Genomic DNA, 72,089 nt, shown 5'->3' on the forward strand with positions numbered 1-72,089 from the left:
TGATAAAACTAGCAACTTTGAGTTGATCAAAAGTTATCATATAATTTCTAAGCATGTAAGAGATTATTTAATAAATTATAGCCACGATTATAGCACATCTACAAATACTAATAAAGTACAACTGTCGAAAAGAACACTTCTCCAAAGCTTGAATGGGACGGGGGATGTATAAATGTCCTGGAAAAGTCCTGGAAAATGATTTCAATAAAAGAGTGGGAACCCTGATAAATGTGGAAACTAAATGATATGAAACATTGCCTCATCAACCACCGACCCCCCTGCAACACCTCCGCGGACCCCCTGTTGAAGACCTCTGCCTTAATGCACACAAATAAGTAGTAATTTATTGTTGCCACTGAATCAAATCAAACCTCTGATCAACCTTTTTATCAAAGAATGAAAAAATAACAAATAATTATTTACAACATTTTACTAAAGAAATCATGACTGTCATCAACACAGCTAGTGTGTTAAAAAACACAGTATTTTATCAAAACATCAAACCTCTGATCAAGGAGTGAAAAATAATTATTTACAATATTTTACAAAAGAAATCATGAATGTCATCATCCAGCTAGTGTGTTCCACCAAGGGTGATGTTCTCTTCCACACAGTGGGCGAGACAATGAGGAGCACTCCTCTTCCTTCCAGTCTTATTATACGGGTGCTCCCTCGCTGAGGCCTTTGTGGGCCGCCCTGATATTAAGGCCCTTCTCCCACCCAGCCTCGCCTTTCTGCGGGCTACAGCTGTGGGCTGGACCCCAATTTGGGTTGTTGTCTGAAAGTGTCCCTTTGGTCTTTGATACTGGCTCGTCTTGATGACTGGGCCCTTAGCAAAAGTTGAAAGAGCCGACTGCAGGGAACTGTCAGTTTTTAATTTATTGAAGCTGGAGATGAAGGATGTAATGGGTGCTGAAAAGCTGGGGTCATCTCTCAGCTTCTTTTTCAGGCAATCCAAAAAAACCTGCATCAGCTCCTCCTCCAGTCCAGATGTTCCTTGAGGTAGCATGAAAAAACATTGCATCTGAGGAAAGACTTCCCATTACAAGGTGTGTACAGTACAAGGTGTTTATAGTATTACTAAAAATTCATGGTTATAGCCTACTTTTAATGTAGTCTGAAAAAGTACTATTGAATTTAACGGACAGTTTATGTAGGCTACCTTGTATCCTGACATGTTTTGATAGCCTCTTCCTGCTATCTTCTTTAGAAATGTCATGTGATTCATCAGTGGATTTTATTAAGACAACTAAGCTTCAATATATAACCTGACAATAAATCACCTTACGGATCACATCGTATCAACAGCATTGTCTGTTATAAGAATGTTTTAATAGTACTTTTAATGTACTCTGGAAGTGCAACCATGCTTGATTGTCTTTACCTGAGTCAGTCTCAACAGGAGCCAGTCCACAATCCAGTGGTTCTTCAGTGTCAGTGCTGACTACAGATGGTTAGACAGAGACAGACAGATAACTGTAAACAAAGGAAAACTCATTCCCATGTAACACCATGTATGATACTGTAGTGGCAAATGAGAAACTGGGTCATGATCATGCATGTGATTAGATTTTGGAATATCCCTCGCAGTCCCAACTGTGCTCTAATTGAGCTTGGGGCTGATAAAAGACCAATGTTTGATGCACCATTTAAATGAGACACAGGTGCTGCCACAGTTCACCCAAGGCCACAGAAGGGGCCTGAGTAAGACATTTGTAGGTTCTTTAGAGCACATCCAAGAATGAGAATAATAAGTGACAAACCCAGGATGATCATAAAGGTAAAAGGATGGTCCATAGCGGCGTGGGGACCCTGGACCACGGGTATAAAATGGGGAGAATCGGCGAGAGATCTCAGTTGCCCCGGGGTAGCTCACGGATGTATATTTGCTGTTTTTGGAAATAAACACCTTTTGGACTGAGGACCTGCTGCTTTGCCTTTGATTTTTTGGACTTCAACCTTGAGCGGATTTTCAGAGTCAGATAGTGCATTAATTGGAAAGATAAGAAAAGTAGTCTCCCACTACAATACAAGCCTGTGTACAGACCTGAGTTGGTCTCATTTGGAGGAAACTCCATGGGATTTGCATCGCTGCCACCTTCTAAAGGATAGTTCATTCTAGTTAAGTTAATATGAACAATCAATTAATGCTGATTACATGATCAAAACATTTCAGTCAGATAAGTCTAGATTGAGTTCAATATATTTTTTTTGGCACAAACATTTTGCATAACTGAAGCAGAGCATAAATAATTTTAGCATGACTGAAGCAAGCTTTGCATCAGGCTCTATCTCATTGTATTCATTTTCTGCTTGACAGACATTGCAGGGAATGAATAGCAGACCCTCCCCACAGAGGATCGTAGAAACAGAGCCCACAGGTGGATGTGACGAGCAGTGACAAGCAGAAGCGGTGGCAGCAACAGCCAATATCAGCAGCAGGGCAGCAGCAGAGTGGCAGAGACAGCAGCAGAGTAACCAGGAATGATCAGGTAAGCAAGGGGTTTAAATATCCCACTCTAATCAGATGGGGAGAGCATGTGACTGTCATGTAAAAAAAAAAAAAAAACAAGAAAAAAACTGTTTAAACTGAGTTTAAAAATGTATTTGTGTGTTTTTTACTGACTTTCATGTATATGTTTGAAGCTGCATTATTTGATACAGAATGACTGTTTAAAAACTTTGATTTCAAGCTCAATATGACATTATATACAGCGCTCTATTAGAGGTTGTCTTTATGTTAAAATGTTTTTTTTAAAAGTGATTTTTCTGTTATTAAAACATTGATTGTAGCAGTTCAAAATTATTTCACCTGGGAAAATCTTGTAAGGCTACTATGTATATATGATAAGTTTATTATTATAAAGGGAAGATTTTTTGTTATTTTTTTTTATATATTTCTGTCCCCTCTTACAGTGTGTTCCAGAGTGTGGGGATGCTACAAAACGTACCTGAACAATCGCCTCACAGTCAACATCGCCATGGTGGATGTTTTTCAACTGCTTCCCTCTGTTGTTGGCGACATCGGTGAGGCAGCAATGTAGTACTCTTCCATGCGCGTGGTAACAAAGCTAACCAGCTGTGTGACATTGTATGCCTTCAGTCTGTAGAGGACCTTCTCTTTCAGAATGCGCATTGCACTCTCCACGTAGTTATTTGTGTGGTTTCCTCTTGTTGGCAGTTCAGACTGGAGGCAGATGGCCCACTCTTCTCTCCTTCTGAAGACCTCAGCAAGGTGTCGGAGGAACTTTGGGTACTTCTGCGCTGTTGGCTCTTGAGTCAGCACCCTGTAGCTGTCTTCCAGGGATGATGGGGTGCCGGCATACATGATGTGCCTGAACAAGCTCATCATGTGAGAACGATGGTCTTTGGCGACCCCATTGTGGGAGTTCCACAGCCATCTCCACATGGCCTGAAGCAAATGGAACACGCACAGGATGAGGGTGGTGCCTGGATAGCCTCCAGCCTCCGCTGGCAGGATGCTGTTGAGGAGCAGCAGGGCAGCTGTGATGGTGGCCTGGTTCTCAGAGGTGGTGATGAGAATACCTAATGGCAACCCACCTGCAGTAGAGTGGGTCATGAGGAGGAAAATTCGGTGGTATTGCCGATCACAGTTGACCAAAGACCATCTCTCCACTTTGCCGGATGTGCTTGTGGAGACAAAATCAATGACAAAATCAAAATTTCAAAGTGTGCATTTGGGAATTGATTTACATAAAACAAGAATTTTGACACCAAACCACACTCTGTATCTGAAAAATCACCCCTACTTGGTGCAAAAAACTACATCGATAAAATACATTGACATCTGCAGGGCTTTATAATGTGGATACTTCTGCTTCCTTTCACCCAGCCCAGGAACCACTAACCATCTTTATGTCTCTGTCTCAGGGGGATGATGCATACAAGACCATTCCTGTGGTAGTATGTGGATCTGGGGCTGAGTCATAGGAGGCAGAATTCTAAATGGGAGTTTTGAATGGAGCTCCATACATCTCATTGTACTTAAATGTAAGTCACATTCCTTATATTTTTTTAATGCCTATTATGCCCACCTTACCCACCTGTAGCAGAACTGGAGATCGGGGAAGACAGCGATCTGCAGCAGCAAAAATGTAGTTCTCCCCCTCTTGCTCCTGCAGGTCAAATTTCAGCATGTCAAGGGCCGATGAGGGAGAGTGCCCACTCTGGAACAGGGCCTGTAATTTGTTGCAGGTGTCCTGGCAAACATCCCTGTTTTTAAATGCTTCAGCACATGAGAGCCGATGGTTGTGCTCATTCTGGAGGCTTATTTTGAAAAAAAATCCCTCCAGGATATGTGGATCTTCTGACCTGACATAAAATGGATATGTGAAAGGTATATAATTAATCCACACACACCAGATTCAGCAAAAACAGTCCAACTATCATTGGAGTAAAAAAAAAAGTACTAACCTTGACTTTCTCCCTTTACTGAAGCACTGCCTTTTCAGGACTTGGTACATGGTGGCAGGACAGGAGGTGTTTTTTGTCACCTTGCCAGCACTTCCCCGGGTGTTATGCTAACACCTTAAGTCCACCTACAGATGATGTAGAAAAGAAGAAAAATCTGGTAAGTGGTGTACACACAACGTTAAGGAGATGTGGGGGGTGGACTGTTTAGTACTAACCCTATACTTATTTGAGCCTTGCCCTGCATCAGGGTAGGTTTTGGACTTTTTCCAGGTGAAGACTGAGGATTTCTGAAAGTCCTCGATCCACCTCTGAACCTCATCCTCCCTAGCAAGCCAAACTCGAAGATTTGCCCTGAAATTTGTCCCTCCTAGAGACTGATAGGAGCACACATGATGGTGGTAGTCCTCTGGTAATAAGTTCTGTCAAAATAGGGCCCATTGACTTCAGTTGGTTAGTGAGGATTTATTGGCAGATCTGGCAGTAGAAGATGGCCGGGGCAATAGGCTTTATGCACAGCTCCACTACTTCCTGAACTTAAACCAGCTCTTTTATTTCCTGTTTTACATTATTAGACAAACTGATTAATCCAGGTGTGTCTGACCATTCTTGTGACTACTGATGTCAGAGTCAGACACACCTGGATTAATCAGTTTGTCCAATAATGTAAGACAGGAAATAAAGGAGCTGGTTTAAGTTCAGAAAGTAGTTGAGCTGTGCATAAAGCCTATACCTCAATTTAACAACCATTAGCCATAACCTTAATCCTAACATCAACTCTACCCCTGCATCAGTATGTACAATGTGTTGTTTATAGTTCATGTTTGTTCTGTTCACTGCTTATCAATAAAATTGATTTTTAAATGAATCTGACCTTTAACAGAGGATATTCTTTCACGTTCCCCTGGACATTATTACACATACTGCTGCTCTCACTGAAATGTAAAATAATACTATTATTACACTAATACATGTACAAACTCCTATGTACAAATAAAAACGTGATACAATGATTTTCAAAGCTCATTAACCCATATTTTATTCATAATAGAACAGGGAAAACATATGAAATAACACAGAAAATTTGGCTAACACCAATGGTGCTAGCTGTCCGTCACGAATTCGCAGTTAGTGGCGATAATTAAGATTATTTCAGATGTTTTCAGCAGGGTTAGGGTTAGGGTTAGCCTAGTAGTTTTGATGAATAACTCATATCAGTGGGAGTGATGAGCCATAATCTTACCGTATGCTGCACTCTGCATCAATGAACGTTTAGCCGCACGTAGCTGCATCAACCAATCACAATTGTCCAACACCGCGTCCGAAAAATACACAGCACACATCAGAAATATACATTAGAAATTCACAGTAGAAATACACAACATGCAGTAGAAATACACAGTTGAAATGAACAGTAGAAACGCACAGCACACAGTCAAAATACACAGAAATACAAAGCACACAGTAGAAATACACATTAGAAATAAACCCATGGATTAAAGTTCTCCGTCGCTACGACGGATTTCCGTCATTCAAACTTAACAGAGGCGACGTGTGAGATCAATGTAGATCGGAGAACTGTTGGCTGATTTTTATTGAGAGATTGTCACACTCTACAGCCAATGGTATCGTTAACAGCGTGTGCGCGCCTGACCAATGACAGTGTAGTGACCCACACAGGGCGGGATCTCAACATGGAGCGGCGCTAAAGTTTAGCTGCTCAGCTAGCAAAGACTCGTTGCGCTGCTACGTTATCAATTGAGTTTAGTCAGCATGTGAGAACTCGTCTGACACGGAGAGTCTCCTGTTGTGTGCTACATGTGTGAAATAACATCTATAGTCTGGTCTTTGTCTGCAGTGTATCTGTGTAAACGGCTTCATTCAGCGTCTCTCCCTCCCCTCTGGCACCGTGAGTTACCATGGTTACAGGAACGCCCTGAAACTTTATAATGATGATCAATAATAATATATATATATATATATATATATATATATATATATATATATATATATATATATATATATATATATATATAAGTTTTTTGGTTAGTTTGACTGTACAGAATCATGAATGTTGCCTGATTGTAGCTCAATGCTGAAATCTTGTATTATAACATATAGAACAAAGCCTCAGAGCTTCTTTGATTATTAACAGTATGTTAGTGATGACAGAAAGGTGATAACTCGCCATCAGACTGACAAGGCTGCAAAAGTTGCTGTTTGTATGATGTATTTTTCTGTTAAACGATAAGAGGCTCACTTTAAACAATATTAATAATAATAATAATAATTAATGATAATGATGATGAGAAGAAGAAGTAGAAAAATAGCGTACTGAAAAGTTCTGTAGATGGTTGATTATTTGAAAGAGTAAAACTTGAGAGAAGCTTGACAAAAAAAAGGCACAGATTGATTTCATAGATTGAAAATTACATTGAAAAGACAAAAAACATTTTAAGTGTGAATAGAACAGCTGTTCAGATCATCCTCCTGTAAAACACTGTTGGTCAAATATTTAAACTTGATGTCTGCATTAGAGAACATGGTGTGGGGTGAGGCTGTAAATCTTATTTTATTTTTTTAGCACGTGTCAAGTAAAATGCCCTGTAACATGTTTCACAAATTACAAATTGGGAATATGACTTGGCTACAGCTCGAAATCCATGTAAACAGCACACAGTGGAAACACACAGTAGAAATACACAGTAGAAATACACAGCACACAGTAGAAATACACAGTAGAAATAAACAACACAGAGTAGAAATACACAGTAGAAACACACAGCACACCGTAGAATTACACAGTAGAAACACACAACACATAGTAGAAATACACAGTAGAAATACACAGCAAACAGTCGAAATACACGGTAGAAACACCCAACACACAGTACAAATACACAGTAGAAATACACAGCACACTGCAGGAATACACATCAGAAATACACATTAGAAATAAACAGTAGAAATACACAACACAGTAGAAATACACAATTGAAATGAACAGTAGAAACGCACAGCACACAGTCAAAATATACAGTGGAAATACTAAGCACACAGTAGAAATAAACAGCACACAATTGAAATACACAGTAGAAACACACAACACACCGTAGAAATACACAGTAGAAACACACAACACACAGTCGAAATACACAGTAGAAATACACAGCAAACAGTCGAAATACACAGTAGAAACACACAACACACAGTAGAAATACACAACACATTAGAAATACACAATTGAAATGAATAGTAGAAACACACAGCACACAGTAAAACTACACAGCAGAAATACACAGTAGAATTACACAGTAGAAAGACACATTAGAAATACACAGCACACAGTAGAAATACACATCACACGGTAGAAATACACTGTAGAAATACACATCACACAGTAGAAATACACTGTAGAAATACAGAGCACACAGTAGAAATACAAATCACAGTAGAAATACACAATAGAAATACACAGTACATAGAAGAAATACACTGTAAAAATATGCATCACACAGTAGAAATATACTGTAGAAATACAGAGCACACAGTTGAAATACACATCACACAGTAGAAGAACACAGCACACAGTAGAAAAACACAGTAGAAACACAAAGTAAAAATCACACAGTAGAAACAAAGTAAAACTCACACAGTAGAAATACACAGCACATAATAGAAATACACAGTAGAAGAACACAGCACACAGTAGAAATACACAAGAGAAATACACATCACAAAGTAGAAATACACTAGAAATACACAGTACATAGTAGAAATACACTGTAGAAATACACAGCACAGAGTAGAAATACACATTACACATTAGAAATACACAGTAGAAATACACAGAAGTACACAACACACAGTAGAAAAACACAGTAGAAATAAACATGACAGTCGAAATACACAGTACATAGTAGAAATACAGAGTAGAAACACACAACACAAAGTAGAAATACACAGTAGAAACACACAGCACATAATAGAAATACACAGTAGACGAACACAGCACACAGTAGAAATACACAAGAGAAATACACATCACAAAGTAGAAAACACTAGAAATACACAGTACATAGTAGAAATACACTGTAGAAATACACAGCACAGAGTAGAAATACACATTACACATTAGAAGTACAAAGCACACAGTAGAAATACACAGTAGAAATGAACAGCACACAGCAGAAATACAAAGCAGAAATAAATCATCAGAAATACACAGCAGAAATACACAGAAGAAAAACACAGTAGAAATAAACAGAAAACAATAGAAATACAAAGCACACAGTAGAAATACATAGCAAACAGTCGCAATACACAATAGAAAAACACAGCACACAGTAGAAATACACAGCAGAAACACACAGTAGAAATACACATCAGAAATACACAGTAGAAATACACAGGAAACAGTAGAAATACACAGTAGAAATACAAAGCATACAATCGAAATACACAGTGGAAATATAAAGCACACAGTAGAAATACACAGCAAAAAGTAGAAATACACAGTACAATGTAGAAATACACAGTAGAAATACAGAACACACAGTAGAAATACATAGGAGAAATACAGAACATACAGTAGAAAGAGACTACAAATACACAGCACACAGTAGAAATACACATCACACAGTACAAAGGCACAGCACACACTAGAAATAAACATCACACAGTAGAAATACACAGTACATAGTAGAAATACACAGTAGAAATATACATCACACAGTAGAAATACACAGTAGAAATACATAGCACACAGTAGGAATACACAGTAGAAATACACATTACAGTAGAAAAACTATAAAGACAGAGCACAAAGTAGAAATACACAATAGAAATACACATCACAAAGTAGAAATACACTAGAAATACACAGTACATAGTAGAAATACACTGTAGAAATACACAGCACAGAGTAGAAATACACATTACACATTAGAAATACACAGTACATAGTAGAAATACACAGTAGAAATATACATCACACAGTAGAAATACACAGTAGAAATACATAGCACACAGTAGGAATACACAGTAGAAATACACATTACAGTAGAAAGACACTATAAAGACAGAGCACAAAGTAGAAATACACAATAGAAATACACATCACAAAGTAGAAATACACTAGAAATACACAGTACATAGTAGAAATACACTGTAGAAATACACAGCACAGAGTAGAAATACACATTACACATTAGAAATACACAGTAGAAATACACAGAAGTACACAACCTACAGTAGAAAAACACAGTAGAAATAAACATGACAGTCGAAATACACAGTACATAGAAATACAGAGTAGAAACACACAACACAAAGTAGAAATACGCAGTAGAAACACACAGCACATAATAGAAATACACAGTAGACGAACACAGCACACAGTAGAAATACACAAGAGAAATACACATCACAAAGTAGAAAACACTAGAAATACACAGTACATAGTAGAAATACACTGTAGAAATACACAGCACAGAGTAGAAATACACATTACACATTAGAAGTACAAAGCACACAGTAGAAATGAACAGCACACAGCAGAAATACAAAGCAGAAATAAATAATCAGAAATACACAGCAGAAACACACAGTAGAAATAAACAGAAAACAATAGAAATACAAAGCACACAGTAGAAATACATAGCAAACAGTCGCAATACACAATAGAAAAACACAGCACACAGTAGAAATACACAGCACATAGTAGAAACACACAGTAGAAATACACAGCACACAGTAGAAATACACATCAGAAATACACAGTAGAAATACACAGGAAACAGTAGAAATACACAGTAGAAATACAAAGCATACAATCGAAATACACAGTGGAAATAAAAAGCACACAGTAGAAATACACAGCAAAAAGTAGAAATACACATCACACAGTAGAAATACACAGTAGAAATACACATCACAGTAGAAATACACAGAAGAAATACACAGCACACAGTAGAATTATCCAGTAGTAATACACATCACACAGTGAAAATAACAAGTACACAGTAGAAATACCCAGCCAGGGCCGGCCCTGGGCATAGGCAGTATAGGCGAATGCTAAGGGCGCCGTCATCCACGGGTGGCGCCGCAAACGGGGGGAGAAAAAAAATAAAAATAATATTTTTAATAATATATTTTTTACCAGTGCTATTACTTATATTATTTCGAAATATTATATAAGCCCACAGCAACATAACTTCATAGCAAAGCCTATTAAATAATGGAGAGGCCTTTCTTCTGGGTTCCTGGCTCGTTGCACTGTACCTGCCCTCTGTGAGGGAGGGGGCGGGGTCGAGAGGCGAGCTGCCTGAATCCGACCGGACCGTGACCCAAGAGCGACGTTTATTGATACTGTAGCAGAACAACAATGTCCAAAAGACTGAAACCATCCGGCGCCCAGGGAAGGAAAAGAAGGAGAGAAGAGGAGAAACACGTGAAAAAGAAAGAGGTAGGCCTACAGTAACGTCAATGTGATGAAGTGAATGAAACTAATATGCATCGTAGTTACCGTTGTTGGAGCAGAGTGTTAGCTTGCTAGCTTACTTCGGACGATAGTAGCATTGTTTAATAATCAGTAAATAGCTGAGTCGACGTTAGTTCATGTTACTCCACCTTAAATTCATCAGGGACATTTGGAAAGTTGACGTCAGGCCTGTTCAGGTGCTATTACAACCTGTTGGCTGTGTTTTCCTGCTTGTATGTCAGTTAAAATGCTATTAGTTTTCCATCCCCTTTATAAGTAATAGGGCAGTTGTAAGCTTTTGGTTTATTGTGTATTGTGTTTATGTTTGTTAAAGTTTACATCAGTGTTAAAGTGTATTACTGTTAATACTCCATACCTTAGCTTTCCCATATCATTCATAGGCTACATATATATATATAGCTATATATAAGTTTCACTGCACTTTACTTTAGTCTATATTAGTCTTATGTATAGCACACACCAAGCATCTGTTTTTTATTAAAATGTAACATCCAGTGGTCACATATACTTCTCTTCTCTCTTCAGATGCACTTCTAAAATATTTCACCACCACCGCCAGTGACACAGCATCAGGTGCTCCTGTCCTCTACCTCAGCACAGAGAGTGACTAAGCATCAGGACTAAAGGCTGCACCAATAGACCCTGTTGACTGGCCTTCTCTTCTAACTGACAAAGTAAGAAAGGAGTTAGTTCACAGAGGACCATTTCAAATAAAAAACAGTTACACATTTCCCAAAAACAAAGATGGGAGAAAGTGTCCACATGACTTTTTTTTACCAGAGTCTCAGTCAGTGGGGAAGAAATCAAAAGAAGCTGGCTGATGTACTCAAAAACGAATGATAGCTTGCACTGCTTCTGCTGCAAAAGGTTTCCTCCCAAAGAATACAGACTGTTTTTATTTTGTATGTAAATAGAATATTCTTTAATATGTTTGTGCAATACCTTATTTATTGTATTTTTAATTTATCACTTGATTCTTTCTTCAGTTTTTATTTTATTTTTTTTACTGAAAAGAAATAAAATCTTGAATACATACATGTAGTTTCTGTGTGAGTGTATGAAAATTGATTGTGAAATTGACTGCGATGCAAGGGGGCGCCAGCCAAAATCTTGCCTAGGGCACCAAATTGGTCAGGGCCGGCACTGAATGTGATGAAGTGAATGAAACTAATATGCATCGTAGTTACCGTTGTTGGAGCAGAGTGTTAGCTTGCTAGCTTACTTCGGACGATAGTAGCATTGTTTAATAATCAGTAAATAGCTGAGTCGACGTTAGTTCATGTTACTCCACCTTAAATTCATCAGGGACATTTGGAAAGTTGACGTCAGGCCTGTTCAGGTGCTATTACAACCTGTTGGCTGTGTTTTCCTGCTTGTATGTCAGTTAAAATGCTATTAGTTTTCTATCCCCTTTATAAGTAATAGGGCAGTTGTAAGCTTTTGGTTTATTGTGTATTGTGTTTATGTTTGTTAAAGTTTACATCAGTGTTAAAGTGTATTACTGTTAATACTCCATACCTTAGCTTTCCCATATCATTCATAGGCTACATATATATATATAGCTATATATAAGTTTCACTGCACTTTACTTTAGTCTATATTAGTCTTATGTATAGCACACACCAAGCATCTGTTTTTTATTAAAATGTAACATCCAGTGGTCACATATACTTCTGTTCTCTCTTCAGATGCACTTCTAAAATATTTCACCACCACCGCCAGTGACACAGCATCAGGTGCTCCTGTCCTCTACCTCAGCACAGAGAGTGACTAAGCATCAGGACTAAAGGCTGCACCAATAGACCCTGTTGACTGGCCTTCTCTTCTAACTGACAAAGTAAGAAAGGAGTTAGTTCACAGAGGACCATTTCAAATAAAAAACAGTTACACATTTCCCAAAAACAAAGATGGGAGAAAGTGTCCACATGACTTTTTTTTACCAGAGTCTCAGTCAGTGGGGAAGAAATCAAAAGAAGCTGGCTGATGTACTCAAAAACGAATGATAGCTTGCACTGCTTCTGCTGCAAAAGGTTTCCTCCCAAAGAATACAGACTGTTTTTATTTTGTATGTAAATAGAATATTCTTTAATATGTTTGTGCAATACCTTATTTATTGTATTTTTAATTTATCACTTGATTCTTTCTTCAGTTTTTATTTTATTTTTTTTACTGAAAAGAAATAAAATCTTGAATACATACATGTAGTTTCTGTGTGAGTGTATGAAAATTGATTGTGAAATTGACTGCGATGCAAGGGGGCGCCAGCCAAAATCTTGCCTAGGGCACCAAATTGGTCAGGGCCGGCACTGATACCTGGCAACAATGTCTGGCTACCTTGGGATGGGGGAAAATCCTAAAACATACAGAATGAAGTGCCTCTTGTGCCTGCCAAAGTGCCATGAGATAAAGGCGTTTAAGAACTCTCCGTCCAACCTTAAGAAACACATTGAGGTAAATGAATTAAGTAACGTTAATCGCTGCCAATGTCATCTCATGTGCCAGGAGTATAAATATGCAATTTCCTGATAAAACATAGTTTTAGCCAACATTTTAGCCTACATATTTCGTAAGCCAACATTACGTGCAAGCTAACGTTGCTAGTAACTTTAGTATCACACGTGGTGGCGTGGACAAGTATGGATAAACCTACGCGACACACACACCCACAGTATTTTACACTTTATTCTAGAAAATATCTTGCGCAAATTGTTCTGCAGGAGTGTCGATAAAACAGGGTTAGCATCTTAACCTATTCGAAGGAGGCAGCTTTCCTTCCGCATGATAAATTTTCAATATCAAGCGCTTCACTTTTTTTATTGATTATTATCAGATCGCACAAGATCTGTAACTTGAAGTTAAGCAATATTGAAAATCTGCATTTTTGTTCATAGGAGCTGTAGTGAAATAGCACGCTGTTTAATAAAATAGCTTTGTTTTTGTTTTTTAGTGTATTTGTTGTAATGCACAGCTATTGCCAGTCTGGGTCTAGAGCAGATATGAAAAAAGTGCATGTATGTGCATATAATAACTACCAGATACAGAGCACATCTGCAAAAGTTGGAACCAAAACTGCATTTATGTTAACCACAAAGAAAAAAGGGGGGAAAGCAGATGTCCAAGCTCAATGTGCTGCATGATGTTTTAGCTTGTACATCTGCTATTTTTTAAACAATTTGGCATTTTTGAAAGATAAAATATAGTTGACAGTTGACCAACATTTTTATCAATTGGACATGCCCACAATTGGGACACCAGGGTGAAAGTGGTTAGAACAATCCAGACCTGTCATTGTGGTAACTGTTGAGTAATGTCTTGAGTATCATTTAAACTAATAATATTATTTATTTTATTCATGTATTTTTCATCTAGAGAGCACATCCACAAATGAAAATGAAGCCTTCAGAGAGCTTCTCGCAGATCTCCTTCCTACTGTCAAAGTCATCACACGGGTCACCCTGCGATCAAGGATTGAAGATTTAGCAAAGACTATGAAAAGCGTGGTAACTGAGGAGATGAGTAAAGTGGACCACATCGCCACCACTACAGACTGCTGGTCAGTTAGGAGAAGGAGCTTCCTTGGTGTGACTGCCCACTGGGTCAACCCGGGTCATAATGACCACTAAAAAAGCAGAGCTCCACTAAAGAGCCTGCAATCGTTGCGGAAGGTTATCTGATGTTTTCGAAGAATTTTGGACGTGTGGGGCGAACTATTTCTTTCTTAGCTGAAGCCGACAACGGGACAAAATAAATGTAAAGACAGACATAGTGGAGTTCCTATTTTCGTTTTGACAGGTATAATAAATTCTGTAGTCTACCCCTTACATGACCTGGAAAGTGACATTATTCTAAAACGCATAAGAATAACTCCCCCGACATGGTTAGAAAATACTGCCTCTAGGCCTGTCACAATTATTACATAATCGCCCTGTCCTGATCATTTTGCATAATCGTCAGATTCCACGATCAAGGGAATTCTACTCCAATGTTAGAAATGCCGCATAAACATGCTTGGATGGAAACATGGTGTTTTAAGAGCAGCGTGGCTCCTTTTTAAGAGCGTAGCGAGTGGTGAAGCCGGAGACAGAGAGATGGTGGCTGAGCTCAGAGCTGACAGGTGTGGGTGATGGAGGAGAGAAGAAATTAACAGTAAAGTTGTCTAGTAGTAGTAAATGTACAGTTTAGGTTTCTGTTTGTCTCTGAGTAAATGCTGCAGCTCCTCAGGACCCAGGAAAGTTCCCGTGTCTTGCTTCCCAGCTGCTGGGTAAAGTGAGGGAGGAGCTAGGCTAGGTTACGGAAGTTAGCATCAACTTCGACCCTGGAGGCAAACCAAAGTCTCTGCTGAAGCAGGAACGGTTAACTACGGAAATGAGGAGAACATTACTCGCCCTGCCTCATCGGCATGCAAAAAGTAATCAGGAGTAAATGCTAAACGTCAGTATATTTTCCTGCTTTTTTGTCCTTTGCCAATCACACCTATGAAAAAACTGCAACATTCAGCAAGTGTCATGGGCTGTGGAATAAGTGTGGAAGATCCTGCCAAGCAGCTGAAGCTGTGGAAGATGCCTGCTCCCTCCAGCTGCTACGACCAAATGCCACCAGGTGGAACTCGCTGTTTATGGCTGTGGAAAGGCTACTCAAGAATCTGAGAGAGAAGGGAGAGCCAGCTTTAAGAGAGATCTGTGCAGAATTGAAGGTTCCAATGTAAGTTGGAATTATGTATTTTTTATTTATTTATTTATTTATTTTTTGCCTGTCATGGCTTCTGTGAATGTCCCTGACTTGTATCATATTTAAATGAGACTCGTTTAAAAACCACTTGACCCCTTTAGAAATGATCCCTGAGGTGAAAGTGCTATGCTCCATTAAAGTCCTCATTTCATACTATGTTCGCCTTCCTAGTGGTTTAGTTTACCGGAGCTATTAAATATTTTTACCACCACTAGAATGCAGTAATATGTTGAACATACACTATCTAGCTTTCACCAACCTACCTACTACTGCACTCTAGTGGTTATAAAAATATTCAATCTCTCAAGTAAACTAAACCATTATAAGGAGCTGTAGACAACCTCGGAACTGGTTCATACACAATGTACTGTAAAACCTTGCTTTGTATGTTTTCTAGGTTACTGATTTTTGGGTACAATATTCATGCATAATTGTAAAACAGTGGTTTGTTTTCTCCCTAACCGGTTCCATCCAGTTGAGCTCACTTTCCTCAAAGAGTACTACACCACCATGAGCCCTGTCGCCCAGTCCATCAACATCCTCCAAGGAGAAGCGGAAGTCCAGATAGGATGGCTTCTTCCGACGATTTCCCTGCTGAGCAGCAAACTGGAAAAAATAAAGATTGAACAGAGGCACTGCAAGCCGTTGGTTGAAGCCATTCAAGTGGGCATCCAGAACCGTTTTGGCGAGATGTTAAAGAGACCCTGAATTGATTGCTGCAGCGATTCTCATCCCAAAGTTCAGAACGGCCTGGATCAAAGATGATGCTACACTGAGAATTGGTAAGACAACATGAAGATCTTTAAAATAGGAAAGGAAATGTGGCAAATATACATTAAATTACAAATTTAATGTACACTTACTACATTTGTTATTTTATTATTCATTTTATACATCAGTCTAATTTCGAATTAGGTGGATAGTATTTCAGCTGTAATCAGGGTACTGTAAATTTTGTTTTTGAAGTTCGGGGCCTGAAAATATCTCAAGATGTCTGGAATTGTTAGAGTCAAGACATTAAATTTGTGTTTCTCTCCTTGTTTATTCCTTGAATTTGGCAGATACAGAAATTGTGAAAGTAGCCAATCTGCAAGCTCACACTGCCTCGTGTTGCGAGCTTGTAGATCTATTTTCACAATTTGTCTCAACTTTTTTTCTATTATTGTATTTATTCTTTTGCTAATTTTGGCCTTTTGTTTCTGATAGTATTGTTTGTCAATGTAATTTAATTTTTTTCCCTTAGAGTTATGGAAAATGTCATAAATGTAATTAAATTTGTCCTATAAAAATGTGCACATACCCTGGCTGTACTAATGCTAGTTTCACCCTCCCTGTGTTTCAGGGTTGGACTACATCAGGGAGCAGTTGGAGGATTCTTCCATTTCAGCAGATGTTGGATCCGGCTCATCTGATGAGGGAGATTTCTTCCATGCCCTGAAAAGATCCCACGAAACACAAAGCGCCACCAAGCAGCTTGATTCGTACCCAACCTACTCAACAGACAACATCAAGGATACTGAAGACATTTCCTGTGGTTCTCAAGTTGTCTGTCAAATTCAACACACCTCTGCCTGCTTCTGCAGCCTGTGAAAGACTGTTCAGCATAGCAGGTCTCATCTTCAGCCCAAAAAGAGCACGGCTAGCTGCGAACACTTTTGAAAATCAACTTCTGCTGAGGATGAACCGCGAGTTCAACTTCTCTATCACCACTAGAACCAGAACCAGAAAGTTTGTGTGTGTGGTGTGAGTATGCCTCAGCCCATGAGGATTCCCCCAACATAGTTTAAAAGTGGAAAAGTGGTCCTTAAGTTTAATTTTGCAATACAGTTTGTGCAAGACACTTGTTCAGAAAAGTGATGTGCAACCAGTCTCCAGTGATGGTGCTGTGTGTAGTGAGAATGTATTTTTTAAGTTGTATTCTTAACCAGACACAAGGCCCCTTATTTAGTTGTGTTCTCTGAGGCAGATAGGAGCCATTTTTTTGTGTTCTTAGGCAGACAGACACTTTATGTATAGTTGTGTTCTCAGGAAGACACGAGACACTTGATTCACTCACTCCACATGTTTGCTCAGGTGGTTTTTTGTTTTTGTTTTATCATACCACATCTATTTCATTCACCTGAAAGTGAAATAAAGAGAACAAGGGGAGAACTATTTTTGGTTGTTTTGCTTCTTTTTATGCATACTATAAAAATACTTTGTACTTTACTTGTACTTGTACTTTTGATACTTGAGTATATTTTTTCACAAGATACTTAAGTACATTTAATGTGAGCTACTTTAAGACTTTTACTCAAGTAATTTTCTTAAGGGTGACTAACTTTTAACAAAGTCATTTTCAGTTATGGTACTTGTAATTTTACTTAGTTATTTTTTTCAAGTACTTTATACACCTCTGCAAGGGGGGCGGCATCCCCCCTCAAATCGCCTACTGGTTTCAACACTTGTAGTGATCAAATAGCTCTGCGAGCGTTGTCAATCAAGCGAGTTGAATATTAACACCTGTGACTGAGTTACATTCACTCCTGGCGAAGTTAATCACAACATCCGGTTTGGATGCCTTTTTCACTCATGTCGGTTGGTAATAGGAGAAGACGGCAAAGACCCTGTGTGGATTATACGGCTTAAATAAGGTAAGAACCGAATATATTTACTTCTACGGGATGGTAATCGCTGTATGAAGTCGTGTTAACATATCATGGGGTGTGAAGCGAATTAATTGTCATTGACCTGGTTGAGACAAGCTGTTAATTACGTTCACGTTTGCTGGCAACAAGTGGTTGCTTAAAACAAAGTTATTGAGTGGCAACTTATTTATCCGGCCAAATATCAAGTGTTAAGCTAAAATAAATGTGTTAAGATGTACTAAGGTGACCAGTGGTGGATGAATTAGCGTTTTTTAAGTCAAATGATGGTGAGTGTTTTGTCAAATTTAAATCTGCGCATCAATGTGGGGGAGGGGTGGTGGTGGCGGCGTCGTCGTCGTAGTGAAATTGTCAAGAGGTCCTGGCTGCAGACCTCCACTGTGAGGTCGCTACCGCCGCAGGCTCCACTCTCAGGCCGCCTCCACTGTCAGGACAGGAAATGCACGGGATACATTTCAAAATAGTATCGCGAATGCACTTCCGGTTGAATCGTTTTCCTCACAAATGCATTAATTAGTAAACAATATGACGTAAAATCTATTAATTCCTTGCCTATAGTATAAATCGTTATATCGTATTTATATAGTAAACTTTTTTGTTTGTCGTTTTTGGTCCGTGTTTTCCTTTTATGTTGCGCATGAGCCCCAACGTGGGCATTTTGTTTTATTCTGTCCAAATCTAGGACAAAAAGCCCGACTAATATACACTGCACTGCGTAATTTTACAACTTAGTCATTACGAAAAACAAACGGTGGGTGATATGACTCGGGGCTCAATAGTCTATTTGCAGCCTACTACAAAGCTGAGGATCTTGAAAAGAGAAGGTCAAATAGTTGATAAATGAAAACAATGGAGGGCAGGAATAACATTGCTCAGTGCACAAATGGTCTTTTAAGTTATTACTCATATTCATAAGCCAACATCTCATAAGATGTCATTGGCCTATACATTTTATTGTGCACTATACAGTACTTAACTGACTTTTTATCATTTAACTTTGACTGTATTGCACTGCTCTTTTTCTATATATTTTTTCAATTTTTCTTCCTGTTGTATTATTCTGTATTTTTATTCTTTACCACCATAAATTTCATGTTTGGTTCTATGTCTATGCTAATTATGTTCTTGTTCTGCTGGAACACCCAAGTAGCTACCACTAAATACTACCCTTACTCTTGATATCTACAGTATAATCCAAGTGAATTATTAAGTGATCCATGAGAAAAACAAAAAACACACACAAAAAAACCACAAGTCACAACATGAATAAATGTTCTGTAGCCCTTTATTCTTTATTCTAACACAAACTCACTCATCTGTGTGACATTCACAATAGGCCAAATAATTTCTTCTGTCCATTATTTCTTCACAGAATTTCCACATGTCCTCAGTATTGTAAAACGTGAACTTGAAGGGCTCCAGGATTGTTTCCTTTTCATGCTCATCCACCTCTTCTTTCCACATCCTCCCATATTGCACAGCAGCCTCAGCCTGTTTCTCCTCCCCCAAGCACAGAACATCAGGCAGGTCTACTTTGGCAGACAACAGTTGTCTGTTGGCCTCAACCCGCTCTGCTGCATGTCTGCAATCGTGAAGAATGCGATCTTCAACCGACTCCTATGGAAAAGACAAAGAAAGATGTCTGTACATAGCTGCTGCACCAACAGTATCTGACCAATAGATACTGTGAAAAAGCTTTCCCCTTCCACTGGTGTGTCCACATCGGCAGGTCTGACTGAGACCTCAGCCTGCTGCTCTTCTTCCTGAAAATATATAGATAAGCAAAATGATCAGTTGTAATATTCAAAACACAAGCTCCAAAAAGAAGAAAAAGAAAAGATCCCATCAGTCAGTCTGGAGGTCAGAGGGCCCTTCTCAGACGTCACTCTAAATGTGTATGTCCTTCCTCAGTATCAAAAATAAAAGTACTGATGGTGCAGAAGCTACTTCTCAGTAATTTCAGTTACTATTCGTTTTGTTTATATACTGTAGTTTACAACAGAGGTGGAAAAATAAAAAAGTAAAAATGTGCCATGTAGTCCTGCCACATTTTGATTCCACTTGTGCACTTAAACAGGTGATATCACTAATTAGCTAGTCGACCTCTGGACCTCATGGTGTGTTGCATTGTGTTGGTAGCTTGGCTGTCTCACATATCATGTCTGTGAGTTCAGAAAGACACGTTTTCAACTTTGTGACGATGCCCAGCTAATGCAAGGAGAGTTTACAAAAATGTTTTATAACGTTACATACAAACAAATGCGAACAGTTACTTTAGGTTATCCACTATACAGTTAATAATCCCTGATAATTTACGGTGTTGATGCTAACCTCCACTGGTGAAAGTTAACTTTGACGTTATCTAACTAATTTGCATCATTAATGACTTCTATAACGTTATTATTTTACGGCACCTATATTGACGAAGAACACAAGAAACCATGCATTTACTTTCTGTGGATAATAAAAATCAGCAACTCACTGCTACTCGGAACACATGCTCACTCGCTGGTCTCTCTCGAATGAAAATGCAGGTGAAATCCAGATTTAAATGTCGTCACTTCCCGTCCTGACAGTGGAGGTGTCCTGACAGTGGAGCCTGCACCGGAAGCGACTTCACAGTGGAGGCCTGCAGCCAGGTGCCTCTCAACTTTTCTGGCCCTGGTTGCTTCAAACTGCGTTTGACTTCCCCATTTTGTAGCTAGAGCAAGAGTGGCAGACTTAGCCTCATCAAATTGCTCCCTAAACTCCATCAAAACACTGATGGTGTTTTGCAGAAGAGTAGATGCTTTCAGAATATCCGCGTCCTTAGCTTGCAGTAACTGTGAGGCAGCGTTTATACATTCAAGAATCTTGGTTTGCATGTTGACTAAAAATATGAAAGAAAATTTGCTTATGGCATTCTTGAGCGCACTTGCTTCACCACGCTCATCGTTTTTGTCACTGGTCAGGGATATTTTGATGAGGGCTTTTATAATGTCTCCATATCTGTGCCTTAACGCAAAAAGCGCATCATGTCGAGATGTCCAGCGAGTGGGACAGAGGCGTTTTAATGTGACAGTTCTGCTCTCTGGCTTCATTAACTCACTGAGGAGCGCTCATCGTTTGATACTGTGACCAAAAAAGTTGTACAGGATCTCTACAGTGTCATGGAACTGCTTCACTCCAGGGACGTTTTTAACAGAGTCGTTGAGAGCTAGGTTGAGATTATGAGCAGCGCAATGAACATATCAGGCAAGGGGCTCCTTCTCTGCTATTCTTGCCTGTACTCCTGAATATGCACCACTCATATTCACGGCCCCATCATAGCCCTGTCCGCGGCATTTTGTCAGATCTATTCCGTTTTTCTCTATAGAGCCCAGGATTTGGTTTTCAAGCTCTGATGCTGATGAGCCCACAGTCGCCTCAAAACCCAAAAACACTTCATTGATCTGTATATCTGTTGCAATATCCATGTCATTCTTAACAACAGTTACGTAACTGTACACCTGGCTCAGCTGGTCTATCTTTGACACATCTTGCGTTGTGTCCATGATAATCGAATAAAACGGGGCTTCATTTATTTCATTAATTATGTCAGCTTTCACGCGTTGAGATAATATGTAAATAATCTCATCTTGAATCTGGTGACTTAGGTATTTCGCTGACCCTTCTGGTCGGTTGATTAGCTCTTTCAAAACAGGGTCGTAGCGAGCTAATAACTCGATTATTGACAAAAAGTTGCCAGCATTTCCCTGACCTAGAACTTCCCTGTGCCCCCTGAATGCCAGGTTGCATGAAGCCAGAGTAAGAGTTACATTTACAATGCACTCCACGACCTGTCTCCAAAACAAGGCTGCATTACGTACATTCCTCTCCATTTCGTCTATTGTGTTGTTGAGTTTCCACTGCTCGTAGACTATGCATGCAGCAAGATGTATTTGCGTGGATTCATGCTTCTCAACTTTGGCAGAAAGATGTTTCCAATCTCTTATTCCGTTTACCCATGCATTGTTGTAATACGGGGCATTTCGGTTGGCAAAAAGACAGCAAGGCTCACAGTAACAGCAGTCTAATTTGGGGGAATAGTACATCCAGCTGCGGGGAAGTTTCATCCCAACTTTAGTGGTAGAGGTGTAATAACTTTCCGAAAAACACAGATTGTCGTTATCAGTGGGAAATGGACCTTTGGGTCTGTATGGGCCCATCTTAAGGATATATCTTTTAATGTTGGCGTCCTGGATGTTTTCAACAAAATTGGCCCAATCAGTCAGAAAACACTCCAGAGGAGGGTTTTCATCATCCACGGTCTGCGTGTCACCTGTAGCATGAGGAGACCTGCTGCTTTCATTTCCAGTGTCCAGTGCAGGTGAGGAGGGGGGCTGCTGGTCAGGTACCAGGTCTGGCTCTACCCTGGAGCAGCTAGCAACTGCTGAGTCCCTAACATCACCGCGATACAGCCGAGAGAGAAAGAAGGGGATTTAAGCTAGGCGGCTGGGCTACTACAATAACAACCATCAACAGTTTACAACTAACTCACACATTGTGAAAGAAGGGGATTTAAGCTAGGCGGCTGGGCTACTACAATAACAACCATCAACAGTTTACAACTAACTCACACATTGTGTATAGTGTAGTGATTGTTAGAATTGCTACCTGTAAATCTGGCTCCCTGACTGTGCTGGCAGTTTTGGCGGGCCTGAATCGCTGCCAACAACAATGTCGGGTTCATCTCCAGGGGGACGAACAAAATATGTGTCCAGTTTTTGTAATTTGGCTTTTCCTTGCTCTCTTTTTTCCTTTTCTTTGCACTTTGCCCGCTTTTATGTTTATATGAACTGCCACTCATGTTAACTTCGTAGTAAAAATGCTCCACCTAGCTTGCACTCTGTTGACAAGTGACTGATGATGTTGGTGGACGGTTGATGACAATTTTGCCCAAAATACACTTGGAGACAATATCGGCGATCCACTTGTAAATTTGCACATCGTAAAGTGAAATGTGAGAGTGAAAATAAAGTCATACAGCACAACATTTTATTCAATATTTTACACCTACTACATCACTAAAGTCAGTCTTGTAAAGTTTCACTCAAGTTTAGTGTGGAGCATAAATCACATGCTTTAAACACAAGTGTATCACACACGGAATAAGAACTTATTCATCCATTTCAAGCAATAAACATAACTTATCTATTGGTCTTTCCAAAACACTAGTTTTAGTTTTCACAAAAGCACATCTAACAAGACCTTTTGCATCAGAAACTGCCTTTTCAACTTTTCCCATCACCCGTGAACTTCTTGGTGCACCGTCGTCCACTATAAGAACGACATGTCCTCCCTTCAGATTTTTCCTGATTTCAGTCCACTTCTGCCTCTCCTGCAGAAGCGGCAAGTACCCTGGTCCAGCGTTTCCAGAAGATGTCAGACTGGTATTGTACCTGTTTCCACCTCTTCCTGGCATAAAAGTCCTCTTTCTGAAACACTCCAGGAGGCAGCACTGGTTGGCTTTTCAGAAGAAGTAAATGGTTAGGTGTGAGAGCCTCAATGTCATGTGGATCATTTGACACTCTTGTTATAGGTCTGCCATTTACAATAGCCTCGACTTCACAGAACAATGTGTGGAGACGTTCATCATCAAGAGGCTGCTGTTTCAGTATCTGGTTAAGAATTCTCCTCACAGAACGAATCTGCCTCTCCCAGATGCCTCCAAAATGTGAACCTGCTGGTGGGTTGAATATCCAAGTGATTCCTTTCTGCATGAGCATATTTGAGATTTTTGACTGATTCCAGCCTCTGATTGCTTCACGCATTTCTTTCTCTGCACCCACCAGATTTGTGCCATTATCTGACCTCATTATAGACACCTGGCCTCTCCTGGCTATAAATCGTCCAAAGGAATCAGTTTCGAGAGAATTAGCAACTTCTATATGAATTGCTCTGACTGTGAGACATGTGAACAAGACCCCATACCTCTTGACCATACTCCTCCCACACTTGACCTCAAAGGGTCCGAAATAGTCTATTCCTACACTAGTGAACGGAGGATTGTCTGGTATCAGGCGATCTTGTGGCAGATTTGCCATTCTCTGTTCACCAGGTTTTGCTGATATCTTTCTTGATCCTGCACGACAGGATCAAGCTTGATGATGTGACTTCTTCTCTTCAGCTTGTCACCTTTCTAAAGAGTCATCAGTTCATCACATAAGCCTTGCATTTGATACAGTTTGACAATTTCAATCTCTCCCAGTGCAATATCTTCAGTAGTGAGCAAAGATCCACTGATAGTTGTTTTGAACTTTTGCATCTGGTTTGCAACAATCTGTTTTCCTTTCATGACTCAGTCTCCCACTTGCTTGTAATGTGAGTAATTTGCGATGTACACTCAGTTTGTGGAGCAGTTGTTTCAACTTCATCATCCAGGAAACTGCTCTTGTTAATCTGTGCCATTCTGAATAATGACAAATGAGCTTGTTAAGTGTATTCTCATATGCATTTGTAGCATTCGCACTCACTGCAGCTTTAACTTCAACAACATCTTTCTGTATCTTCTTTGATATCAGGTGAAACTGGCCAGTGTTTCTCATCTTTCTTCAAAAAATCTGGCCCACCAGTCCAGTCCTGACACTTTATGAATGTGTCTGCATTCATGCCTCTGGATGCATGGTCGGCTGGATTCAGCTCAGAGTTCACATACATCCACTGACTTGGCTTAGTGTTGTCTGTGATAAGTGACACTCTGTTTGCTACAAAGGTTTTAAATCTAACATTCTCACTAGCAATATATCTCAACACAGTGGTACTGTCAGACCAAAACATGGATTCTTCCAGTGGCATTTGCAGCTCTTTTGTCATAAGCCTGTCCATTTTTACAGCGACAGCAGCAGCTGTCAATTCCAGTCTCGGAATTGTTGTTTGTTTTAATGGAGACACTCTGGACTTCCCAATGATGAATGAACAGTGAACTGAACCCTTTTTGTTTTTAATGAGAAGGTAGGTGACAACTCCATAACCTTTCTCACTCGCGTCTGCAAAGTGGTGCATTTGTGCAGATGTGACTTTTCCAAAACCAACTGGTTTTAGACATCTGTCCAATGTGAAACCATGAAGTTTTGCAAGATCCAAAATCCACTTTTGTGACTTTTGAGCCAGGTCAGCAGGGATATCTTAATCCCAGGAGACTTTCCTGCCACACAGCTCCTGCAGGATCATTTTAGCTGGAAGGATGACAGGTAACAAAAACCCTAACGGGTCATATACAGCACTTACAAATGACAGGATGCCACGTCTAGTTTATGGTGTATTCTTTGCATTAATTCTGACCTTGAAAACATCTGACTCTGTACACCAGTTCACTCCAAGGACTCTTCCGTCAGGTAATGCATCATGATCAAGGTCCAAATCTTTAACCTCTTTTGCTCTTTCTGACTCAGGAATGGAGGCTAGAACAGTCCTGCTATTACTCATCCATTTTGTAAGATGAAATCCTCCACTCTCACACAGTGCTGTCAAGTCTCTGACCACATCAACTGCTTGCACTGCAAAAAAGGAATTTCAAGAAAGTAAAAAAAGCCTTGTATCAAGAAAATAAGTCTTATTTTTTTGCCCAAAAAGAATATTAATCTTGTCAAGCATGTTTTGATTAGAAAAATTATCTCATTTTAAGAAAGTATGCCTTACTTTTTCTTGTTAAGATATACCAGCTAATTTTGAGCTAGAATGAACCAGAAACAGAGTATAAAAATGTTTTACAATAAAACCCAGTGCAGTGACAAGATTATTTGCCTTATTTTAAGAGTAAGACCATTTGCACAACTTCTCAATTTAAGAATGCCATGAAACAAGGACAATTAAAGGTTTATTATTATAATTATTATTATTATTATTATTTTCATTGCAGGGCAGAACCTGCTGCTTCATATCTAACATATTAAGATGACAGCAGACTGGTCTATACAACACACAACATAATACAAATAACCATGCTGAATGAAAACTGCATGGCCCATAAACAAAACAAAATGAAAAAATGGCCAAAATGATATGACCCTTGACTCAATTGCATCCTGAATCACAAAAGAGCATGCAGTATCCTGCAGCATCGGCATCTGACTGCTAATTGATTGTTCATCTGAAGAAGAAAGAATCATGAAACAACAAAATTGACGGTCAAGAAGCACAGTTTGTGGCAAACACATTAAACAGTGTGCCTTTTACAGTCCATCAGATGAGGCTCTGTGTAGCCCAAGCACATCTCCCAGATAATATTTTGTAGGGACATATGTCACATCCTTGTGAGTATAACTATAATATGGAGTGAAATCTACCAGATTATCAGATGCTATGAGTTCAGTTGCTTGTGCCATGTTTGGAATCTCTATTGTATATGCCATGTAATTTCCATCATAGCGAACAGTAGTATGCTGCTGCAACTCAAAACAATATAATGATGAGTTAATTACATAGATATTTCTCACAAGTCCAAACTCAGGTAAATCATTGGAATTAACAGCAGTTACAAGTAATGTCTTCTCCCGTATATATTTATTACCATTTAGATTAATCCATTTTACAGACACTGCATTGTCTATGTCATCAGTTCCAAGGAAAGCCCTTGTTTTTTCTTTCAAATACGACATGTTGCGTATTTCTGAAGTTGGTCCCAACGCACACTCGTTAAAAAAAATTGGGTGTTCAGAATAACTTACATTTTGACAACATTCATACATTTGATTATGCCTTATTAAAGACTTGCAAAGTATTAAAGTCTTTTCAACTTGATAATTGTCTGTAGACCAATGACAGGAGCAAACAAAATTTTAACAATTTCTATGAGTTCAAGAATTATTTTGTAGTATTCAGTATCTTTAGCTGTATCAATAAGAAATGGCAATATCTTTAGTAGAACAATCATTTGGCCTGAGGATTGCTTCAATTTATTATCACTTGAAGCTAATGTGCTGTAAGCTATAGGGCTTGGTTTGTCTTTGACATCAAGTGGAGAGTAGGGAAATCCAGTTAATGCAGTATTGAGAACATCCAAGTCTAGTTGACCTAAAAGAACTAACTGTTTTAACACACACTTTATTTCTAATGGAGCAATGCCTTCAAGAAATCATTTCCCCCGTTTTTAGCCTGAGTTAACTAGCTGGAGTCCGACCTGCGTTTGCCCCTGCTCTGTCTGAACCGTCTGAACCATGACCTGGTGATACGTCCTGGTTATTGCTCACACCATAATTCAGTGTCTTATGACGGCAGAAACGACTTGCCATTTATCAATTATCACATGAGTGTGCCTCGATTTTAATAATTATAAAGTAATATAAACTTATTTAGATGAATATAATTTGTATAAATGCAAAATAAACTCATTTAGGCTGAGTGCCCACCCCCGCTCCCTCTTGGAAGATGGTACAATCCACCCTGTCACGCTTTTTTTTTTTTTTTTCTCCGCTTGGAGTCCGTTGCAATTTGAATTAGGCCTACACAGCAGCTATTCCGGAGGTCACCTGCTGCTGCTCGAAATGTATTATTCTCAAACATCGATTGTGGATATCAGAGTCAAAAGATGGACAAACTGGACGAGGTTGCAATTGCCACACTCAGAGGTATGCTACAGGGGTTACTTTTATGTTGTGCTGGCGTTGTTTACCTATCTTAACGATTTGTGGATTTGCTAATGGGCTAAAGTTTAGCAGCTTATCTACATCAAAAAACCGGCTGGTGTTGCATTATGATTCCCATCTAGAAATAGGTTAAGTCCAGGGCTCTAGAGTGCGACCTAATAGGTCGCACATGCGACCTAATTTCAAAATGTGCGAGTTAATTTTCAAACAGGTCGCACCGGTGCGACTTGGAGAGGACCCCCCTTTCACTACCCTCCTCAGCCGTGACCGTGCGGACGTGTGGTTGATAATAAATATAATATATACCGTATTTGCACCAGCCAAAAATGCATAATAAAGAACGAAAAAAAAACATGTATAGGCTAAGTCGCACTGGAGTATAAGTCGCATCAAATTTTGGGGGGAAATTTATTTGATAATATCCAACACCAAGGATAGACATTTCGGGCTCTATTTTCATGACCATCAGCGCACTGTTGGGGGCTTTAAACAACGTACATTTCTGCCGGGAAAAACGAACGATGCGCTTCCACAGAATAGTAATAACAGCATGCGCATGTCACGAAAGGCAATTTAAAATAAAAATAGAATAGAGAACAACAGGCTGAATAAGTGTAGCCTGCGTTATATGACGCATAAACAACGAACTGAGAACGTGCCTGGAAGGCTATGTTAACGTAACATATTACGGTAGAGTCATTCGACTAAATATAGCATATATAACATGCTACAACCAAACAATCAGTGTCACTCATAATCACTAAAGCCAACGAAATCTTCTTCCTCGGTGTCACTTCTGAACAACTCCGCCAACTCCAAAGGTAGACAATGCGCCGATTCCTCTTCTACCGGTAAGTCAGTCAATCAGTCCAAAGTGATGACTGATTTAAAACTTGTGATTTGTCTTGTGGATTATCTTACAATTGTTTCGTTTACTTTGTAATTTCAGCGCATTTTCAACACGTTTTTGTTCATGACTTTTGCCTCAAATAGAAAGAAATATTTTTTTTTTGTCCCGAAGCTGAACCCTTAATATATACTATGATACTGTTGAGGACTTAATCCGAATTAGTGTTGAGGGTCCAAAACTGGAGGACTATGATGCTGAGCAGGATGTTAAGGTCTGGTTCTCCCAGGGAAAGAGGAGCAGGAGGCCTAACTTTAAGAGTTGGCCAGAGTAGATGGAGTAAAGTCCTCAGACTGTCCCATGTCTTCTTTGGTAGCATCATGTCATGTTGCACCTGTTAAATAAGTTAGTCTTATGTCTTTACATGATGTAATGTAAAATATTATTTTGTCCTTTGATTTTATTTTTCTTTATAAGAAGACCTTTTGTCTACTGCTCATGCAGTAATCAGCTGTTCATGTTTAATCAGTTGTGATTAAAACATTTTACAAATGTCAAGCTTGGGTCATTGTCAATCCTTACGTCATATCAAGGCAAAACTATGGTATAGAAATAAAAACTATCACCGGCATGATACGTTTTATTAATGTCACACAACAAAGAAAAATAAGGTGTGCTACCTAATTTATTTTTGTGCTACCAAATGAAAAGCTAGGTAGCACCAGTGCTACCTGGGGAAAAAGTTAGTCTAGAGCCCTGGTTAAGTCTAATTAAGCTTTGGGTCCATGTTGTTAATATTAGGGGCTGTAAATGCTGAAAAATGCCTGGTTGTAAAATGTTAAGGGTTAATTGATTAAGCAGTGCACATGCCCAGGCAGGAGCCGGAGCCGTTGGAGCTCTTTTGCGCGCACAGGACCCCGGTTCAAGTCTTGCCACTGACTCGGTGTTTGTTACCTTGGCAACCCCCTCCCCCTCTCCATCCGCACAATAAGAACAAGGCGCCTGAGTTTAATCTGTATGCTAACGCATTTGTTTAAAGGTGCCATTTGTGGTGCCAATTGTCTATCAAGCTTTACAATATTAACTGACATGAAATGTGAATGCATTTTATCTAGCAAGGCTCTATTGTCACTCTTACTGTAGTTTGCATGGCTTCAATATATGTACCGATAATTTATAAATGCTGTCAAATTCACTCACTGCTCTTGAAGTAAAAATAGGAAAAATTTGTAAAATGTCCAAACAGTGCTTATTGTACAAGGGGTGTTGGCAAAATGTCCTCACCTGCTATGTTAAAATCTGAGGGAATTCAATGATAACCTTTGTTTCTTGGCCCTGACTGTAACTGTTCTATATTCCAGCTGCTAATATTGGAGAAGACTTACTCCACTCGCTTTCCCGAGACGACATCAAAGACCTCTTTCCTGGTCCTGAAAATTTCTTGAGGCGGCGGGCTATATGGCTTGTTGTAAATAAAGATGAAAAGGTCAGGTTTGTCTTTCACAGTACAACAGAACTGTTTAACAGTACAACATTTTTCCAATATCACAGTTTAAATCTGGTTCATATACATAAATATGTCATTTGTTTAGACATTTCTGCTTTGAGTCCATTTCAACAGTGGATATAAAATAAAAAAGTGCTTTTTTAATCCCCAAAATGATAATGCTTGAACTAACAAGTAAGAACATACTATGACAAAGTTACTCAATAAATGTTTGTGTCAATGTGTTTTAGGTGGATACTGTTCCCGAAATTCAGCAATCACCCCCCACTGGAGGCAGTGACCTTTCAAAAGAGGAGGCCAATACTTCTAAATTTGTGACTATGTCAAACCCAGAATACATAGTCTTCACAGACAGTGAGCTTGAACAGGTGCGACGCTCCTACTTTGAACAGAAACGGCTGGGGACCGAGCACAATGTGACCCTATCCAAGGAGCTCTTCTGCCGACTCATAAGAAACACTATGACTAACATGATCTCCATCGCAAGAGCCACAGAGGACTCCAGATACCCCACCAAACATGAGGTGAATGCCATGGCAAAGCGACTGGTGGATTACTATCCAATGATAAAAGACAGGTCATCAAACAATGAGTGGGTGAGTAGATTTTGTCACTTTTGCTTGTTGCTGGTATGATGTTAATACTGAGATTTCTGTTCATACAGTGCTAAATCGTGACAGAAAGTTCAAATGGAGCAAGACATTGCCGAAAGATATAATTAGAATATAAGAAAGTTTGAGCCTATTGTCATTTTTTTTAATGTTAACTATATATGCCTCGCAGGAGCATGTTGCCAAAAAGCTCATGAAGAGACTCTCAAATGTCAGAAGTCCAAAGAAGGCCAAAGGTCCTCCTTCCAAGAAACCACGACAAGAAGTCAGTTCAGACGTTGCAACTACTGACTATGATGGAGATTCCAGTACATCCACCATTATTCTGGAACGGTCACCTGTTAGTCCCATGGGCATCCCAGTAGATCTGTCACCTAGAACCAGCACCCCAGCGCAGAACCGGAACAGCAGTGATGAAGAATGTATGTATCTTATTACATTTAATTTGTCAGTTTTACTTGTTAGTTTGGAAATCTCATGTCCCCTTTCCACCATAACGTTCCTGTAATGTCTTCAGCTTGTTCAGTTGACATCATGGACAGCCAGAAAATCCAAGCAAGACACTACAAGACCCTCCAAGAAATGTACAAGTCCAAAAAGCCAAACAAAGCTGCGGTAACTCATTTGCTGAACATGGAATTTGAGTCTCGAAGACGCTTCATCACCTCTGATGTGTTAAATGAGCAAGACAGAGCAACAAAGATTCTAGAGGCTTACCCTTGTTTCAGAGAACTGGATCATGTAAGTAATGTTGTTGGTTTTTTTTTTTGAAGAAGTCATCAGAATGTACTTTTTTTCAGGTTTTTTTTCTTTATCTGAATCTATTTTTCAGGTGCTGGATGAGCTGCAGCGAATCATCCAACCGACCAACTCCCAGTACATATCAGAGATGCAGAACAGATGGAAAACCTTCTATTCAAAGGTCCAGTTTTATGGAGTTATGAAGAAGGCCATGAAGCCTCCTAAAACTTTGAATGGAGGTGAAGTCACAATACATTGACTTGTTCATTTTATATAATAATGTCTCGTAATTATTTGTTATGTTAAAGTTATTTATGGTACCACCTTGTATTGTCCCTTTTCCATTAAACCAGTGGAGCATATCACAGCTGTCTTCAGAGCCATGCCACTGCTCTTTCCGTCCAGCACTTTGCCATCGAAGAAACTGGGCTCAAGCAGCGAGGCTCTTTTCCATGTCCTAGCGGTGAGATTTACAGACATACTGAAACATTTCATAATATATGTTACAGTTTTTCAGGCATACATTTTATATTAGGTTTAATTACTTTGAGATAAACTTTTATCATTTCAAAAGCTCCAAAGGGGAAGTGTTTTCCATAGTGTACTTAATGTAGTACTAACATCATTGGAACTAGCTGTGCATTCAGCATTTGCAGTGGGCTTAATGCTGAGGGGTTACTGTGACTGTTTGTTTTAAAGTACAATATGATTTCACTCATGTCCTAGTCCAGGTCTTAAGTTTATGTTACTTGCAATGTTTTTTCTAATCTTCTTGATTTATTTGTGTCATCTAGACTTCTGAGGATCCTAATGGTTTCATGCAGCAGCGACCCCTGTCTTCTCCGGTTCTGCTCGTTTCTGAGGACAACTGTATGATCGCCATCGGAAAAACACCTGTGACCACCTTCACCATAGACAGACTTAATGAGGGACTTCTCTACGTCATGGCATATTACTATGCCCTGCACATGACCTACCCCAAGTGCATTTCTACACTACTGTCAGTACTGCAGACAGAGGTACTTCAAGATTCAATTCATGAGCAGGATTTGACCCCTCACTACAAAAAAGCGATGGGTGAGTGGAAGTCATTCAGTGAGTGAGTCCCTTTGTCTATCACTCTGCCCCACTCTTCCTGTTGTAAGTATTTCAAAGAAAGTTGATGTTCTGTTTAAAAAAAAAGTTCATCACAGTTAGACACATTTGTTGGTGAGATTGAAAACCTTTCCTGTGGGATAATATGCTGCAAAGCAGCTGCAACATGGTGTTTATTGCTGTAGTATGCTGCTACAATAACTGATGGTTTTTTTTGATAGTGAGGTTCAAATCAAAACTGGCTTTTCAATCTGTTAGATTATGATAGCTCTGGAATGTGGAAGTTGTCCTTTTTTGGATGTTGAGTTGAGCAATTGTATTGCAAAGTTAATAAAAAAATATTAAATGAGAAAGTTTTGGTGTCTTGATTTAAGACAACATCACTTATATTTGTTATGCTGTTTTAAGAAATGATGTCTTATTTTAACTACTTTTATGCTCATTATCAATCCCAGATTAAGGTGTCAATTCTTAAATTTAATTTAGTCAAGAGACTTAAATTCTAATTTTAAGTAACTTAATCTTAAATTAGTGTTTTTTTCATTGCTTGTTTTAGAAGAATTCGGGTTAATTTAAGATTTTCTGTCTAGTTTAAAGTCTCATTTTAGTCTTTCAGAGCCAAGAATTTTGGGCTTATTTTAAGAAATCTTGTCAAGCGAAAAAAAGCTTACCCCATTGGCAGATTTTTTTGCTTGATATAGGATGATTTGATTGAATATAAGAATTTTTTGCTTCTTTCTAGAAGGGCTGTTTTTGCAGTGTGGGTTTCATCTGACACTGACAAAAGGCAGTCATCTACATAAAAATTGTGCATGCTTTAACTGCAGCAGGTGCCATTTTGTCCTTAGCATCCTCAGCTGTCTTCCTTAATGCAAAGTTGGCACCGCTGGGAGAGGATGTCGCCCCAAACAAGTGCACAAATATTTTGTATTCTTTCAAGGGCTCATTCAGGTTTCCATTTGGCCACCAGAGGAATCGCAGGAGGTCTTGATCCTCTGGTGGTACTTTCACTTGATGATACATTGCCTCTATGTCTGACATTAAACCAATGTGGTCATGTCTGAATCTTGTTAACACTCCTATTAGTGTATTTGTTAAATCTGGTCCTTGTAAAAGTTCTGTATTCAATGACTTGCCCTGATGATGCTGCAAATTCAAAAACTTCGCAAAGTTTCCCTTTTTGGGGGTGATATACCCCATGATTAGGTATGTACCACACACTATCATTTTCAGACACAGTCTCTTCTTTTGGTACTTCCACTGCATACTCTTTACTGATCAGGTCAGACATGAATCTCTGATACTCTTTATGAAAGTCTTTGTTTTTGACAAGTTTCCTTTCCAGGTTTTCTGCTCTCTGGAATTGTTGTGCCCCGGTGGCACAACAATTTCCACTAGAGTTGTGTGTTGTTTCACAAGTTGTCATGTTTTCTGTGGTGCTTTTCTCACTGCTCTTAACAGCTTCATTATCATCTTCCCTTGTGACATGAAGCATGTGTAGGAACACATGTCCATCGCCTCTGCATTCCATTGAGGTTCTGTTCTTGCATTAATTACTCCTCTCATCTGCAAGCTGACTGTTTTCAGGAAAGAGACGCCATGAAGTCTCTCACCTCTTCACCTGACTTGTTTTGCTTTCAATGAAACCGTCAGATGGACGCTTCACAGGAGAACCCCTCTCCTTTATTTACAGCTTTGGATAACCATTTGTCCTCTTCCCCCACTCAAGATATTGACACTCCTTTCTCTCAGGTCGGTTGAGTTCATCATCAAATGAATCCACTACAGAGTAAAAGTACTCTGGGCCTCTTCTCTGTTTTCCAGCCCTCCTGCCCTAATGGTTTACGACTATGCTTCTCTTATCACACATTCCAACCTATAATGGTTTCTGCACTCATCCCGATTTCAAGCAAGTTCTAAAATACCATTAAACCAGGAACTCATCCTCTTAATTTTAACAGATTAGGAAACAGTAAAAGAATTTCATAAAACTGATCTTTTTCCCGTTTCTCTACGATTAAGATTGACTGAGATCAAGTTTTAATGTTTAATCTGTCCTGTGTTCGGTGGAACCACAGCACCTCCTGATGACGAGCTATTTAAGAAATATTCTGTTTAATATGTTTATTGTTATCGCCAGTAAATGTCTCTGATATGTTTTTGTTTTAACAAGTATTAGGCTAGAACTAGGAGAAATATGTATAAGTGATCAATTCTACCAGTTCTACCTACAGTATATTCAAGTGTGTTTTCTTTTACGTTTTAATCAAGTTTTAATTCCTTTTGAATGTTAGTGATTTTAATCATGTCATAAACCTTTTCATGATAGACAAAGTACATCTATTGAGCCATGGTGAGATTCTGTGAAAGGTGAAGCACGGTGTTGAAACGTTTAAAACTATAAGTTTAGTTTTAGTGAGTTCCTGTTAATTTTCACACTATCTACTCGGAGACAAAAAGTCGGCAGTCCTGCCCCCAGGCACGCCCACCATTTGGAGACAACAAAACTAAGAGACATCACTTGTCTCGAGTTAGTCTAGGTTTTTTTTGTTTCACTCTTACTCTTGTAATTTACTTTTGAAACTCTCGTCTTTAATTTTTCCGCTCCTTACTTTTACTTTGAAACACGCTTCGAGGCAGCGATCTCAGCAGAAGTGCTCGCGCGTTGATTTTTCTCACTTTTATATTTTTCGCAGTTTGTACCAGAACGAAGTTCTGTTTTAATTTGTTTTATACAGTTAAGTATTGTAACCTGATTTAGAGGAAGTGAACTTAATTTAGATTATCTTGCATTAACTAACAACGGAAGATCCGCCTGATCAACGTATCATCCTCAGTTATTTTATTCAAGAAGTTAGATTTAGTTTACAAAGTCAGAGCCTGAGAACCACTCGAAGCAACGAAGAAGAACATCTTTATCAAAATCATCATCACGACACTACAGCAACTTGCTGTGTCTGAAACCGTGCAAGCGGTTTCCAACAAAAGACAGACTCGTTGACAAGCGGTACTGGACCAGCTGCCCTCTTCCTAAGACATCGGACCGAGGTGTCCAACCAGCTGATACCGGACGAGCTGACCCCCACCATTGAACCGGGACTGCCAGCTAGAGTCGCAAATCACCTGAGGGAACCCGCCGCCGCGGACTCAACCACTCTGCTAAGAAAGTAGGCTTTCCATCGCTCATCACAGCTGGATTCACACATGATACATGAGATGGTGTCTATGGCTCTGATTCATATCTTTTAGTTTAAGAGAAATTCGGTTAGGATTTTGGTAGTATTAAAATTACTCCCGTAATATTTAAATGCTTCAACCTAACTCGTGATCTCACCATCAGTCCATATTCCACTAATAACCCATTACTTAGTTATTCCATATTTCCTGTTACCTGTTGTTATTCATTTAAATTGCCATTTCATTTATTTAATCTGAATTATTTAGTCAATAAACATATTTAACCGTATGTCATTGTCTGTGCAGGTTTGTTTTTAATGTGGAGAACCGATGGATCTGTGTAGAAGTCACTACTTCATTTATGAGATTGAATAAATTGATCTGAAATTGATTAGAATTGATACAAGTTAAACTTGTCCAGTCGAATTTGATTAATTACCTCCGGATTATTCAAATAGACGAACAACGCAGGTGGTGCCCCATTTACGAGTGCTTTATTAATCACCAGTGATTAATAAATTACATTTATTATTATTGTATCTGCTACATTCTGCAAAGGAAGCACAGGGCAGAGTCAGGAAACACACAGTTGCAGGTAGGAACAGTCATATTTTTGCCGGGAGTTTGGTCCGACGTCACCCATGTACCCCTTTGTGTGTTACCCCAATAAGGCTCCCCCTTGCTACAGGTGAACCCGGAACTTAGAAATAGAACTGATATAAAACAATGCAGGAAATTCTAACTTTTTTTTTTTTAGATAATATTAGCATTGACCAGGTTTTGAGAATGTTCACCATAATTAATTAGGAAAATAAATAAATAATGACAATAATGAATGATCAGATGAATAAAACAAAGTAATCATTGACCCAGCTACATACTCCCCCCTGAACTCCTCAAAACAGCTCCAGTACAGGATAATAGCTGGCTTAAGGGTAATCTCAACATAGTCAGTTATCACTCTCAAATATACATTACTACACGCAACATGAATGTCTCCCAACTAGCAGGGAAAGTAACATGAAGAAGCTGGCCAGACTTCTTTAATGTACTCTTGCTTAGGAAAGTGCCTTATACACAATCCCCTGTAGCTGACTAGATAACTATAACCCAAACTGTATGTTTACACAAAAAAAGCACATTAATGTTGAACTTAGAATTGTCCCTGAGACATAACAAACTATGAAACTATGCCATTTGGCTGTGTGTTTTTCTGTGTCATGTTCTGTATCAGTCTGTTAACTGGCCTTATAATCCTGCCTACTCTTGTCCTAATATGGCCCACCGAGTCACTTGGTGGCAGTCCATCAGGTTTTAAGGCTAGTTTAGTAGTTACTCCCTTGGCTGTTTGACTCTTTGGTTGACCATCGCCTGATCCTGATTGTACACTATTTCGCCTAGTCTCTGCCACATTGCTGCTTGCTTTACTGCTGCTGTCCATGTCTGTTTCAATGGGAAGATCTGACGCAGCACTGACGCTCTCCCCGTCAGTCTCAGTGCTGACACCGTCGCTTATCTGTGACACCCGAGAGGGTGATACAGGATTACCAAGGGGCCGTTGAGGGGAATCAAAGGGCACAGGCTCAGTTTCTGGGGGGCCTTCAGGAGCAGCAGACTCAGCTACCCAACTGGCAGTGCGATCTGACCGGTCGACCTCGGACTCAGTCAACAGGAGTCTCCTGTTTTCTTTACTTGTTTCTGAGCCACTGTCAAAGGTTGACTCAACTTCATGCTCCACTTCCACTGGTAAGAAGTTAGCTTGCAACAGCATATTTCTGTGGACAACCCTCTCTTGACTGGTGGTGAGATTTTTAATGTGGTAAGTATGGCACCTTAAGTCTTTGGAAACAACTGTGTAGAGTGTAGACTCCTACCTGTCAGCCAACTTCCTGCGTCCGCGTCTACCCTTATCTGCCAAGAGAACCTGATCCCCTTCTTCAATATCTGTGCCCTTAACCCCTTTGTTATACAGGTCTGCCTGTCGTTGTTGGCTGGGATTGGCATTGACCTGGGCCAGTGCGAGGGCTTCCTTGAGGTCATCTCTCATCCTTTTGACATAACTGTCATAGTGATGTCATTATCTCTCTCCACATTGCAGAAGATCACATCTACTGACAGTCTGGGAATGCGTCCATACATCAGGTAAAAGGGAGCATAGCCAGTCGACTCATGAGCTGTACAGTTATATGCAAAGGTCAGCATTTGTAGCATCTGCGGCCATCTTTGTTTATCTCTGGGGGGTAAAGTCCGGATCATATTCCCCAAGGTTCGGTTGAATCTCTCAGTGTGGCCGTTCCCCATGGGATGGTAAGGGGTTGTCCTTGACTTTTTTACACCGGCAACCTGCAACAGCTCCTGAATCAACTGGCTTTCAAAATTTGCACCCTGGTCTGAATGGATCCTTTGAGGGAATCCATAGACACAAAAGTACTTATCCCACAACTGACGTGCGACATGCTTTGCTGACTGGTCAGAGCACTTGAAGGCGTGGGCCATTTTAGTGAAGTGGACTGTTGCCACTAATACATCCACACTCCTTCCTTTAGCATCCTCTGCAGACCAGAAATCCAGACAGACTAGTTCCAAGGGGCTTGTGGTCTTAATACTTTCAAGCTTGGCTCTTCCTTCAGGTTCCAAGGTCTTACTGACAACACAACGCTTGCAAGTCTTGACGTACTCTCTGACATCACGCTCCATATCAGCCCAAAAGAACTTCTGCCGTACCAGATACAAAGTCCTGCTCTGACCTTGATGGCCAGCATCATCGTGAACGCCTTGCAGAACACCGCTGACCAAAGAGGTGGGTACCATGTACTGATGGCACTTCCTCCTAGTTACTATATCCTTACACACTCGGTATAAGATACCATCAAGCATTTTCAACCTATGCCACTGTTTCAAAGTTTTAAGCACCCTTATTGACAATCCGGCTCGCTCTCTCCTTGAAGACCGCCTTGCACGGGTGACAAACGGAATGACCTGCGACAGTGTGGCATCATTTCTCTGTTGATCCTGGAGCTCCTGGAGTGAGAAGACAGGCAGGGTGCTTTGGCCTGGTGGGATGAGTTGCTCCAGATCCTGCGCAAGACAAGCGACCACCCTTTGTTTGGACCCCTGATCCCACTCAACATGTCCTGCCAACACTGCAGACACCTCAACATCAGTCATAGAGCAGCATTCGAAACTCTCTAGTGAAAGTGGGTGTTCGACGCTCTGGTGGTTGGTGTCAGCCCTGAACACTTCTTGAACAACACCCTCTCGAACTTGTTGAGACTCCTCCAAAAGCTCGGCATATGGCTCCTTTATGAGCCTTTGGCTGACACGGGTTTGAACGAATGGCTGCCTGCTCAGAGCATCAGCGACGATGTTCTTGCTACCAGGTATGTATTTGATGCTGAAATTATATGGCGGTAACTTGGCTACCCACCTTTGCTCACACGCATCGAGTTTGGGTTTTGTGAGGATAATCAGTGGATTATTGTCTGTCCAAACAGTAAAGGTGTGCCCTTTCAGCCAATAGCTAAATTTGTCGCAGACGGACCACTTCAATGCCAAGAACTCTAGGCGGTGCGCAGGATAGTTGCACTGAGCGCGGGTCAGTGCTTTGCTGGCAAAGGCAATAGGACGTGCCTTGCTGTCGCCATCCTGGAGCTGAGATAACACAGCGCCTAAGCCATCCTGGGAGGCATCAGTACAAAGAATGAATGGTTCGTTGAAATCAGGGTGTGCCAGTACGACAGACTCCAGGAGTGCAGCTTTCAGACGTTCAAATGAGTTGTGGTGCTCCTCTCTCCAGTCACTGGGGTGCAGTTTCCTGAACGCAGCAGCGCCTCTTGCATTCCCTCTCTTTCCTTTTAGTGCTGCAGTCAGTGCAAACAGGTTTGGCTATGCGGGAACAATCAGGAATGAACTGCTGATGATGATCATACCCAAGAATGACTTGATCTTTCTTTGGGACGGTGTAGCGCCATCTTCCATCATAAGATCAGACTCAGACATGGAGGCGATTGCCTTGACCTTATCTGGGTCGGTCGACACACTGTTTTCATCCACAATATGACCCAAGAATTTCACGCTCCTCCTCAGTAGGTGACATTTTTTTAGGGGCCAGCTTTAGTCCATGAACACGAAGTCTGCTGAAAACTGTTTCAAGCCCCCTGAGAGCTTCAGCTTCGTTGGGAGCATACACAAGCACATCATCCAGGTAACAGAGTAGAGTTAGAAAGTTCTCATCTCCAAATATGCCCATCATTAGTCTCATAAAGCTTGCAGGGCTGTTGCATAACCCCTGTGGGAGTCTATTAAACTCATAAAGCCCCATAGGTGTTGTGAAGGTTGTGAGTTTTTTGTCCTCTTCTGCCATGGCAATGTTATAAAAGCCAGATGTGAGATCCATTGCACTGAAAATGGCATTACCTCCCAGAGCTGCCAGACAGACAGATTGATGGGGCAAGGGATGTGCATCCTTGATTGTGCGTGCATTCAACCAGCGATAATCCACGCAGATCCTGAGATCCCCGTTCCTCTTCCATACAAGCACTAATGGGGAAGCCCACACGCTGTTGGACTTGATCTCACGTTCCTCCATCTCCGTGAGAACCTGTCGGAGCTTGTGATATTCCCCTGGTGGAACACGCCGGTACGGGAGTCTGAACAGTTGCTGGTCGGACAAATGGATGCGATGGACCAAATCGTTAGCCATCCCACAATCAAGCTTGCTCCTTGAGAAAATGTCCTCATACTTTTGTATCAGTTGCAACAGTTGTGACTTCCAGTGGTCTGTCCCCTCACATGAATCAATATCCAGATCATCCAATCCCAGATTACACAAACTGTCACGAAAGTTGGGACATGGTGGAGGATCTGAGCTGTGGGCTGATTCACCACATACTGTCTGGTTCTGCATTCTGACCTCTGCAGTTGATGTTTGCTCAGAGGCCACATCCAGATCCTCAATAGCAATGCAGGAGGACACATCTGCTACCTTGGTGTGGCACTTTAATGTGACAGCCTTGTCAGACGTGTTCAAGATTCTGACTGGGATCCATCTCTCACCATTTATAGAAGCAACAGATTGACAGACGATGATGTTTTTCTTGTGGATTTGTTCTTCGATGGCTCAACCAGAACAGCGCTGCCTTCAGAGAGGGGTGAGACTCCAGGTAACTTACCCCAAACCAGGTGCTCTTGCTTTGGGAGAAGAGTTACTGCTTGCACCAGCTTGACAGACCCGATAAAATCTGGCATAGTGTCACCTTTCCATCTGTTGATGCCAGACAACATGTTAAGAAACTGCATTATCTCAGGTGCGTTTGTAGACTGAGGTTTGCTCAGAACCTGCCAGAAATGGGGAGACTGTTTAAACTGCTTCAAGAGATATTTAATGACATTTGTGCCCAAAATCAACTGATCTTTCTGCCCCGAAACCACTAAAACAGGTACAATAAATGTACAACCATACACTTCCATCTTCAGGTTGTGAATGGATTTGGGCCTGACTTGGGTTCCACCACAGCCAACAAGCACAACATCAGGATGGGCAGAGTTGGTCTCTGATACTGAACCAACATTCTTAAGCATCTGTTCAGCCTCTTCACTAATGGTGCAAGCCATGGAGCCCGTGTCTAGCAGAGCTTGTAATGACAGTTTATCATCCACCTGTGCACTGGCATAGAATAGGCTGTCAGATTTATTGAGCTGGGTTATGTTCTGGAACAATACAATGGCACCAGGTGGAGCAGATTTTAGGCTTTCTGCATACACTGACTGCATATCTTCACTAGGATTGAGGGTCTCATCAATGTCACTCACACTGTCCCCTCCCATGCGTGAGTGATTTAGTTTCCCTGATCAGGTGAGTTGTTGCCCTGCTGAGTAGCAGTGACCTGGGGGCAATCTTTTCATCTATGTCCTAGTCCTAAGCAGCTCAAACATCTCCGTTCTCTCATGAGGTGTGTTCGTGTTGAGTGGGAGCTGTTACCACAAACTCTGCATGAGGCAAACTGAGCTGATGGGATGAACTGAGGTCCAGCAGCAGGGGCAGACTGGTTGGTATGTTCTAACACTCTCTCTAGCATACTCAACACACGTTCCAGAGCACCTGATTCTGAAGCAGCTGCTTCAGTTGAGCAAAATCAGTGTCGGGTTCAGGGGAGCTAATGGATGCTGTAGCTGTAGTTACCTGCAGAACGTGTGCTTTGGCCGTGGTTACATTTGGTCTTTTAACTTGACACTCTCTTTGATGTTCATCGATGACCTCCTGCTCCTTTGTGAGAGACCAGTTACTTATGGGCCTTCACTTGAAAACACAAGCAAGACTGGGGTCAGGACAGTTTCTAATGAACATCATAGCTATTTCTGCATCCATATTGTCCATTTTGCTCCCTTGGCACTTCATGTGTCTGTCTGCTGCCTCAGCAGCTGTATTTAGCCTAACCCAATAATCTACTGGTGTTTCTTTTGCCGCTGGCTGTGTGGCATAAAAGTCAGCCAATGGTAAACAAGACCCAGGGGTTTCACTGAAATAACCTCTCAGTATGCTGTAGATTGTCTCGGGATTAACAACTGTGTCAGATGACGAACTGCTCTTCAGTCCTACTTTGACAATACTTTTAGCTTTGCCAAGAAGATGACTCAGAATCTCATCTCTATGTTCGTGGGTCGAGAACTGTTTCTTGTGCAAATACACCTCCATCATATCAATCCACTCCTGAATGGAATATTTTTCATCTCCATCGCCACGATACATGGGAGGTTCCTTCACATCTGATCTGACGACCAGGCTCACCTTGGAAAGGTCAATGGTCGTGTCTTGTGCTTCAACCCTTGCTGAACTAGCTGCAGGGGACTGCTGTGAGGTGAATGGGGACTGACTGGCTAGTAGACGACTGGCTATTGATTCACCTATCTGGCTCCCCAACTCACCAATGAGATCACGTAGCTGTTGGACTGTGTTCTCAGTGTTAGCAGCAGGTGTGGAAAACAAGGGCTGAAGTGGAGGGGTGTCAGTGAAATCATCTGAATCTAAGGGCTCTTCATTAATTAACACTGTAGACTTACTACGAACTACCCCATCTGTGTTGAATAAACCCCTGTTCCTATCAAAAGCTGGCGTAGATACATTAAAGGTATTCTGACCTCTGCCTGCCATATCACACAAATTTAATGCACATATACAATAATGGGAAAAAACCCCTCAGAAATAAGTTTTACAGATATCACAGAAAATGCAACTTGTATCAATATGAGTCCTTGGTTAGTTATTGATTTTTTTTCTGAATGCCTGTGTTAAACAGTCTTAGCAAACACTTCAGCAACTAACAGGATCCACAGGTACAGCGATCGGTGGCGGCTGACCAATGGATCCGGGTCACGGCACCAGTCTTATGTAGCAGTTGTGAAATGGTTGCTTATAGGCTGAAGGATGACAACACCATGGATCGGAGTTTGTTCATTTATTCTGCAAAGGCAGCACAGGGCAGAGTCAGGAAACACACAGTTGCGGGTAGGAACAGGCTGCCTCCACAACAAGAGCAGCCATATTTTTGCCGGGAGTTTGGTCCGACGTCACCCACGTACCCCTATGTGTGTTACCCCAATAAGGCTCCCCCTTGCTACAGGTGAACCCGGAACTTAGAAATAGAACTGATATAAAACAATGCAGGAAATTTGAACTTTTTTTTTTTTTAGATAATATTAGCATTGACCAGGTTTTGAGAATGTTCACCATAATTAATTAGGAAAATAAATAAATAATGACAATAATAATGATGAATAATGAATGATCAGATGAATAAAACAAAGTAAACATTGACCCAGCTACACATGTAATCATCCATCCATAATAGGGTGACTTGATGCGGGGTCAGAGGTGCACTGACTCCAATGGTCATCGCTATGCCCATCAAGATTTCATTGGGGCGGGGGCGTGTCAACATGGCCACTGTGTAGACACGTCTTTGCCAGCTCCTGTATATTTAATCATTAATAGCACACCAAACGTCATTTTACTGGACTACTTCGGTTGTTTTTTATTTTATGACGATGTATGAAACATTCAGGTATGGCTGGGAAAGCTAACTCTCGCCTAGACCGCTCAAATCGAGCTCAACCTCGGCATGTTAGCGAGAAGGCTAACCACCCGCCGTCACCCAAGCATGGCGACGAGGAGGAGGAGGGGGACCTGTGCCTGTCAGCCGTTATCAAACTTATTGAAACTTTCCGCAGTGAAACCCGCTCTTCGATGAGCACTCTGCAGTCTGTTATAGAGTCATTCGGGGTACGTATGACAGTGGTGGAAACCTCGCTACAGGATTGTGATGACAGGATTACTACACTGGAGGTGAAGTGTGAGACTTTGGAGAAGTGCAACAAGCTGCTAATGACGAAAACCAAGGACCTCGAGTCAAGGAGCCGCCGCCAGAATTTACGCGTGGTTGGTATCCCGGAGGACATGGAGGGGCCTAGAGTCACGACATTCATGACCGACTTCTTCGCTGAGACGCTGGGCATGGATATTCCCGAGGGACCGGAGATGGTGGACGGGGCGCACCGCCTCGCTTCGCGCCCGGCGCGGGCTCCAACACTCCTCCCAGACCAATGATCTTGAAGGTGTACCATTTCGGAGTAAAGCAGCAAATCCTCCAGCTGGCCAGGGAGAAAGGCCCGCTCACATTTCGTGGAAAATCAGTGCATATCTTCCTGGACTTTACTACTGAAGTCGCTAAACGGAGGGCATCTTTTAACAATGTCAAGCAGAAGATCCAGGCTGCCCACATCCGATATGGTCTGCTGTTCCCGGCTCGGCTGCAGGTGACCTTCAACGGCGGGAGATACAGCTTCGCTGCTCCGGACGAGGCAGAGAGATTTTACGCGGAGACCATCGCCCCAACGCTCCCGGCGGGTCGAGCTGACGGCACCACCGACAACGGGTGACTCTTCACGGGCTCACGGTTTGTTTCCCCCCATGACAGCCCCACAGACTATCCAATATGGGTGGCTTAAATCTGTTTCACAACTGTTTAAAACTGTGTTTTCCCATTTAAAGCCGCCATTTCAATTCAATTCAATTTAATATATTATATTAAGTGTGATGAGTGCTGAAAGTATTTCATTTTGAATCTGTATACAGATAATGTCCATGACAAGTTTTCTTTCCTTTTCTCTAGACGTTTGGTGTTATATATTGTTAGGTTTGGAGCACTGGTTTAGTGCAGTTAGGATACACCGTGTGAGGTGTAGTAGACGCTTCGTTTGGGGAGGCGTTTGGGGTGTAGAGGGTGGGTGGGCTGGGGTTTTGTTCTTCTCCACACTGTTTTCACTGTTTTTATGTCTTATTTTTTGTTTGGTCAGAAGGTTTTCTCCACAGAGTCTTGACATAATATCGGGGGTTTCGGCCAGATTTATTGTACCTTGTTCTCAGATTGGATTGTTGAATCCTCTCTCATTGCTGGCGACTTTAACTGTTACCTAAATCCACGGCTGGATAGATCTAGTAAAAAAGTTCAATCTAATATAGGGCAGGGCCAGTCTTTACTTGGCTGCTGCAATGACATCCATTTTATAGATACGTGGAGGACTCTCCGTCCCACCGATAGGCAGTATACATTTTATTCTAAGGTTCATAATTCATCCTCTAGAATTGATTATTTTTTTACTCCTAAATCTGCACTGCAGAATGTGCGCTCCTGTTCGATAGGTAATATTATCATTAGTGATCACTCACCAGTATTTTTAGTCATGTCCAGTAAAGTACAATGCCCCAAGGCACAGTGGCGGTCCCCAAATCATCTTCTGAAAAACCCTAATTTTAAATCGCATCTTACTGAACAGTTCAAATATTTTATCACTGAAAATGACACCTCTGGTGTTTCTCCTAGTCTGCTTTGGGAAACCGCTAAGGCTGTTATCCGTGGTCTTACTGTATCATTCTCAGCAAGCGTAAAGAAAAAACAGAGGGCAGAACAGCAGAAGCTTGAACAACAATTATGTAATCTGCAGGGAGAGTTTAACCTCAACCCGTCAGAGGATTTGAGACTTCAAATTGATGTTACTACTGCAGCTCTGGACACTCTCCTCTCTAAAGAGGCTCAAAGATCCATTTTGTTTGCGAAGCAAAGGATGCATGAATTCGGGAACAAATCAAGTAAATACTTAGCAAATTTAGTTAAGGCAAGGGCTGATTCCTAGGCCATCCCAGTTATAAAAGACAGATCAGGCAAAAAAGTCTATGATAACAAGAATATTAACAACTCATTTTCAGAATTCTATGAAGGTTTATATAATTCTGAATCTGGTAGTAATTTGGAGACCCTGATGAATACATTTTTGTCATCCATCAATCTTCCTCGAGCTTCTGATACACAAAAAGAGCTGCTGAACAAGCCGATTACAAAAGAGGAAGTCATGCAGGCTGCCAAGAATTTACAAAATAACAAGGCCCCAGCGCCGGACGGTTTGACTCCTGAATTCTATAAAGCTTTCCAGAACCTGCTGAGTGATCCCTTGCTCAAGATGCTGTCTTACTCCTCTGAATCTGGAGCTCTTCCTAATACTATGATGGACACAAATATTTCATTAATCCTTAAAAAAAACAAGTCTGCGGATGAATGTGCTTCCTACAGGCCAATTGCTCTGCTGGATGTGGACCGAAAATTACTTGCTAAAATACTGGCCAGAAGGCTTGAAAGTATCCTCCCAGATATTATTTCATTAGACCAGACTGGTTTTATTCTAGGTCGTAAGAAGGGGGTAATGTAAGAAGACTCCTAAATCTTATACAACATAGCACACAGTCAAAAGTCAAATCTCTTGTGATTTCCCTTGATGCAGAGAAGGCCTTCGACAGGATTGAATGGCCTTACCTGTTATATGTTCTCTCTAAATTTAACTTTGGTGATAATTTTATTAAATGGATATCGCTTCTATATGCTGCCCCTCGTGCCTCGGTTATTACAAATGGCATGAGATCCCCTGCATTCACAGTGAGGTGGGGCACTAGACAGGGCTGTCCAATCTCCCCTCTTTTGTTTGCTCTCGCCATGGAGCCCTTGGCAGAGGCCATTAGAACTGATCCATTAGTGACTGGCATACAGGTGGGTCCTCTGCAGCACAAAATTTCGCTTTACGTGGACGACGTCCTTCTCTATCTGTGTAACCCTGAGGCTTCTATTGTAAGAGCAGTGGAGATAATTAGATCTTTCGAAAAAAATTTCAGGCTATAAGGTTAATTACTCTAAATCCGAGGCAATGCCAATGACCCCTTATGTGTCATGGTCTTCAAATTGCTCTGTCCCTTTTCGTTGGTCCCCATCAGGTTTTGTCTACTTGGGCATACATATTACTCCCTCCATCTCTGGCCTGTACAAAGCCAACTTCGTGCCCCTAATTCGTAGGATTAAAGAAGACTTAGCCCGCTGGACGGCTCTTCCACTGTTCTCTTCTGGGGAGAGTAAACCTCTTCAAAATGAACATACTTCCTCGGTTGTAATACCCCTTTCAAATGATCCCGGTTCTTTTAACAAGGAAATCACTTTCAGTTTTAAATAGCTCTCTATCTTCCTTTCTCTGGAGAAATAAACGTGTTAGGCTGAAACTCACCACCCTACATCGCCCTTTCGAGGAAGGGGGTCTGGCGGTGCCGAATATTAAACGTTACCAAATTGCTTGCCTTTGTAGTTATTTATGGCATTGGTTCAGAGGTGACCCTGATTCTACATGGCTCACTCTAGAAGCTACCCCAGTGGCCCCTATTCCTCTCCGTAACATTTTATATGTGTCTAAGAAATGGACACAGCCTAATGTAAAAGGCAACTTTTTGTTACAGAATGCTATAAGGGTCTGGAGACTGGCAAGAAAACTTGAGGGCCAGGAGGGCTTCATTTCTCGCTTTGTACCTATCCGCTTAAATCCAGACTTCCGCCCTGGCTTGATAGACCACGCCTTCTCCTCCTGGTCCAGTAAGGGTATAGAGACTGTGGGTGATTTGTTGATAGATGATGTTGTGGTGTCTTTTGCGCAGCTGAGAGACAAATATAATCTCCCACAGAACCATCATTTTAGATACCTACAAATACGTAGCTTTTTACTTCTATTATTAAACTACACCCTAATGGGTTTTCTCTTTCGGCTGTGGAGGAGGCCATCCAAAACCCAGGCTCCAGAAAACTTATTTCCAGGTTTTATAGGGCCCTATCATGCCCAAATAACGTATGTACGGCTCATGTTAGGGCTCTTTGGGAAGCCGATTTTGGAGAGGCTATTTCAGATGAGGAGTGGGACCGTGTTTGGTCGAGCTCCACAGGCTGCCTGTTTACCAACAAAGCTAGGGAGTTGCTTAAGGTTGTACACAGGCTTCAAATTACTCCTGTGAAACATAACAAATTCAATCCTCTGCTTTCAAAATACTGTAATAAATGTAAAATTACCGAAGGTTCATATTTCCACTGTATTTTTGAATGCCCTCTTATTAATGACTTTTGGCTCAAAGTGTGTAAAGAAATTGATATTATTTTCAAGAGGAAACTAGCCCTGGAACCTATTTCCTGTATCCTGGGAGTACAACCAGCAGCTTTGAACCTGCTTAAGGTGCTGCTGTTTAATGCAAGGAGATGTATTCTTCTACAGTGGATTTCAGACTCTGCCCCCACAGTCTCACACTGGATCCGGAGTATTATGGAATTTCTCCCCCTAGAACAGGCATGTCAAACTCAGTTTGGCTCTGGGGCCGGATCCGGACTTTCTGTTCTCAGGTGGGCCGGATCAGTAAAAGAATGTCAACTCCAAATATTTAGCTTTGTTTTTCAGTACTATGCTTTATCATTCAGCCTACATTTGTAGCCTACCCTACATATTATAATCATGGATGACAAGGGATCTTTTCCAAGCACAACACATTTATTCACAAACAATGGAAAAAAAATGATTTTTGGCATTGAATGTGTTAACAACTGGTTTATTTTAACAGTTGAGTGAATGCAGTTTTACACCTGAACCAGCTCACCACACTAAACAAACTCAAGTGGGAGCTATGAAAAAAAATATTTTTGCCTTAATTGTCATACTGCTTTGAAATAAATAAAAAAGAAATACAAAATAAAAGTTTTAGCAGTGCATGGGCAATAAGATTAGACTACATCAGATCAAACTACTAGGCTGGGCCTACTGAAGCTGAGAATATACTGCACAATATTAATTGTCTTTAATATGAAACCAGATTAATCTTATTTTTAATGATCTGTATTCATGAGTGCAAACAAATGTCATCACACTTTTTTTCTCTCTCTCACTGCACTCCTGCAGTCTACTTGCTGCTGCTGGCTCCTGAAACTTGGCATCTTTTTGCCTTTACAAGTGCGTCGATATCAGGTGTCAAATCCTGAGTAGCAGCACATTTAACAATGTCATTCAAGTGTTTATTTGTTAACCTTGAGCGCTGCTTTGTTTTATTATTGTTCATCACGGAGAACACCTGTTCACAAAGATAAGTAGTCCCAAACATGGAGAGAACCTTTGCAGCCATGGCTGTTAATTTGGGGTAACCTGGCACAAGATACTGATAAAACGTATCCAATCCCACGAACACCTCTAATGAATATTGCCAGTTGAGCAATATCTGTTACATCGGTGCTCTCATCTATTGCAATTGAAAATGCGATAAATGATTTGATTTTCTCTTTCAATTGGCTGCTCAAGTCACTTGAGAGTTCTGTCACCCGATCTGCGACAGTGTTCCTCGTTAGACTAATATTGGCAAAGGCAGGTCTCTTTTCAGGGCACACGACTTCTGCAGCCTTCAGCATGCATGTTTTTACAAACTCCCCATCAGAAAATGGCTTGGATGCCTGCACCAGCTCGTTGGCAATAATGTAGCTGGCTCTTACAGCCCCATCAGCGACATCGCGGCTGCGCGTAAAAGCAGACTGCTGTTTCTTCAGACCAGTGACCAATTTGTTTATCTCGTCTTTCCTTATTTGTCCTTTCAAGTGGTCATACTTGTCTTTATGATGAGTCTCGTAGTGGCGCCGAATATTAAACTCTTTGAACACTGCAACTTGCTGATTACATACCAAGCACACTGGTTTTGCATTCACTTCTGTGAATAAATAATTCTCAGTCCATTTTTCCTGAAAAACCCTGCACTCCGTGTCCACTTTTCTTTTTTTTGACAGTGCCATTTTGGGAAGGGTGTGTTGACCGATAACTTGTTTAGTAGTGGTGAATGGTGAAGCAAAATTGCCGGCTTATTTTTAGTTGGACACATCACGTTGCGAATGTTTATTTCCTGGTACTAACGTGTCAGTGCCGCATGCTGGACGTGAGCTCTTTTACACATTTACTGCCCCCTAGCGGCCGGAGAGAGAACTTGGTTTGTATTATTTTAAAAAATCATAACTTTTGATAGAAATGAGCTAGAGACTCGCTTCTTTTTTTGACATACTCAGAAATTTATGCCGGGCCGGATTAAATCATCCAACGGGCCGGGTCCGGCCCACGGGCCGTATGTTTGACATGCCTGCCCTAGAAGCTATAAGCATGGACTGAGGTTTCAGGATGCATTCCTAGATCTTGATGTGCTGTCGGCGTACTGCTGTGTTTGATCCCCCCTGGTGCTTTGACTGTGTAAACCTTCTGTTTTTTTTGTTCTTTTTCGTCTGTTTTTGTTTTTTTTGCGTGTATGTGTGGAGAGTAAGTTCTAAAAAACAAAAAGAATAAGAGCTATATTTGTCAGGGATGTAAGTATTTGTAGGCATCTGTGTTCATGTGTTTCATGCTGTACTGACAAAGCGAGAAATAAAGAGCTAAATCCTCAAAAAAAAAAAAAAAAAAAAATTCATGGGGGCTAAGTCCCGTTGTGGAGTTTGACGTGCTGCGAATAGCATACAGCACTAGCGGAAGGGCATCAGGCCATTTTAGCCCTGTTTTCATCATAGTCTTTGTTAATGGTGGAGTTCATTCTCTCCACTTGACCTGAGCTCTGTGGGTGATAGGGAACATGCAATCTCCACTGGATCCCCAGTATTGATGCAAGACTAATTTTTGCAACAAAAGCAGGGCCCCTATCACTATTTATTCTCATAGTTACCTATAAATGCGGGATAAGCTCTTTTATCAAACATTCTACAACTGTTCATGCATCTTCTTTTCTTCTTTTCTTGATGGATACGCTTCCTCCCATTTGGAAAACATATCAGTGATTACAAGCAAGTATTTCTACCCTTGGCAACTAGGCATATGTACAAAATCAATCTGCATGTTTACAAAAGGACCTGAATGCAGCGGCAAATGGTTATGGCTGATGGTATTACCTGCTCGTCTTGTCCGTTGACATATCATGCAATTATTCACCAGTGTTTGTGCAACATTTGTAATGCCTGGTGCAAACCACTGCGATCAGATTATGTCATTTATCCCCCCTTTACCTACATGTGTAGGCCCGTGTGCAACGCAGGGTAAAACATGAAGGAGAGAGCGGGGGCAGACCGGCCAGCCATCAGGGTGGAGCCACAAGCCAGACTCCTGTTGAGAACAACCTTTCCTGATCCATGTCTTTTTCTCCTCACCGTCAGCACGGTTTTGTGACACAGTGACATCATCAAAAGAGGGGAGAACAGGAAGTTCAGGAGGTTGAACTGAAGTACATTGATGTGCCACAGAGGATGAGGAAACGGCTGCCTGTTTGGCTGCGGCATCTGAAAAACAAATACAAATAAGAAAATATCAAAAATATATTCTAGTTCATATAGCTCTAGCTGTGATGTTCACATTTGTTAAACTGGAGTGCCCTTACACCAGGAGGGACTTTCACAGCAATCTTGTCCTTCTGTTGGTCAAAAAACTGTTTAAGCATTCTATAGATCTCTTGCTTCAACAGAATAACAATTTTTAATTACTATTTTATGGCATGCACATAAACCACTTTTATCACTTACACACTATCTTAAACCACCTGGGAGGTAAAACTGTTTATTTGGTTTTTAACTATTGGGTCACTAAGAAAAATTAACAGGACAGTTTAATACTGACTGAAACTCTCCACCTGTTCTGAAATTAATTGGTTAGTCTCTTGTAAAAAAGACTGTAAAATAACTTTTTCAAATATGAATATGTAATATATATAATATATAATAATATGTTCAAGTTTCTATTTCAATAATAAATCCCCTTTGGGTTAATTTTCTGTGAACTGTCTCTGTGTGATGTAAAATAATGAGCAGATCAGAGGAAACTGTCAGTTTATTGTTTTGTTTATTGACCTGGTGATTTTATAACAGATCAGTAACACATGTTTGTGAATCAGTTTGGATCTTTCCTAAACTCAAGTTTAGACGGTTCAGTTCTTCATGTTTTTATTGTTCAAATTTACACAAAACAGAAAAATGTCAGTGACTAATAACGATACTAAAGAAGTACAAACAATGAGTTAGTGTTGGTTAATGAGTTAAAGTACTGATTAATGACAAAAGTATTCAGCTAACTGATCTAAGATTGCAGGAAATAGTATAAATGATCTCTGGTTACGCCATTGGTTTAGTATAGGTGATGTCAGGGACAGTCATCAGGGCTGGTGTGGCCAGGGCTGTTTGGCATACTGGATGGTGTCGAGTGCAGCTACGATGTCAGAGTTTTTGGCCAGAAGGTGTCGTGTCACCGGAGCTCGGGTGAGTCCACTCCTCATCAGAGTCTCTACTCACCTGAAGATGACACAGTCCCAGTCTGGTTACCTACTGGTTTGTACTGGCTCATACTAAGTAACAGATGGTTATTCTAGTCTCACATAGACCTAAGTCAGTATCAGACCAGTCTAATGTGAGTCTGATTCAACATCTGTGATTATACGATAACGTACTGGCATTCTACTGACACTTTTTTTCTATATGATATTTTAACTCACTATACTTTGATGTTTCTATCGTTCGATTTAGATTTAGACTCAAAGATTTTTATGTTTTTTAACCGAGTATACTAAACTACGACATTTTTATGACTTCTTATGCCATTTACCATACAACTGACCTTTGACCCCTCTATGGCACCACCCTCACTGTTGCCTCTGTCCATCTCCACATTATCCTCCTCCAGTGCAAAAAGGGGTGTGACACACTGCCTGTCCACCTCAAAAGATCCTGCATGAAGGACAACACTCAAGAGGAACGGGAAGCTGAAGTCAAAAGGGCAAAAGAGTCGCAGAGAGAGTGGACCAGGGTTGGCAGATGCTGGGAATACGAGACTTTGTCCTCCTTGGTTCCAGATAAGGCTTGCCAATCACTGGTCGAACACATGAAAATACATTTTGTCTAGGTGAAGGAAGCTGAACTGCTGCTGGTGAGTAAAGAGAAATTGTAGACTTGGTGTTTAGGCATTCTGTGGAGAAAGTTAGTTGAAATATTTAATCTAGTCTAGATACTTTTTGTGTTAGTTGTTGTGAGACCATTGAAGTAAAGTAGCTATCAAGTGAGTTTCTGCCAAGCCAGGTGTGTTGAATAGGCTTGTGTTGAATGAGGAGCAAAGGACTCTTTGTGCTCAGTGAAGAAGAGGAGACACCGCAGGTTGCACAGGGGAGGTTGGTTATGGTTATGATTTATTTGACATTTAAGCTGACTCTTTTTTGATGTGTCAAATCTACATTTCCTATATGAACCTGTGATGCATGTCAGCTCTCAGAGGAAGGAGGAGTCCTGGTCTGAGCACCGGGGTCTGCTGGAGGAGGCCAAAGAATGGATCGAGGAAGCTTGCCGTAAGCTGCAAAGTAGCGAGCAGTTATCGGAGAAGCACATGACGATTTACCGGTACTTCTGCATGGCGACCCTGATGATTACGCACCGGAAATCGGAACACACAGCTGTGGATTTCAAGGTAAGCGTGCGCTTATTCTTATGTTGGCTCAGTTTCCCTGCAACTTTGACTCCCGTACATTGAAAGTTGTTTGTGTCCTTGCCTACAAAAATAATCCCCCATCACAGGTGACTGACTGGAACGACAGGCAGTGGTTTGATGCCTACTTCACGGGCATCAGGCCGCTCTGCCTGAAGAGGCAAGCTCAAGCGCAGGGTGACAAGGGCTGCTTTTTCGTTGGTAAGAAGGGAGGTCCCGTGGCCGATGCCAGGTCCAACTTGGACCACCTCTGGAATCAGTGAGTGTACTTTACATTTCTTAAACAGGGTTGAGGCAATTTCACTCATTAAGTGACTGGAACTAGCAGGTTGCTTATGTAACCTGTAACTGGTAATTATTAGTCCTAGTATTGTTAGTTAACTTGTTCTTACACGTCAGACAAGGCATATTGCAACCATTGAACATCAACAACTCTGACTTAAAACTTCCTTTTCTCTCCCTCTCTCTGTTTTCCTTTTCCCCCTCTCTTCTACGACACAGCTGTAAGAAAATCAGGGAAATCTGCTGTCTGGTACATGCCAGGCCGCGGGGACGTCCTCCAGAGATCAAAGGTAAACATTGCCAGTTTCGGTGCTGTAGCAACTCATAATGTAATAATGGCTAATAATGTAATAACGGCTCATAATGTAATAATTTAAATGTAATAAAAGTTCATAATGTAATAATCGGCTCATAATGTAATGAAATCACGGACGTATAATGTAATAAGGGCTTTGCGCATAATGTAATAATGTAATAACTTATTACATTAAGAGCCTTATTGATACCGCTCATAATGTAATAACAGCTCATAATGTAATAATAGCTCATGTAGTGAGAAAAGTGTTGCATTATCATCATTTTACCTCTCAGATAAAGCTGCAAGTAAAGCAAAAGGCATGGGCTTCAGTGCATTAGTAAACTAAATTAGTGAAACCAAGTATTTAATAGTAATTGCATTCTGACATTTTATTGATGTATAAAGTTGAGCCACTAGGTGGCACCCATGAGAGTTATTTTGGGCCTTTGAGAATGCCGTGCTCACTTCTACTGTGACTATTGCGGGTAAGCAGCACTATTTGTGACCTTTTAAAGTTCAATTAATATCTTTGTTAAACCAAGCCATCCACCTTATCTGTTTAAATATTCTGTGTATTAAGATGTTTGTTGGGATAATGTTGTATGCTTTAGCTAGCGGCTAGGCTCCATCACCTATATTATTTATATTTTTCGTGTGTCAACACAAAATGTTTTCAGCCATTTTTGTAGTATAAAGAGCCAAAAGTCTGGGATAGGCGGATTGGTCGGGCCAAGCCAGGTATTGGTGGGCATACACCTTATCATGAAGCAAGTTTTCTCTGCTCTACCTTTTCAGTCTGCCATCTGCCATCAACCAGCAACACTTAGAGGTACATCAAGGACCTTTGAAGCAGAGGGTGCTTCTTTATAATACTGGCTCTGATGCTGTCCCTGACTCTGACCACCATTCAAACCCTGACTCTGACCATCACTCTGACCCCAACAATGACCCTCATGGTGATTCCAGTGATGTCTTTCATGGTGACTCATGTGATGTCCCTTATGGTGACCCCAGTGATGTCCCACATGGTGACCCCAACGCCGTCCGTCACACTGACCCTGATATTGTTCCTTCTGCATGTCCTACAGTGCCAAAACATATCTTTCATGCTGACCCTGACACTCCCTTCATTGCTAGCCCTAATTTGCCTTTGCGCGTACTGTCACCCATTATCCAGTATTGCCCATTGATGGATATGACAATGCTGGGCACCTTCAACAGAGTTTCCAACTTGTTCAGAGAGCTAACACTGCCATTCCTATCAAGAATTTATATACGGGATTCTTTGGTGGAATGTTTAAATATTGTGATGGATGAAGACTGCTGCAGTAGGGTTAAGTGTGCTGCAAGTATTTGTAGGTTATATAAATCAGCTGGAATAGTAATAGTGGCCTTGCATCCAACATCAGGCAGCTCTTCAGCCAAAATGCCAGGTGGATTACAGCATGTTTGTGATTCGACACATATCCTTTGGATGGATCCATATTAAAGACATTCATTGGTGCCAGTCCGACATCACAACTACCTGATGGCGACATGTGCTTTTCTTTTCTTGCAGTTCTCCATCTGTGAAAGTCCCACCTAAGGACCAATGGGAAGCTTTCATCAAATACTTCCCCGTAACAACAGGAGCCCTCGCCCCCTCCAAAGATGACAGGGTCAGCGCCGGATTCGGAGATGACCGTTCATTTTACTTCAAGTGGAGGTGTATGCAACTTGAACAGCGTTTGCTACATGTCTCAGGTAGGCACCAGCATTGTCTTTGGTACAGGTACTGTATGCTGTCTGTAAAAAATGCTTAGTGTCTTACTTTGATTGCACTCACTCATTGTTTGCAGAGAGGATGCTGCCCTAGCACAAATTATTCACATGTTTGAAAGTGGGATCGACACTGAGACAATGGATATGAGAGCTGAGAAGCCGGAGGTAGCCCTACTCTTACGAGAGCGATCAAAACTACCCTTGATGGATGGCGTGTTGTGCCGCAGGGTTCTCAACCAAAGAGGTGAAGCTTTTCATCAACTTGTCATACCTAGTAGTCACAAGGTGTTCATGATGAAGTGGGGCATATGGACATTGAAAGAATTTCGGAACTAGCCAGAGCTAGATTCTATTGGCCGATAATGGCTAGGTACATTGAGACAAAATGTAAAAGCTGTGATAGATGTGTTAGACGGAAAGCTAGAGTGCAAAAGGCATCAAAACTGGTTAACATCAAAGTCAGTGGTCCCCTCGAGTTGATTTGTATAGATTTTCTGTCAATAGAACCTGACTCAAGAGACACTAGAAACGTACTGGTCATAACTGATCACTATACAAAATATGCACAGGCATATCCAACAAGAGACAGACATCCAAAACTGCTGCCACAGTGTTATGGGAGAACTTCATCAATCACTATGGTTTTCCCCGCAGACTACATAGTGATCAAGGAGCCTGTTTTGAGTCAGAAGTTGTAGCAGAGCTTTGTAGGCATGCTGGAATCTCCAAGTCTGGCACAACACCCTACCACCCGAGAGGGAATCCGGTAGAACGATTCAACAGAACGCTTGATCTCTTGGGAACTCTGGAGGAGAAAAAGAAGGAGGAATGGAGGAAATATGTTAGGCCCCTCAGTGCCGGCCCTGACCAATTTGGTGCCCTAGGCAAGATTTTGGCTGGCGCCCCCTTGCATCGCAGTCAATTTTACAATCAATTTTCATACACTCACACAGAAACTACATGTATGTATTCAAGATTTTATTTCTTTTAAGTCAAAAATATCACACCAAATAAAAACTGAAGAAAGAAACAAGTGATAAATAAAAAATACAATATAAATAAGGTATTGCACTGGTATACTATTGGTATTAAAGAATATTCTATTTACATACAAAATAAAAACAGTCTGTATTCTTTGGGAGGAAACCTTTTGCAGCAGAAGCAGTGCAAGCTATCATTATTTTTTGAGTAGATCAGCCAGCTTCTTTTGACTCTGGTAAAAAAGTCATGTGGACACTTTATCCCATCTTTGTTTTTGGGATATGTGTAACTGTTTTTTATTTGAAATGGTCGTCTGTGAACTAACTCCTTTCTTACTTTGTCAGTTAGAAGAGATGGCCAGTCAGCAGGGTCTATTGGTGCAGCCTTTAGTCCTGATGCTGTGTCACTCTCTGTGCTGAGGTAGAGGACAGGAGCACCTGATGCTGTGTCACTGGCGGTGGTGGTGAAATATTTTAAAAGTGCATCTGAAGAGAGAAGAGAAGTATATGTGACCACTGGATGTTACATTTTAAAATACAATGAGATTCATTCAATTTTATCGTCAGTGCAATGCAGTTCAGTCTAACCAGAGTGCAAAAAGCAGTAAAGTGCAGTGAAATTTATATATGTATATATATATATGTAGCCTATGAATGATATGGGAAAGCTAAGGTATGTAGTATTAACAGTAATACACTTTAACACTGATGTAAACTTTAACAAACACAAACTGTGACACAATAAACCAAAGTCTTACAACTGCCCTGTTACTTATAAAGTGGGTGGAAAACTCAGAGCATTTTAACTGACATACAAGCAGGAAAACACAGCCAACAGGTTAAAATAACACCTGAACAGGTGACGTTAACTTTCCAAATGTCCCTGATGAATTTAAGGTGGAGTAACATTAACTTACGTCAACTCAGCTATTTACTGATTATCAAACAATGCTACTACCGTCCGAAGTAAGCTAGCAAGCTAACACTCTGCTCCAACAACGGTAACTACGATCATTAAACTATTAGTTTAATTCACTTAATCACATTGACGTCACTGTACCTCTTTCTTTTTCACGTTTTTCTTCCTCTGCTTTCCTTCTTGTCCTCCCCTGGGCGCGGATGGTTTCAGTCTATTGGACTTTGTAGTTCCGCTACAGTATCAATAAATGTCTCTCTTGGGTCACGGTCCGGTCAGATTCAGGCAGCTCGCCTCTCGACCCCGCCCCCTCCCTCACAGAGGGGCACAGTGCAACGAGCCAGGAACCCAGAAAAAAGGCCTCTCCAATATTTAATAGGCTTTGCAATAAGGTTATGTTGCTGTGGGCTTATATAATATTTCTAAATAATATTAGTAATAGCACTGGTAAAAAATAGTATTTTTTTTTCTCCCCCTGTTTGCGGCGCCCCCCGTGGATGACGGCGCCCTTAGCATTTGCCTATACTGCCTATGCCCAGGGCCGGCCCTGAGGCCCCTAGTACACGCGTATAATTGTACAAGAAATTATGTGACTGGGGAAGCTCCTTTTCTTCTCATGTTCGGCAGAGAGCCGCGTCTTCCCATTGACCTATGTTTGGGCATCAGCCCTCAAGGCCACAACCCCAAAATGCACTCACAATATGTGCGTGACCTGAAGAAAAGACTGAGACATGCATATGAGCTAGCTTCAAGAAATGCTGAGAAAAGGCAGCTGTTGAACAAATGGCGCTGGGATGCTAAAGTGACTGCTCTGCCTTTGGAAGTGGGGGACAGGGTCCTTGTAAGGACCCTGAGTCTCGGAAAGAAGCACAAAATCTCAGACAAGTGGGAGTCCACTGTTCATGTTGTTGTCAAACAGCCAGATGAGAGTATCCCTGTCTATGTGGTCAAGCCTGAGGATGGAGAGGGCAGAGAACGGGTCCTGCATCATGACATGCTCCTTCCCTGTGGGTTCTTACCTACAATCTTGGAAGCGGATCGTGAAAATACTGAGGATTCCTTTCATTTTGAGTTGAAGACCATCTGGTGTTGAATTGTTCAGAAATGTAAACAATCATTTGTTTCCACAAAGAAAGAAAGAGAGAAATATATTTTGTGTTTTTATTTTTATTTCAATCTAGTGATAAAGATTTAAGGTCATGCAGTTGTGGTTGTGTGTTGATGAAGTGTTGTGAAGATGAAGTTGATGCATTTCAGTTCAGAAGTTAATAGTTGTGAATAAACTGGATAGGTAGTATACTGCTACCATAACCCTGGTAAATCCACTTATTGGTTACATAAACAGTGCGGAATGCAATATGTGGGTGAAACAGGTAAAACAATGCTTACCAGGTTCATCCAACACAGATGTAATATTTCTAAAAAGAAAAACACACAGACTCTTTTGGTAAAACACTTTGTAGAACACGACTGGTCTTCACTTACCTCCACAGTATTACAGTGTAATCCAAGATGGTCCACAGCCCAGAGAAGGAAAATAGATACAACATAAATATTTATTTTAAAAGCATAAATATGGTTATTTTGTTAAAAAGCATAAATGTGTTTTTGGATTAAAATGCATACATTTCATTAAGAGCCACTTAACACAGATTTGGCAATAATTTAATGGAAATGATTAAAAAAATGCCTTTAAGAAATGTGATGACGCTTCCCCTTTAAGACACTCGTTGCCCTGTGTTTACGCATGTTCCTGGCAGAGCTGAGCAGCAGAGCCAAGAGCAGAGGAGAAGGGAAGAGAAGCAGAGAAATTAACGAGTGAAATAGTTACAAAGACAGTTGCTTTAACGCCTGGAAAATAATACCCATCTACTTGGTGTTTCATGAGGACCATGTCTGAATAAGCCACAGCGGTTTTGGTGAGTTTCAGCTCGTTTTATGCTTCCTGTTTGCACTTGAGTGAGTGACTGGTCACTAGCAATAGCCTTAGCTAAAAAATGTGCGGAGAAAAGTCAAACTAAACTGTTTAGCTAATAGTCTGCGGTTTATCAACCAAAGAGTTTTATTTCATGTGAAAAGAGGAGTTATACGGCCCAGCGGCAGGAGGAAAAGTACCCATGTCACTTTGTGGTGCCCGGTTACACCACGTAACAGTAACATTATGATTTAAACTCGCTGTAAAAGGTTATTTCATTTGCATGGACAGAGTAATTTATTTTGTTTATGGCCTGTTGTACAGGTCAGGTTTTTTTGCTTGCTCCTGAATGAAGTTTGACCAAAGAGAGACACTCTTCCTAGGTGCGGGAGACCACACATACGCACGCAGCCGTGGGACACAAGATGGCGAGCCAAACCCACAGACTTCGTTCGTAAAAGACATCTTCATCTTCACCTTCATATTCATCGCTTCAATGAGGATTTGCCGGATGGATTACTGGTAAACTCGCTGCCAGAGAGGTAGGAGTGTTGGAGATATTTCTTTTGAACTGAACTGAGTTGGAAAAATAACTGAACTGAACTTAAACTTTATTGAACTTGAACTGAAGTGTTACACCCTACTGAAGTGTTACACCCTAACCCATACCTGCAGGATACCTTAGACACTGTCTGAACACTGTTATGTTTATTGTTCTTGTATACTTTAAGTAAAGTACTGGCTTTAATTTTAAAGAACCTGGTCTCTGGTCTAATTTTAACCTGTCGCCCCACTCCATCAGAACCTAGAACTGGTCCAGTGGCTTTAATAGTGTGTCTGGCGGACACTAGTGCTACACACCTCCCGTGCCTTTTGGGGCGTGGGCTCAGTTCCCCTGCCCAAACCCTAAAATAATAAATCATACTTACCTAAAAAAGTTAACAACAATTCATACATACCTTAAAGACTCTACATTTATCTAAATTCATATGGAGATTATAACATTGGAGGAAAGGGGAAGGGACAAATGAAGTGAAAAGGACAATCTAAGAAGAAACCACTAAAGCTTAAGGGACACAAAATCGGGAGGGTATAAAAGGAGGCTTGTAGGAGAGAGAGCTCACTTCTGCTCTGACCACAGGAAGAGAAGCACCTCAGTCAGCCGAGCAAGAACAGCCAACTTGTTTTCTTTTTAGTGTACCTTGGCTTGAGGAAGTACTACAGGTCGAAATGTCGCCCTTGGCACACACTTTTTTCATTTATATACTATATAACAATTTAATTTCTTTTCATCTTACACACAAATTATTATTTTTCATTTCATAGATCATTTTAGTTAGTTAAAAAATGCATAAATAAATGTATTTTCATTTCTTAGAGACTTAGACTTAGACAGATTTTATTGTCATTCTGTGAGCAACAAATGAACAAAATTTTGTTTCAGAGGCTCAGCATAGAAATTAAAATGAAAGTATATCAAAAAATACCACAATAAGAAATAAATATCAAAAACAGAAACATACTAAAAAGTGCAATTTACTGAAAGCAGTCTGATGATATGGGGGGAAAAAGCTGTTATAGAACCTTGTGGTCCTGCACTGAATGCTGCAGAACCTCTTTCCAGAGGCCAGCGCGGAAAACAGTCCATGGTGAGGGTGGGAGGAGTCTCTGATAATATTTCCAGCTCGGGACATGCAGCACTTGGGAGCAATGTCCTGAATGGAGGGGAGAGAAGTCCCAATGATCTTCTCCGCTGTCCTCCACATGGAAATGCAGCTGGTCAGGATGCTCTCTATGGTGCTCCTGTAGAATGTAGTGAGGATGGGCGGGGGCAGGAGGGCTCTCCTCATCCTTCGCAGGAAGTGCAGACGCTGCTGTGCCTTCTTGACCAGTGCCGCAGTGTTCACAGACCAGGTGAGGTTGTCTGTGATGTGCACCCCCAGGAACTTGGTGCTGCTGACCACCTCCACAGCCGTGTTGTTGATGAGAAGTGGAACGTGGCTAGGCTGCTTCTTCCTGAAGTCGACAATGATCTCTTTGGTTTTGTCCACGTTCAGGATCAAGTTGTTTTTTCTACACCAGCCCACCAGCTGCTTGACCTCCTCCCTGTAAGCCAGGTCGTGGTCATCCCTGATGAGGCCCACAACTGTTGTGTCGTCCGCAAACTTTACAATGTGATTGGTGGTAGCCTTGTGGATTATTTATTATTATTTGTAGATAACAACAATGATAATAATGATGATGATGATGATGATAAATATTTCAATAACTATAATTACATAAATACACAACTCCAAAACAAAACAATGGATGGGGGTTGGACGGAGGTACGCTACGGCAGGAGGCGCCAGCGCGACCGTCAACCCGGTTGGGACTGAGTGATTGAGGCTTCAAGTGGGAAGGACCGTACACCTCCCGTTAGTGATGGGAATTCCAGCTGTTTTAAGAGAGCCGGTTCTTATGACTCGGCTCACTATAATGAGCTGGCTCTTTCCCAAGTGGCTCCTCCAATTTTTTGTTGCTTAAATTAATTAATTTATTACAAAAAATTATGTATAAATTTAATTACTAATGTACAAATATTTCACCCATTCTTGAGAATTGGGACAAATCATGTCCTACCAAAAAAACTTAAAATTATTAATCATCAACACACTAATTCCATTTATTTTTTGGTGAAAATGTCCTTTTAAAGGATTTATATATATGAAATAAATGATTTATAAAATGTATTGGTGTGCTTTTTTTTTTTTTTTAACTTCTAAACTTGCCATGCCAGAAAACACCGTTGTCCCAGACAGGAATTCACAACTTCAAACGATTAAAAAATGTGTTAAAAGTCTTCAAAATTGGGGAGTCACGTGATGCAGGCAACAGAGATGGCAGCTTAGTCGGAGGCTCTGCAGTCGAGTAGTTTATTTTATTTAAATGAAGGGTTACACGTTGCTTTATTTTGACGTGTGAGTGACACATTTTACATTGGAGTATTTTGAAACTACATTCGTTGAGTTACGATGCCTGGCCAGCAGCAAAAGCCCGCAACACGAAGCCAAGAGGCAGCTAGCAAACCCGGCGAAGCTAGTAACACAGCTAAAGCAGCTAACACCGCGGCTATAAACAACTCGCCGTTGCCCTCCAAAACTCCCAGCGACAGAGCTACCCCCCCAACCAGATGGCTAAGGACATATCAAGCATCTATGCACTTTTAAAAGAAACCTCAGAGTCTCAAGAGCGCAAGCTTAATGCCATTCAGTCAGCAACTCGGGCTGTGGAGGCCAAGCTGTCTGACATTGCTACACGCCTGAACAATGTTGAGTCTCGCATAGATTTCCTTGAAGACGCTCATCAGGCGCTAGAAACTAATCCTCCCGCCACTCAAACTGAGGTGGAAATCTTGCGACAGAAGCTGGACGACCTGGAAAATAGGAGCCGGCGGAACAATCTGCGCTTTGTTGGTTTCCTGCAGGGATGCGAGGGCCCGGACACACTCGCGTTTCTACGCAAAGTTATCCCACAGATGCTGAACATTGATTTTCAGGAGGACCTCAAAATTGACCATGCGCACCGGACCCTTGCCAGATGCAGACCTGACGGCCAGCCCCCTAGACCGATCCTTGCTCGTTTCCTGAGATTCCAGGACAGGGAACGGATCGCTGAAGCTGCGTGGAAGATGGGAAAGGTGTACTGGGACAAGCATCACATCATGGTCTTTCCTGACTACTCCAAACTTGTCACCGAGAAACAGGCTGCTTTTAATCAATGCAAATGCCTGCTGCACGAGCGTCGGATCAAGTTCTCTGCGATGTCTCCAGCTGTGCTCTCCCTGAGGACGGTGGACGGTAGACGTGAGTTCACAGACCCCAAAAAAGCACTGGAATTCATTCGCTCTCTGCCCCCATGAAAGCATATTCATATTCTGCCCTTAAGTTACCTAGAACCATCCAGTTGAACTGTACACTTCTCTCATTTACACTGTTAAACACATCTGAATATGAAAGAGATATTTCATTTACTATTTTGGATGGAGGCATTATGGCTTTTATTATACCTATCATTTTTGGTTGTGCTCTGATTCAGATTGTTATTTGTCTATACTGTTGGCATTAGAGTTGCTATAGTAGGGGGAGCATATCTGTAATGTATGTCACTCCCTGAACTTACTGGTGTACCTTTTTTTTATTTTATTACTTACCCACTTATTATTTCACCTGTTTTTGGGGTGGAGAAATACATTTGTTTTGTTTTGTCTTCTTCCGCTCCTGCCCACCATTTCCATTAGCACTATAGACCAACCCAGAGCTGATAAGGGCTTAATGGGGAGACATATGCTTCAGATAGACATTACTAGATGAGTGGAGAGATACTTAAAACTAACTTGTTCAAGTATTTTGGTTATATTTGACTGTTTATTGCTTATGACCCTTACACAGCTCTTGTACTGATGTAGCCCTTACTAATTTTTAGCTACATAATTATAGCTGCATGACTGCCCTCTTTGCGAGCTGTTAGACTGTTCAAAGTCACGGACCAATTTTTGTGTGTGTTAGGTTTGGTGCTTTTTGAGCACCTGCAGGTGACGGCAGTTCACGGTCACCATGTATCAGTATGTATACACGTCTTTTTTTCCTGTCATATTGTTTTCTTTTTTTCCCAATTCTTTTCCTGCCCATGTACATGATGCTTGTTGCTCAGCGATGGTGGTTCCTAATGATAGGTTACATCCCCTACATGCATCGGTTGCTAGACCTACTCCAATCTAATGATGCAGGCCGATAAAGGAAGGACCTTGAAACTAATGACATGGAACGTGCAAGGTCTTAACCACCCTATCAAAAGGAAAAACGTCATAACATTTATTAAGCCGAAAAGATGTGATATAGCATTTCTGCAGGAGACTCACTTATTAACTCAGGAATCTAGAAAGCTTTGCAGAGATTGGGTTGGTCATGTCTCCGCCTCGTGCTGGAATGGTCATAGCAGGGGGGTAGCAATTCTAGTCCACAAACAAATGCAATTCAAATGTATTAGGGAAAGTATTGATGATGCTGGATGGGTTTTGTTACTTCTCGCTGAGATTCAGGGCCATAAAGTAATATTAGCTAATGTTTACACCCCTAATATTGATGATCCCACATTCTTTGGGCAGCTAAAGTGTAAACTCAAAGATATGGGAGACTACCCGATTTTGATGGGGAGTGACTTTAATCAAGTTATGGATAACATATTGGATCGTAGCACCCCATCTCAGCGTCAATGCAAATCAGCCTCCATTATGCACAAAATGGGCGGTTATTAAACCCAACCACAAGAGATTATACTTTCTGTTCCCCGCGTCACAATACATTTTCTAGAATCGATTATTTTTTTGTTTCTGGATTTGGTATCGCCTCCATAGTATCTAGCTCTATCGGTAGCATTCTCCTCTCGGATCATGTTCCTGTGTTTCTTTGTGTAACCCCTTTTTGCAAGTCCCCCAGGTGGAGGCTCAATTCCAGCCTTTTGCTTGACCTAAGTTTCAAAGAATCTTTAAGGACTCAAATTAATCTTTTTATAGAAACTAATTTGGCGTCAGCACCATCTGCTGGTGTTGAATGGGAAGCGTTCAAGGCCTTTATTAGAGGTCATGTAATACAACGTGCTTCTTTCAAAAAGAAATCTAACATAACAAAACAACTTGATTTGGAGAAGGAGATTTATGCCGCTGAAGCTGTATTTAAGCAAAATATGACTCCCTCAAATCTCACTAATCTGACCAGACTAAAATATGAACTTAACTCCATTCTGACTCAGAAGGCAGAGTTCTCTCTTTTCAGAGCTAGGCAAAAATACTTAGAAGAGGGCGACAAAGCAGGAAGATTGCTGGCTAGATTAAACAGAGAGAGGCTCAGATCACAATAGCAGCAATTAGGACAGAAGGTGGTGCTGTTATGCGTGATCCCAAAGAGATAAATAAGATATTCAGAGAGTTTTAGGCAACGCTTTACTCGTCAGAAACGCAAGTTGACCAGCAAGAGATGCATGCATTTCTGACCTCCCTCACTCTCCCCACCTTATCAGTGGACCAGGTAGATTTGCTTGACGCGCCAATCACTAGGGAGGAGATTGTGGATGTTATTAGAGGCCTTCCATCTAGCAAGGCGCCAGGCCTGGGCGGCTTCACAGCAGAATTTTTTAAGGTGTATGCTGAGGAACTCTCCCCTCTACTTCTGCAAATGTATAGTGAGGCACTGGATAAGGGCAGCCTACCCCCCACACTGTCTGAGACTGTAGAAGCTATAGACCAATCAGTTTGATTGGCTGTGACAGTAAAATTCTTGCTAAGATTCTAGCTGTAAGGTTAGATAAGGTGATAACCAACCTGATTCACCCCGACCAAGATGGCTTTATTTGCACTCAGAGCTCAGCTGATAATATTAGACGTTTGATTGACATCATGTGGACCTCTCAAAATGCGCCCTCCCTTGCTGCTGCCCTCTCTTTGGATGCTGAAAAGGCATTTGACAGGGTGGAGTAGCAATATTTGTTGTCCACCCTGGAAGCTTTTGGTTTTGGCAGGATATTTATTAGCAGGGTCAAATCTTCTATACACCAAGCCTAAGGCCTCAGTGACAACAAATAGCATAATCTCACAGTCCTTTGAGCTCCATAGAGCCTATTCGCAGAGACCCTGACTTTCCAGGTATCCAAGTAGGCAGTAGTAGTCATAAACTGATGCTTTACGCGGATGATGCCTTGGTCCTGATAACAGAGCCAGAACGCTCTCTCCCTGCTCTGTTCAAAACCATTCAACTGTTTTCTAAATTATCTGGATATAAAGTGAACTGGGTCAAATCAGAGGCTCTTCCTCCGACTCCCTACTGCCCCAAGACCTTATTCCAACCTGGTGATTTCACTTGGCCCCAATCAGGTATTGAATATTTAGGCATCCTTTTCCCCCCGTCGTTGAATGATTTGGTCCAGGTTAATTTTGAGCCCCTTCTGAACAAATTTAAGATTGATATAGAACAGTGGTCTCCACTATTACTTTTACCTCTGGGGCAAGGTCAATGTAATAAAAATGAACTGCAACCCCAAATTTAATTACCTATTACAGGCACTACCAATGAAGATCCCCCCAAATATTTTAAGCAGTTTAATAGGCTGTGCAACAAATTCCTATGGAACAATAAGCGACCCAGATTAAACTTGAAAAAATTACCGAGGCCAGTAGATCAAGGTGGACTGGGGGTCCTGAATTTGCTTTTCTATCATTATGCATTCAGCCTGAGACACTTGGCGCACTGGGCGCTACCTCCTGAGAGAGCACCCCCGTGATTTGGTCTAGAAAGCCCTTTGTGTAATCCACTCCCTCCTATGCATTATATCACCACTAAGATTTTATTAGAGGCACAGAGTCATCCTATTATTTCACACTTACAGTGGGTATGGAAAAGAATGGCGTTTATATTCGATTTTGATGCAAACCTCCACACTGCAGCCTCCATATAGACCAACCCTAAACTCTGCATAGGGAAATCACCTTTTCTCTGGAAGTCATGGGTCGACAGGGGAATCCTGGCCCTTGGAGACCTATATGCTGGGGATACACTCAAGTCCTTTTCTGATATCAAGACACAATTCCACCTACCCCAGAATCAGTTTTCGAGGCACTTACAACTCAGACACCTGTTGCTGCACACATTCGGGTATCTTTCAACACCTCCCCCCACTGTTAGCTTCCTCACACAAATAATGAAAATTTTTGGTAGAGGTCATGAAGCTTCAGTGTATTACTTAATGGTTTTGGAATGCTGAAATGCTGCACTTAGCCAGACTGGCTGCACTGGAGGGCCTATCATACAGGCTAATGAACAGAGTGGAAGGCTTCAATTTGAAATGGGAACGATACTTGTCCAATATGAAAGAACCTGTGTAGGAGATATGGTAGCCAATCTGAACACGGCATCTAGCATCGCTGAGCATGTTACACGTTATGATCTGTTATTATTCTTAGTGGGGGGACTAAGAATAATAACAGATCATATACAGATCATATACAGATACATATACAGATCATCCCTTTTTAAAAAAAATTAATTAATTAATTAATTTTATTGTATTGCTGTTGTGCTGTCCTGTTTTATCCTTTGTTAGATTGCTCGTCTCGCTTTTTTTGGTTGTTTTTCTCCTTTTCCTGGAGTGCAAGCATTGTATAACATAGTTATTTGTTTACTTTCTGTATACAAGTCTCAACATTGTTTCGTAACCAACATTTTCCACATGTGTACTTGTAATGTGTGATATTCAAAAATCCCAATAAAATATTAATCATAAAAGTCTTCAAAATCTAAAAATAACAACACCTACTGATAACATAGATGTCAAATGTACTATTATAATCATCTTTGTTTAAAAATATATTTTTTGTTAAAAAATGTTGGCCCTGGTTGGTTTAAAAAGGTGTATTTTGATTAGCATTAAGAAAACTCTTAGCATCTTTCAAAAATAAAATGGCTACTTACTACAACTATACTGTGAAGTGAAAAAAAGTGACATTTCGTCAACTCCGTAAGACGTCAACTCCGTCAGATATGGCATCTTATGGAGTTGACATCTATGCTGACGGAGGTGACATAACTCTCAGTTCTCTTTAATAATTCAATAATGTGTTTGAAATCAGTACTTTATTTTCAATTAAATTACGAACGAAGCATCCATCCGAATGTGTCATAAACTCTCCACAAACCATGACTGAGAAGATGATTAGCGGAAGTGACTTGAGAAATCCCTCAATTAAGAGTACCCTTTTTTTCCACCATGCTTTGGTAAATGAGCTCTCCGCAAGCAAACACAAAACTCCACCCAGGAAACAAGCATTTACCTTATCAGGAAAAATTCTGAAAAAATATCGCATTTTCCACAAGATCCAACAGTTTGGAATATCTTGTAAATCTCTGAACAAAAAACAAACCAAGGCAAAAAAAGCAAGATACCTCCAGGTCATCACCAAAGACGTTCAAGACTTCTTCCACAACTCTGCCCGGATTACAACAGACGAACAAGGCACCATAACAAGGAACAACGTAAAGTGTCAGAGGATGATCTTGATGGACACCATGATAAACCTACACAAGGAATTCACCACAAGCAACCCTACAGTAAAACTCAGCTACTCATCCTTTTGTGCATTAAGGCCCTTTCATACATGCCTATGTAAACTTCATGAGAATGCAGCTTTAATGTTGGAGGTGCTGAAATCGTCGGGGGTTGTGGATTCAGCAAAACTGGAGGATAGTTTTAAATCGGTGTGTTGCACACCAGCAACTGAGTCCTGCCTCCTTCGAAAATGTACACGCTGTGTAAACAAGCAGACATTGCTGCTCCCAGAACATGAAGCAACTAATGTTCACTGGAGACAATGGGAAAGAGTGGGACAATCAACAGCAATTGAAACATACACCTCAACAATAATGATAACTCATGAAGGCAAGCTCTCAGAGCTCATACAATTATATGAGGAAAAACTCAAAAGCGAAACCACAACACATGTGTGTCTTGTCCGGAACCAGTCACAAGAATACCGCAACCTGATTCAAATGTGCAAAGAGAACGAGGTCATCGTACACACTGATTTTTCAGAGGCATGGAAATGTGAGTACCATGCTGAAGTCCAGTCATGCCATTTCGGACAGAACTTACCTCTGTTAAATTTACATACTGGTATGTATTACACAAAGGAAGCAAAGTCAGGATTCAGCACAATCTCTGACTCTAAATGCCAAGATGCTGCATCCATTTGGGCCTACATGGATCCTGTACTGAGAGAGATACAGAGGGCACATCCATCAGTTGATACAGTACATTTCTGGTCAGATGGTCCAAGCAAGCAATACAAGAATAAGAAAAATTTCTTCCTCCTCAGTGATATTCCTTTGAAATTGGGGTTTAAAAGGGCAACGTGGAACTTTTTTCCAACTTCACACGGAAAGGGCGCTCCAGATGGAATTAGAGGGGCAGTGAAGAGGGCAGCTGACAGTCTGGTTTTAAGAGGACATGACATTGTCAATGCCAAGCAGTTCCATGACAAGTTTTCCAACAGCCTTAACAATGTACTACTCTACCTCACTGATGGACAAGAAATGGAGAGGTTCGACAAAGTCCTTCCTCCTACCCTGAAACCTTTGCCTGCAACAAGAAGGATTCACCAGGTCATCCCAGATCAAAAGAGTCTCTGGTACAGAGAATTGACATGTTTCTGCAGTGAACAAAGAATGTGTCACTGTTTCAGTCCAGTTTGTTTTGCTTTAGGCACTGAGAGAGGCAGCATGAATAACCAGAGATATTCTGCAGCCCCCAAAGAAAATGTCAGTCCTTCCAGAAAAAGGCGGAGTTTTTTTGTGATTGTTGCGGGCAAAAATCCTTGATTATGCGGCACGTTTTCTTAAAAAAATGCAATGGAATATGCGGGATATTTAGGCAATTTTATGCGATGAAATTGCAGGAATTTGCAAAAATTGCGGGAACTTGCAAAAACTGCGGTTTGATGAATAAGAAAAAAAAAAAAGATTCCCCCAACACTCTGTTACTAGGCTCACTAGGCTACTACCTTAATGTAAAGAGTAATTTCTAATGACTTCCTATGGTAAGCAAGCATACTACATCACAGAAAGTGCTGGGAATAATTAAGTTCTCAGCTTTCCTATGACTTCACTTCATAACGTTCCCAAGGCAACAGGAGGAAAATGGCTGCTCTTGTGTGAAGTAAACGCAACATTTTTCAACTTTCTGCGAAGATGTATGTGACTTTTTTTCAACGAAAATGTGGGGATTATGAAATCATGCAAGCCCCGCATATTTTGCGCGGAAATTGGCGATTTATGCGGCCAAAGTGTGGTGTCTTTGAAAAAAATGTGGCCCCTGCATAAATGTGCGGACTTTGGCTGATTATGCGTTGAATTATGCGATCGCATAATCGTGTTTTTCTGGAGGGACTGATATGTGTTAAGACCTTTTGCACAACTTCTGGTGGAAATGGAAGAAGAGCCACCATCAGGCCCTGAGGGCACATCCACAGGAATAACTGCTGAGAGTATTAAACCTGGGGACTGGATGGCAGTAGTTTATGAAGAGCACTGGTGGTTGGCCAGCGCTGTTTCTGTGGATGGTGAAAACCAGGATGTGAGAGTGGAATTCCTGCATCCCCATGGCCCCAATGAGAAATTCACACCTCAACATGGCAGGGGAGATGAATGCCTTTGCCCAGTTAAAGATGTTCTTGTTAAACTGGTGGGAAATGCAGCTCCTATGCGTCTCAGTCAAACAAGGGAAATGTATAGCATTTCTCCAGATGTAATGGACTTCATAGAATGTGAACACATTAGCCATCTGCTTCCCAGTGACTAAACAGCAACAGTTTTGTTACACAGGCCAATGTCCAATGTCAATGTCAGATATGTTTCTTTATTTCTGAGCCACAAATCTTTCAAGCAATGGCATTGTCTTGCTACAATGTACACAATTTCAAAATGTCATTACAAAATCTAAATCATATAATTTGCATGGAGGGCTTCTTAAATTATGATAGTCAAATGTCCCATTTATGGTTACTGTCGCAGAAAATCACAGATACTATCCCCATCCAATTTTCTGACCTATACATGTCCTTACATTTTTGTATTGCAATATTGAATTTATATATGTCGTCCCATCCCTAGTTGTAATAAATGGTGGCTGTTTAATTCAGGGGAAAATAGGTCTTTCACAGTTATTGTTATTTAGTTTGAAAGTTGATCAGTTTGGTTACAAAGTTTCTCAATCTTCTCAGATTTTTTTAAGGTATCAATGAATTAGCTGATTTCAAGTCAAAATCTGAAACAATCAAAAAGAGAAGATTCATGTTTGGAATGGCTTTCTGTGTGCTTCCAGTTTTTAAGGTTTGTGTACTATTATGTTTCATATGACGTCAACTCCGTCAGTTGGCTGTCACCTCCGTCAGACGGACTTTTTCTGTGATATTCATGAAATATATGTTCATAATGGTTTATAAAATGAGTTCATGTCAATAAAAAGTGTCTTTGGTACACCTAATGTGTGTCCTTTGTGTTATAAATTATATTATATGTTGTTTATCACGAAGACAAATGACATTATCAACAAAAATTGTAAGTTGGCAACATTATAATGGTATTTATTTCTTGA

General features: G+C 40.9%; 1 protein-coding gene and 1 long non-coding RNA gene across 2 annotated transcripts; both read left to right on the forward strand.

Annotated features, from left to right (window-relative positions):
- Positions 1 to 15,233: 15,233 nt before the first annotated feature.
- On the forward strand, positions 15,234 to 17,628 carry LOC140992239 (uncharacterized). The gene is made up of 3 exons (XR_012178012.1): positions 15,234 to 15,634; positions 16,137 to 16,443; positions 17,004 to 17,628. It is a non-coding gene; the product is annotated as an uncharacterized lncRNA (long non-coding RNA).
- A 593-nt stretch (positions 17,629 to 18,221) lies between these two features.
- Positions 18,222 to 32,720, forward strand: LOC140992439 (uncharacterized). Its single transcript, XM_073462738.1, has 8 exons — positions 18,222 to 18,294; positions 30,120 to 30,244; positions 30,496 to 30,861; positions 31,049 to 31,298; positions 31,394 to 31,617; positions 31,709 to 31,856; positions 31,971 to 32,080; positions 32,412 to 32,720. The coding sequence occupies exons 3-8, from the start codon at positions 30,586 to 30,588 to the stop codon at positions 32,718 to 32,720; spliced, it is 1,317 nt and encodes a 438-aa protein (XP_073318839.1). The 5' UTR covers positions 18,222 to 18,294; positions 30,120 to 30,244; positions 30,496 to 30,585.
- The last annotated feature ends 39,369 nt before the right edge of the window (positions 32,721 to 72,089 follow it).

The sequence above is a fragment of the Pagrus major genome, chromosome 24 (assembly GCF_040436345.1).
Source record: "Pagrus major chromosome 24, Pma_NU_1.0".
NCBI lineage: Eukaryota > Metazoa > Chordata > Actinopteri > Spariformes > Sparidae > Pagrus > Pagrus major.

What these genes read in the sequence shown, in the direction of transcription:
- LOC140992439 (XM_073462738.1), top strand. Translation starts at nt 30,586, where the DNA reads ATGTCAAACCCAGAATACATAGTCTTCACAGACAGTGAGCTTGAACAG. An exon ending in GGTCATCAAACAATGAGTGG is followed by an intron (nt 30,862 to 31,048) that starts GTGAGTAGATTT and finishes TATGCCTCGCAG; the next exon opens with GAGCATGTTGCCAAAAAGCT. An exon ending in GTTTCAGAGAACTGGATCAT is followed by an intron (nt 31,618 to 31,708) that starts GTAAGTAATGTT and finishes TCTATTTTTCAG; the next exon opens with GTGCTGGATGAGCTGCAGCG.